Here is a 71,331-nt window from a genome sequence, read left to right on the forward strand (position 1 = left end):
GTCATCATCGTCATTAAATGACCCTACAGCAAAGTAAGGCCAGGCAGGATGCCAACATATAGCACAGAGAGTGCAGGGAACAGAGGGTTAAAGGAATCCCACCACTTTAATTTGAGCCTCAGGTCCCTAACAGGTAAATTTGGTGTCTGGTGTCTGCACAAGATAAAATGAGATAAGATAAGCCTCTATTGATCCCCAGAGGGAAAATATAGGTTGTTGCAGCAGCAGAAGGACACAAAAATGAACAGATAAATGGAGAAGGTATAATAATAATAATAATAATAACAGGTATATAAAACAAAAATTAGAATAAAAGTAAATTTAGGAACTATACAAGAGCCTCTAAAGACACATTTAAAGGCAAAAATGTTAGTGGTGTGATGCGATTAGAAGCAGTAAAGTCAGAAGTGTGTAAACAGCATACACCAGACTACTATATAATATGATTAAGTAGTGATAGTTAGTGTTTGTCTGTGTTTAAGACTATATATTTAACTGTATAACATAATAAACAGCATAACATATTAATAGTAGTATGGGATATAATATAGTCTATATATATATATATATATAGATAGATAGATAGATAGATAGATAGATAGATAGATAGATTATATAAGTTTAAATCTAGAATAGTATGACATGTATAACACATAATATCAAATACAATATATCCTAGTATAGTATATATATTTGCACATTACCATACCACTTCCTTGCACTGCCCTCATCCCCACTATAAATCAAAGACTCTCTAGGTAGGCTATATATGTTTACAAGGATTTGTTTATAAGTAATGGTATATATTGTTTGTTTTTACTGTATTTTATTTCATTTTATTCTTTTCTAATTTAATATTTAAATGTCATTTCTGAATAGGCTACATTTGATTGCTCAGCCTTGTGTTGTAGAGTGATAAAAATAAATAATAGTATATAATAGTTAATAGATCAGCGGTTGGTTCCCAACTCGTGGCTTGCAGTCCAAAAGTGGGTCGTGGTTCCATTCTGAAAGGACCGCAAGAGACATGTCAAGTTTGTAAAAAAACCACTTTATTTTTTAAGTACAGTGAATTTCTGGCACAACACTGTTATGTCGAAGTGACTAACGGATAGCTGCTTGACAGAGACAGCAAACCAGCTTAACGACATGGACAAATGCAAGTATGACACTGAATATATTAAACTGTGTGGACCTTGAATTAATGACTAAGGAGAAATCTGGACCCTGTGTCTGGACCAGTTGGAAACCACTGTAATAGATAGTAGATATAGTGGAATATAATGGATGTGGCATGCCAGAGGCCCACTGCATAATGCAAGCATGTCTGTGGCTTTTAAATAGCCTCTAAATAGTAAAATATAGTATAGTATAGTAGCCTATAGTATATTAAACTTTTATGTCGTGCTGATTTTGCACATCACTGTACCACTTCCTTTTGTAGACTACTACCCTTTGTATCTATTCATATACAGCATGTATATAAGGATTTATGAGTACATGTGTATATGGTTAGTTTGTTGCTGTATTTTACTTCGTTTTATTCAATTCTTATTTTAATATTTGTATATATGTTGTGAATGGGATACAACTTAAACTTTATTGTGCAACGCATTGTTGTAAAAGGACAAAAAATGAACCTTATAACCTTGTATAGCATGCAATGAATAATAAATATAGCATAAGATATAACAAAAATGTAACAGACGTAGCACGCCAAAGGCCACTGCATTATGCAGGCATCCCTGTGGCTTTTAAATTGGCATCTAAATAATCTATGAATTTGGCTTCCTGCAGTTTGCTTTATTCTTTTTATTGGGGTTTTCAAAGTTAAACATGCATTGATAATAGTATAAAAGCGAGAACAGAATTTCTGATAAAGAAAATATTCAACAAATAAAAAAAAATCTAAAGGGTCATACATGTATAGAAAAGACACGAGCATGGCAGACAAGTTTGGAAAATGTAGTTTTTACAAATAAAATATATGATTTTATTTAAAAAATAAAATAAAATAAAGACTGAAGAAGGAAAAAAAATATTAAAAAAGATTTAAAGAGATGGAAAAAAAGGGGGCATAGAAAATCTTTGCTCTTTTTCAACTTTGATCGCGCGACTTTTATTATGAAAACCACAGAGCGGAAGTTGTACGTTGCCTGTCGCCAGTCCAACAGTAGGAACTTCTCTTCGTTCCTACACAACAAGATGGACTGGAATGAGGACGAAAATGTGAGTCGGTTTCGTATTCACTAGCTAACTGCTTCTGTTACCTGTGTTTATACTCTGTCACCTGGTGGAAAATTACCTGACGTAGTTTGTCCTTACAGTATTATTTCCGGCTGTTAGCATTTACTCGCTCGGTTGCTGTTTAATTTGAGCGTGTCGGTAAGTTGCTGTAAGGCGGAATAACCTGTCTTCACTGAGACACATCGACACAGACGAAGCAACTGTCAATCTGCTAGCTTCAGTGGGCGTAGTTAGCCTGCTGCTAGTTACCTGGGGTTAAACAGAGGCTAACGTTAGCTAGCTAATCTCTCCTCAACCCTCAGATTTAGCTAATTTCCTTCGTGTTAACGCATTAACGTCCACGTCAGGGGAAGTCTGTTTGACTTGTCTGGGTGACATGATAATGCGTTGACAGCTAACGGATGTGTTTAACCATTTCTTTGCGTAGTTACCTTTACAGTCTACGTCTGTATTGACGACACTGCAATCCTGTTTTACAGCTAAACTCCGGGCTGTTTTCCTGGTTGTCTTTAAGTTAGCTGCATGTGTTCATCCAAATCCACATGTGTTTATAATTATTACACCCAGACAGCGGCTTGCCTCTGCCATATGTTAAGTTAGCCATCTGTGCGGATCATGGCAGCAGATTGTCAGGAGTCTGACCGTCAGCATCAACATCAGTCTGACAGCATCCCTAAGCAGCCAGGGGCAGCTGTGGTAAAGGAGTAGTTCACCACAGGATACAGTATTAACCCATTAACTCACAGCTATGGCACTGACAGCAGACAGCTAAACCAAAAATATACCCCAAGTATTCGCATACAAACCTCCTCCAACCATTTCTATTAACATCTTCAAAACTAATGTAAAATGTGTATCACACTCTTAGTCAGCTCAGTAGGAGTGGGTGGAATTGATAACAATGTCTCTAACAGTATATTTAATAATCTTGGGACTGCAACCAACAGTTATTTTTATTGTGGACTAATCTGTCAGATCTTTCTTTTTTAATTTATTGTTCCTTTAGTCTCTGAAAAACTGAAAATGTTCATTACATTATCCCAAAACCCGTGGAAACACCATCAGTATTCAATAAATATTCAAGTTACAGTGATATGAAATAGAATATATGGTATTTTCGTTTGATAATTCACTCAAATGCTTAAGTCAGCTATTGTTTCAGCGCTAAATTTTATATCAAGATCTCTGACTATATAGTAAATGGGCTTGAAATGTCTCTGTCTCTCTCTCTCTCTGTCTCTCTTTCTGTCTGATCGTGTCATACGGATTACTGTTAATTTATCATGTTGATCTGTTCTGTACGACATCTATTGCACATCTGTCCGTCCTGGAAGAGGGATCCCTCCTCAGTTGCTCTTCCTGAGGTTTCTACCGTTTTTTTTCCCCGTTGTGAGGGTCCTAAGGACAGAGGGATGTCGTATGCTGTAAAGCCCTGTGAGGCAAATTGTAATTTGTGATATTGGGCTTTATAAATAAAATTATTGATTGATTGATTGATTGATTGAAATAGTTTGTTGATGTAATATCCAGACAAAAATGTCTATTTTTTTTCCAAATTATATACCTTATATATTCACCAAATTATATACCATACCTTACCTAATCAATGACTAATTGACTATTAAAATAATCGGTGACTATTTTAGTAGTCGACTAATCGGTTTGATGCATTGTCATAGAAAAGTACTATAAAAGTACCCCAAAATACTCTTATTTCAGCTTCTTATGTTCAAATATTGGCAGCTTTACACACTCTCCCATGACGGTGAACTAAAACCCTTTGGTGTGAGTACGAAACAAGACATTAGATGACATATTTTTGTGGTTTGGGAGCATCAGACCGACAATTTTCAACATTTTAACACATTTTTCGATGAAATGATTAGTCGACTAATCGAAGAAATAATCGACAGATTGGTCGACAGTGAAAATAATCGTTAGTTGCAGCCCTATACCAAATACATTTACTTCAGCACATTGATGCAAATATCTTAGTAAAAATCAAATGTTGTCATTAAGAGTTCTTGTTCAGTTATTCTTAATATTGCCTCTGGTCTAATGCACCCAGAGATAATAAAGTGATAGCTATTGTACCAAGGTAAAAAACAGTTTAGCAAAATCCCTGACGACTGAGAAAAACCTCACAGTATATATTATTGTCATACTGTCTAACACTACAGCTCATGCACAAAAATCTAAATGTTTTGTAGCTGTTTGCTGCAGTTCAAAAATGTTCGCTTTTTACCATGTTATCACTTATTTTAGACAGTGACACCTTACAAATAAAAGATGCAACTTAAACCCAGGAGCAGCTGGGTGACCTCAGTGAGCGGTCAGCTGGCTTTCATCCCGTTAAGGCTGCAGGAGTGTCATTATGTGACTGGCTCTAATCAGCAAAGCTATTGTTCTCTGCCAATTTAAGATCTCCACGTGGACCACTTTCCACTCAATCTGTGTGTTTTCCTTGTACGTGTGTCACAGGGTCACGGCCACATGCATGACGGCTGTCAACACGGACATGGAGGTCATTCTCACAGCCACGGGCCGAGAGCAGCGCACCCCTTCATGACAGGTTTTCACGGACAGTTCGCCAAGAACACAGATCAGGCGATGGACATCAGTCAGCAGCCAAAGAGACGGTCGCACATGGATGACAGCGGCAGCTGGGACATAGTGAAGGCAACCCAGTAAGTAAAGGAACATTAGCTCTGGAAGTGGTGATTGTCAAAGAAGTTAAATAAGCAGTGAATGTTAAATAAGTTTGACTAAACCTTTTTTTTTCCCAACCTCTCTGTTCATCTGATAGCTCATGTTTCTTGACCTATTGGACCTCTATTTAGAGATGTTGCTCTGTTCCTAGATCTATTATCAATAGAAATTATTGCCCAGACTACAATTAAACCCAAGTTGTAATAAAATAGAAATTTCCTTTGTTAAAAATCCAGAAAGGCCTTTTGCTGAGTGTACCATTATATATTGTGCAACCAGATCAACATCTTGATACTCTTTTTCTAAGGTTCCAGATGACCCCGTAAAACCTTTGTAGGATAAAATTATGTGTCCTTAGGCAGGATCAAAAACTGTATTTGGCCTTAAACATTTAGTGTTAAAAATATTACCCTAAACTTAATAAAATATCTAATTTAGATGTAGCATATTAAAAGTATCTCTTGAATGGTTTACCACTGCAGCTACACAGGAAATGATCTACAATAACTCTTAGCCTCAGATTTAAACATGACAAAAATGATAATTTCTGCTTTCATTTTGTTTTCTGTGTTTATGTCCTTAAATAAATGCCCCTCAAAAATTGCTGCCCAGGTTTTGTACTAAAATGTATTGGGAAGATATAAGATTCAAATATATTCAAACTATGGAGCACACAGGTAACTACACCCTATGTTTCTTTACCATGAATATCTGTCACCGACAAGTGTTGAGTCAATATATTTGCACTGGAGTTGCGCAACAAAACCCAAGGAACGTACAAAGTCTTTCAGAGGTCTGTGTTTAATTATCAGTTAGAGGGCGATGATTCATTTTGTCCAGTTTGAAAGCAGTTTAGAAAGAAAAGAAAGTAAAGGCTGCACAAACCTGTCAGTGTGCTGTAGCTGAGATTATTACACAGCCGTACTCGCAGTTAACTGATCAGTGAGGAGAGCAAAGGTCGCTCCTCTTGTAAGACGGGCAAATGAAAGAAAAGAATTTGCAGAGCTGCTCCTATCTGTCTGTTCATCTCAACGTCTGTCAGAGGAATCCATGTACACATTACATACAAACCAATATCAGCATACTAGAAAATAGTAACAAAATTTATGTAATGCAAGATCTGTAACAATTACAGAAAGGGAAAGAATATAAAAAGTAAAACAGAATAGAAATATTTAAGTAATATATTAGAAGGACACTTGTAGCCTGCAGACCTCTGCTAAGGCCAATAGTCTTCTATGAAATGCAAATCTGCTAGTGCCTCTGCTATATGTCTGGTTAATATTTTCTTAATATCTCCGGTGGGGTTTATTGCAGACAATTAAAATTTGGACGTGAGTTAGAGTATGATTAGCTGTATAATATGCGTGTGTTTTGATTTCTATAGGCACCTCAGTTTAAGAAATAAGTGTTGTTAGAATTGTACTGGTTCTCCCATTAAGACTGCTTTCTGTGTGAAGTTTGGGCACCTCCATGTGTAGGCTAACAGACACTAAAAACTAAAAAAGTGAATCCAAATACACATCTCTTTTCATGTCTCTCCATATTGCTCTGTTTCGTAGTAGCTACTACAACCCACAAGCAGTGAAGTGTGTTTTTATATCACCGGTGTGGTTCATTTGAGTAGATAAACTTTTGTAAACACCCCTGTGGGCAGAATGAGTCATCCAACATTTGAAACAGTTTACAGAGAGAGAAAAGACATGGGTTTTGATGTAAAAAATACTCTATATTTGGTCTATAACAAGAGATGAATGATCAATTAGGACAGTCAGAGACACCAGATTAAATCTGTGAAAATGTATTTCTCATTTCACTGAGACTTTAAGATGTATGACATCTATTCCATAAAGGCCAAAAGCCCTATCTCGCAATGTTGACCAAAGTGAAAAATAATTTGTGTAACTGCCCTGTGATTTGGACCTGCTCCAAAATGTTGTTTGTTCGTCCTCGGCCCATGTATCACACTTCCTCTGAGTCTCATTAAAAACTGTGCCAGTAGTGTTGCTGACAAACAAACCAGCAAACCAAACAGAAAACATGACCTCCTTGGCAGAGGTAATAAAGCAATTACAGGTACAAGCGAGGTGAGCTGCGAGCTGGGGTCACATTTTTATCACACAACCTGAAGCTGTTATTAAACGAACTTGATTTTGTACTGGAACTCACAGTTGACAGTTTCCTGTCTGTCAAGTGGCTTCTAGTTGGAAATGTGTTGTTATTTCTGCCTTGCTTTAACAGGAGTTTTGTTTATTTTAGTTCTTGTTCTGTATTTTATTTATTTGTTGTAGGTCAGTAGTTATTATAATCGGTGTGCTTATAAACTGTTTTTCTGTCTTTGTTCCTGTCAGGTTTGGTATCCTTGAGCGTTGTAAGGAGCTGGTGGAAGCAGGATACGACGTCAGGCAGCCAGACAAAGAGAACGTCACTCTGCTGCACTGGGCGGCCATCAACAACCGCGCAGAGCTTGTCAAGTAAGACCTGTTGTTATAATGTCTTTCTCACTACAACAGACTTACCAAAGAGACATGAGGAATTTTTCTGCAGGTTACTCACCGTATTTGTCCAAACACAGAGACTGTCTTACCTGAGTAGTTGCCCTGTGTCACTGCTTAGTTTGAGTGAAATAAGGGAAAAACATTGTACTGTATGATCAGGTAAATGAGATGCAGGGCCATTATATTTAAATTTATTGAAATTATTTATTTAGTATCACATGTTGCTTACCCTACTGGAAGTTAGAATTGCAACACTCAGAGTAAATGTAAATAGATTGGTGTTGCTGCTGTTAGTTAACCATCATGTTGAAAACAAACAGCTTCAGTACAGTCGGTCCTTCCTCAGGGACTTCATATATGTTATTTCTCACTGTCAGAAGAGTCTGAGATGAAGCACAGCGCTTTGAGCAATAACAAACGACCTCACAGAAAACATCTAGAAAAGAAATAGAGACAACTGAACTGAAAAACAACCACCTCCAACATGAAATGTTCTGAACTGTTGACACCGATTTATGTTTCAACACTGATTTGCTCTCTGTATCTTCCCCGACAGGTATTATATTTCTAAAGGGTCGATAGTTGACCAGCTTGGAGGCGACCTGAACTCTACTCCTCTTCACTGGGCCATAAGGTGAATGAACGACCACACAGGGATTGATTTGCTGTTGGTCTGCCTGTCTGTTTGAGATTTTATTAAATCCTGGTTTGATTGTTTGTATATCATTTATCTGTCAAAGAAATGTAAAGAGGAATATTTTAAAATCAAAAATTATCTTTAATTTCTGCAGCTTTAGGCTGTATCCTGGGGTCTTGTTTATGAGTGAGGGTAAAATAGAGCGTGGGATGGACAGGTTGTTATGTGAGATGTCAGCAGTGATTGGAACGTTGTGGTGAAGAGGGAGCTGAGCCAGAAGGCAAAGCTCTTCATTTATCAGTCCATCTACATTCCGACCTTCACCCATGGTCATGAGCTTTGGGTAGAAACTGAAAGAATGAGACTGCAAGTGCAAGCAGCTAAAATTTGCTTCCTCTGTAAAGTGGCTGGGCTCAGCCTTACAGACAAGGTGAGGAGCTCAGTTATCTGGACGGAGCTCAGAGTAGAGCTGCTGCTCCTTTGTATGAAAAAGGGCAGGTTGCGGTGGTTCAGGCATCTGATCAGGATGCCTCCTGGGTGCCTTCCATCAGAGGTTTTTTGGGCACATCCAACAAAACAGAGGCCCCGGGTCAGACCCAAAACATGATGGAGGGATTGAATTTCTCATTTGGCCTGGGAAAACCTCTGAGTCCCCAGGTGGAGCCGGACAATGTTGCTGGGGAGAGGGATGCCTCGAATACCTTGCTTAGTTTGCTGGCTTCATGACCTAGCAGCGAATAGTTGGATAAAAATGGATGGATGGATAAATGAGTAGTTATTTTGTCTTTATGTTTTAAACACTACACCAGTATGCTGACCGGTTATATAGACGGAAACACAGATCCAAGGTTTGGCTTTGATCTTCAGATTCAGACATTCCATCTCCAATGGATTCCCAGTTTGCATTTATCAGACATCACAGGTTACATTTGACAGAAATTGGAGAGACTTTATTCGTAAATAGTAGGTAGTTTTATGACAAAATGTGTAACAACTGTACCAACTGAAATGAAACATAAGACAATTGATGATTTGTGTCTGACTGGCTGAAGTGCTTTCTGTATGTAACTGATTCAGTTCAGTGCTCCCTCCATAAAGCTGTCTGTGGTTTTTGTCAATGATGAGGCAGGGCCACCTCTCCATGGTGATCCAGCTGATGAGATACGGAGCAGATCCCTCCGTCGCAGACGGAGAAGGTTACCGCTCTCTCCACCTCGCCATCCTTTTTCAGCACATGGCCATCGCAGCTTATCTCATGGCTAAGGGACAGGTCAGACTCCACGCACACACAGACACACACTCTAGATCCTATTACACTGTAACACTCGCATTTGTGTTAACAGTATTCTCTCATTGCATTAGTTGAGGTTGCTTAGAGCAAGTTTATTATTCCTGGTTGGTAATCCTCTCATTTGGTTCTTTGCCTCCAGGAAGTCGATGGACCTGACTGCAACGGACAAACACCACTGATGTTAGCAGCCCAGAAGATTATTGGGTAAGCACCGTAATCCTTTATAAATATACTTTAAACCTCACCATGAATATGTAAATATTATTTAATAGTTACACTATTTACATTTGCAGTCGGTCTGAATCTAAAAGCAACCAGCACATGTTGTCTGCCCACATGTTTTACATGAAATCACAGTGTATTAACTAACAGAGATGAACAAAAAAGGATACATCTTTTGACTTCTTCTTTGCATTGATAAAAGAAAAATGCAGGAATTTTAGATAGTGTTAAAGTCAGAAAAAAAACAATTCAAAATAGAAAAGTTGTGTAAGTTGGCTACATCACAGCTGTTTTAATATTAATAAAATAAATTGTTCTTAAGATGTAAAAGCACAGACCACAACTGTTGAACAGTCCAGAGACCAGTGGTTAAATATCTTATGAATATGAAGTTATTACACGATCTCTTGACATTAGTATTGAGACAGGTTGTTAAAAACAAAAACCATTTCTTGTTCTTCTGTCTTCTTGTTCTTCTGTCCCAGGCCTGAACCCACAAACTTCTTAATCAAGAATAACGCTTCTGTGAGTGCTGTGGACAAAGTGAACAGAAACACTCCGCTTCACTGTGCCGTGCTGGCAGGAAACGTAGATGCCGCCCACATCCTGCTGGAGGCTGGGGCCAGCGTGGACGCAGAAAACATCAACGTAAGTCTCGCGGTGAAGGTTCCAATCTGCTGTTGCGCTGTGATTAACACATGCTACTAGTCAGAAACTTATTTCTCTCAGCAATAAATGACTAAAGCAATCTGGCCGTTGAGCAAGCTGTGAAAAAAGATATGCCTGGACTTTTGTGACCATCTGGCATCAACAGTGAATCCATTTGCACTTTGTTGTGAGTGCAGAATGTTGAAGACATAGAAGGATTTTTAGTTTAGTTTATCAGCAGTTGTCACAGATGGGGTGAAAGACAGACTGCATAGAAAGGTAGACTGATAGTCCCCCTCCTTCACTGTGCAGAATGATGCCCATGCAAAGTTTGACACTAGAAAGCTATTTTCACATTTATCAGCTGAGGTCAAAATGCTTCTCTGTGCTCTCCTAAAATCTGAGTGTAAAATTCATCCGAACTATGTTTGTAGCCAAACATAGTTCAGTGTGCAAATTAAATGAGTGTGATGTGAAACTCGAAACCTCGGGTGCACAGAAACTAAAAATGGACATTGCGGTTAAGTAGGAGACATGTTATGTCATTGAATAAGAAGAATACTTCACCTCACAAGTCATCATTTGTATGTCAGTTACTCACCTTTCTCTGTGACAGAGAAAATTCTTGATGAGTCAAAGTCATAGGGGGCTGCATCAAACAACGGCAGCACTACATCAGAACATCTGTTTACAAACTCTCACACAACTTATTTATCCAATCGTAAACTCAGTACTTCTCAACCACAAGTATGTTAGCTTGGGGGATGAAGTGCTCCTTTAAATTACTTGCAGCGTGAACAGTGTGTGTGTTCAAAAGCGGCACAATTCTAGACACTTTTTTAATCCTTTTATTTAGAATTGAATCAATAATGAAGCATGTGTCTTTGTGGTGTTTTTAATGTTTCCTCTTCAGGGTCACACTCCCATCGACTTGGCCCACCAGGTTCACAGCCCGCTGCTCATCCACATGCTCAACCACATCAAACAGGACCGGATTCGCTCCAACTCGCGCTGCCTGCGGATCGTCAACAGATACAGGGTACACACATACTGCAGACCACACACATGACATCTTGAGTATAAACACAAAATGTCTGCTCACACATAAAACAAAACAATCCCCAGTAAATTGTAGAAAAGTGTAACTGTAGCACCATCCTGTTGTATGTTACCAGGTCTTTCTGCAGTTTCTGTTCTGCACTGCCATGTTTGGAAGTGTGGGCGCCATAGTGGACATGAACTCAGAGTCGTGGTTGCTTAAAGGGATCCTGCTGGCCTGTGTGATAGGTGTACTCAATCTGGCTTCAAGGTGAGAACACATTTCACTGTTATGAGTTCAAATTGCATTGAGAAAGAATTGTTTTTAAATTGCTGATGTGCTAAATCTGCATGTTGTACAAACCAGGTGTTTGTCATTTAATAAGGAAATGTTTGTGTCTCAAAAGGAACTTCCCAAGTCCAGCCTTTCAGACACTCCTACCAGCTACAGCTCTCATGGCTTCAGTGTTCTGGATGCTCGTCACTTGGTGCCTCTGGTTCCTCCCAGATATCCTTTCTTTGAGGGAACCAACACCCTAAAACAGTTAGAAAACATTTGTGATGTTCCCTACAAATCAGGGTTTGTTTCATTGTAGGGTGGCCGTTCCTCTTGCCTCTAGAGGACGGGTCAGATGGACTTTAGCAGGAGCTACAGTGGATTTTACTGGCAAAAAAAGATCAGGGATCCTTCACTATGTCAGTCGATCAGAATCAGAGAGTGAGAACATGTCTCAGAGACCAATTTTTACATTCACAGGAGGCAAAAAACAGACCAAAATGCTATAACGCAGGTTGCATTTTAAGTATGATATGTTACCAGTTTCACCAGATATTAAGCTTGTCCAGACATTTATAAGTTATGGGATGATGAAGTTAACAGGAAACTAAACTGATTGTCTTGTCTGTGTAAGGAAACCATACCTTTTTGGCTGCGTTTATTGTCGTTTCCATAAACACATTGAGTAAGCAAGGCTGCACAGACCTTAACCTTTGACCCTCACATGGGCCCAGCGCCACAGTTCAGGTCTTATTCACTCTGAATGCCACTGCTCTGCTCTACTACTACCTCCGCACCTGCAGGACTGACCCAGGCTTCGTCAAGGCAACCGAAGAAGAAAAGAAAATGGTGGGAATGCATTCAAACACCATCATTCGACACTGAATGATGTTGTCAATCAATTTCAATTCAATCAGTTTTATTTATAAAGCCCAATATCACAAATCACAATTTGCCTCACAAGGCTTTACAGCATACGACACCCCTCTGTCCATAGGGCGTGTTAGTGTTTTACGCACAAGTGAGCAGAGTTTTGTTTTGTTTGTGTCGCCAGAATGTGTTGGTGTTGGCTGAAGCTGGCTGTCTGGACCCCAGAATATTCTGCACTTCCTGCATGGTGAGGCTCTGAACTAGACTTGCACTGATTACCATTTTTTTGGGCCGATCCCAATTTCCGATTTGCAGAATGCTTGGACGGCCGATTCCGATTTTGGCCGATTCCGATTTCTTTCTTTTTTTTCAAACCACTTTACAGCACACAAGATATTGCAATATTTTCTATCTTTCCTTTATTAGAGCACTTTAACCAAGATACAACCAGCTTTCCAATAATCATCTCAAACAAACAAATAAAAACAGTGACACAGGTTAAGAAACATTTTCCTTTTTGCTCAAATAGAACTTCAGGTACAGTATCAAAATAAGTAAGTAAAAAAGGCATACATAAATAAAAACATAGATAAATAAAATAATAATTCTTGGTGTATAGCATGTGTGGGTAATTTCTTGAATAGATAAAAAAGGAAATATATCTCCTGTGGAAAACTGACAGGTCTTCACATCTACAAAGTGCAGTGTTATGGACATTCTTATTTTAACAACTAGATTTTAACATTCGGACATGTGCCTTGTCAGTTTCAAGCGGCACAGTGCAGCAGTGAGAGCTCTGCAGTTGAAATTAACACGGTCAGTTAACAACTCTCTCCCTCTCTCTTTTGATGTGTGCGTGAAGGATTAAGGTGAGAAGCCGCCCATGTTTCACTTCCTCACATCGCCCAAGCTGTGAGTTGCACATGTGCGTGTGTGCGCGCTGCTGATGTTAAACAATGTCAATCATGCGGCGCGGCGGGAATTTGTCCAGAGTTTTAAAATTGGCATATTTTAGACTGACCGGACCGTCGCAGGTCATGGCCAATCCTGTGAAAACCGGCCCAATTCCGAGCGCTGCCGATTAATCTGTGCAAGTTTACTCTGAACACAAAACCATTTTTCCAGCACTGTTCCATCAACACAGACACTGACAACCTGCTCTGTTTTACATTGCTTTGTTCACAGATAAAGAAACCAATGAGAACGAACCACTGCTTCTACTGTGACGGCTGTGTGGCGAAGCAGGATCACCACTCCATCTGGACCAACGGCTGCATCGGTACGACAGATTGTAGCAAGTGACAAGTGATCGCAGCCGCCAGAAAATACAATAATGTGTTTCTAGTTTGAGAGCATGAACATAAGCAGTCATCAAAATATGTTATTCTAATAACTGAAAAGGTTTCATCTCCATCTGGATCTGCATTAAACATGTAAAAGACATGTTAAACATTCTTCTGAGGATGTGTTTTGTGCAGTTTGACTTAATTGGACGTGATTAGTTATAGTCGCCAACATCTGTTACAGTATTAGCTCGCCTAGAAGCTTGCACTCTTCTGTTGAAGGTGATGTTTCATCTAACACATTTGTTGTCTTCCAGGCGCGAGGAACCATCACTACTTCATCTTATTTCTGTTCTCCCTCATGCTGATGGGAGCCTGGATGTTCTACGGTTGTCTCACATGTGAGTGACTTCACACACAGTGTAATAACAGTATCGGACACGGTTTCATATTTACATTCGATACACATGCCTGTGCTGTTTGTATTTTTTTCCAGACTGGTCGACTCACTGTGTGCTGCATTATGAGGAGCAGGGCCTGTGGGGCGTGGTCTCCGCCCTGGTCGGCTGCTCCCCCTGGCTGCTCAGCGTCTTCCTGCTGACGTTCTATCACACCTGTTGGTCTGGCTTAACTCTGCTTCTGCAGCTCTACCAGGTGAGTGCAGGCTTAGAGGCTGTAAACAACTTCCTGCAGATCTCAGAGATCCTGTGAACAGTGCTCTCCGTGTGAAGAAGAGGAACTGACATGAAGACTCTCAGAGTCATCTGCCCTCATAAATTAAATACACCATCAGTAGTTGTTTTTTTTGGTAGTCTTGTAAATGCCTTAAAAAATCTGCAAATGTGAAATAATGTGATATCTTTTATATTCTAATTGCTGATAACAATTATTATAGAGATAACTTTAGTAATGATTAAGTTATGGTACAGATGGGTCTCAAAAAACTTCCACATTTATTGCGGTAGGCAGGCATTACTGGGAAATCCCCACTGGAAGCGAGATGTGAGCAACGTGTCATTCAGTCCACACTGACCTGTAGTTCGTAGACGTCTCAGCTGTCTGTCAGCAGAAGCTATCGTGAGCTTGGTGGACAGTAGCTGACTTACCTGCCTTCACCAAGCTGACCGACGGCAGACATTTGCCTAACCAAAACAGTTTTCATGTTGGCTCCATGGGAAGAAATCAACATTGTTTTTGTGTATTCATTATTTGATTTTATTTCGTGTCCACTGTGCAAATGAGGGGATTCAGTCTGAAACAGGCGGGCTCACAGACAGACTGGGAGCCTTGATCAGTCAATGTAGATATGGTTAATAAGTTCAAACACATATACAGCAGGATATCTGTGTGATTTAAACAGCTGTCTGTGAAGATTATGCTTCCCTTAATGTGACAAAAATAGACTTGAGGTGCTTCTTAAAATGCTTTCAGTGTGAATCGGCTGTTAAGACACTGTTTCTTGACTTTCTTTTCATCCCTTAGATTGTCGCATAATGAAGTATACCACCTAGTGACAAGAGAGGCCAAACCTGTTTAGCCAGTGCATTTAATCTCATTCTGTTTTCGTCTAGTGACCTTCTCTGTTCATACACAGAGAGTGTCTGCTCTGTGCTGGTGATGACTGATGTTTGTCCTTTGTGTCTGAGCAGATTGCCTTCCTGGGACTGACCACAGCCGAGAGGACGAACCTGACGCTTCACCAGAGAAAACTCCGACAATCAGTCTCCCTCAGACAGAATCCATACAAGTAAGTTGATAGTAGTCATCAGTCATTGTTTGTCTTCTTTGCATGTCACAATCTTTTAAAGCAAAGTTACAGTTTGCTCTACACATGTCAGTGCAGCTCTGTGATGCCATGTGCTTTATTTCAGTTGGTAAACAGTTTAAATCAATATTTAATGTAGGGGATTAATGTCTTTAGTTAATGGCTGTGTTGTAATTATGACGCAGCGGGAGCTTTATGCTTTGCAGTCAAGGTCTTGTGCAGTAAGAAATGTCTTCTACTACATTAAGCCCTGATTTATTATTAATACCACTGTGTCAAACATGACATTTAGTCTCTATGGAAATAAAATCACGACTTAAATCAAATTGAACATGTGTAAGCTGGTGTTTGCAAACCTCTACTGAGAGCTTTGTAAATGTGCAACTACATGTGCAAATGCACGCTGAAAAATGTGACTCAGTGTTCAGACATTTTTCAAATTTGCATCTGCATTAAATCATACGTTTGTCTAAAAGAATAATCAGATGCTTAAATAGATTGTTGTGGTTATTAAAGCCCAAAAATGGCTTGTCTGAAATAGTGTGACCCTGTATGCTGCCGTTCTCAGTGTAGAACTCCCACAGGCGTTGATGTATTTGCACAAATTCTGGTTTGACAAGGTCGAGGTTTAATTTTACTTCTCCTGGGCTCGAAATCGATAAAGGTCTAATGGCAGTGGCAAATCTGTACCTGGTCAACATATCCAACACCACTAAGGTATATCCTGACAGTAAGTACAAGTTATCACTTTACTCTGACTGATGGTCCTCTCCTGACTCATCTCTCTGCAGTCTGGGCGTGGTGAGGAACCTGCTGTCCTTCTTCCAGCTGCGTTGTTGTGGCCTCTTCAAACCGCCCATCATCGACTGGACGCAGCAGTTTCCGCCCGGCCGCGACCAGCACATGTTCGGACACACCGACATGGTCTGACCTCCCCTCCACCCCACGCTCAGGGTCAAGGGTCAGACTTTCAAAGTGGTTCTGGACCAAAAGCACAAAGTGTATTTATTTATTTTTTTAACAATTTGGCTCCTTATAAAGAGAGACCACTATACGAGACGCTGGTAAAACACAAAGCATTGTGTAGATATCGTTTGATTCAGTTGCTCTTTGTACAGCCTGCTGCTGCCTTATACTTGACCAATGTAAGTGAAATGAAAATCACAAATGTGTTTATTTGGGTGAGGTTAAACCTTAAAAGGCCTAAATCAGAATTGAAGTTTTGAGATGTTTTATATGAACACATCAAGCCTATTTTTTATCATCTGTTCTGGAGGAAAAAAAGAATCTTTGTACGTGTACACAGTTGGTTTCATGACTTTTGTAAGAGTTGCATGTGTTTAATGAATGACCACTATAGTACTTCAATAAAGCAATGTTGTGCCTGTCTTTTCAACTACCTCTGTGTGGACTCACAGACCTCTACATACAGGTGGTGGACAATAGAACAGCGGCACAGTGATGCAGTGGTTAGCATTGTCACCTCACAGCAAGAGGATTCCCGGTTCAAACCCCCAGGGTGGGGGAGCTGCCCTGTGCAGAGCCTGCATGTTCCCCGTGTCAACATGGGCCTTCTCTGGGTACTCCAGCTTCTTCCCACAGTCCAAAGACATGCAGGTTAGGTTAATTAGGTTAATTCAGGTCCCTAAGTGTGAATGTGAGTGTGAATGGTTGTCTGTCTCTATGTGTCAGCCCTGTGATAGTCTGGAGACCTGTCCAGGGTGTACCCTGCCTCTCGCCCAATGTCAGATAGGACAGGTTCCAGCCCCCCCCCACAACCCCTAACAGGATAAGCAGCTACGGAAAATGAATGAGTGATACATAAATGACCAAATTTTTATGCACATTGTTCAACTCAGCTGTCTTATTTTAAGGGTCAGTTTGTAGTGTTAAGGGAGAATGTTATTTTGGACTTTATTTGTCACATTATGTGTCACTTTTAACAGGCCTGACCATAACATTTTTGCCTCCATGAACCAATATCTTTATATAATCAATAAGGCAAAGGGCTCTGTTTAATATAAAAGTCTTTTAATACTACGACTATCGTGATTTTTGCTTCCGTCATAAACAAGAAAAACCAAAACACATTTCTTGTTTTTTATTTTTGTCAAACTCAGTTGACAAACTGAAATAACAGGGTGTCTACAGGTCCTTAAAACAGTATTAAATTGTCTTAAATTCAGATTTTGTTTTCTTTACATTGAACTTAAACTCATCCAATTGTTGTCATCTTTCCTTAATGTTCATTTCCGTTGCAGGTTTGGTCTTAAATTTAATATAAGGTGATATTAAAAGGTATTAATAAGTCTTAAAGTTTAGAATAAGAAGAAATCAGGGTGTTATTGGCTGTCATTTCCAAATAGCTCATATTTGACTTTAAATGTACAAATAATGAGAAAAACAACACATTATTTTATGTATGTTTAATGCTAATGTGAAAGCTAACATTAGCCAGCCAACATATCATAAGGAGTTTTTTTTAAATGTGACAAAATGTCATTTTCACAACCATCATTTCCATCACTTTGTGTATTATGATAGAAAAGACATACGGTAATGGAAATGAAAATGTTGTATCAATACACTTCTCTAGATATGTGTCAGATTTTCAGAAAGTTTCCAGACCTAAGTGGACCGTGGTTTCACGAGAACGACCCTGATGCAGCCACTGTGATAAAAGTTTCTGCAGGTTTGAACTTTAGGGCACAATAATAGTGTTCTGAACAGAGTGCTCTGTCAGACTGACTTTTACTCTGCATGTTTCCCTCTGTGTTCTCATCTCTTCTAATTCATCTAATCCCGTCCTGCTCTGCACGGCTGCTCACACATAATTGTTTGGGAAGAATTAACACGTTCCATTTGTTAATCACTTGTTGCCTTGATTATTCTAATTAATTATTGCACAGAATTATTTATGAATGCAAATATTATTCTATTAATAATTAACTTTAACAAGATGAGGCACTGCTAATTGTATTCTCACAGCAGGAGGACATAAATTCATCGATTTATAAGCTGGGACGGGCGAGTTGTTATCATCAGAACTATAATTAGTAATACAAACAATAGATGAATCTAAAATCAGGAATGTATTCCTGTAATGAGGAGTTCAGCTCTTTTCTGTGTGTGAGTAAAAGACATGGACCCCAGACTGTTTTTAAATGTTCTGTTTCCTCCCTTTATTTATAAAAACTGTCATTTTTTTGTAAGTAAATTTCATTCAGGACACATTTTAAGGAAACAAAGTATTTTCAGTTTCTACTCACAATTTTCAGACTAATAGTAACTTTAATATCTAGCTTTCTGTTAGTTTACCTGCCCAGGATTCTGATGCCCAATATGGTGTCTATGTCTTTCATATATTACAAACATCGTCCAACATAAAGGTAAAGGCTCCACTGAAACAGCTACCATGTGACACAGTTAATGTGAGTTTGAAGGTGTGTTCACTGTTGTTACTCCAACATGGCCTCGTTCCCCAGTCCAAATCCTTTCGGGCCGAAGTTTTTGGCGTAGCAAACTGAGGAGAAAATAGAAAACAATGCTGATTTAATGATGAACATTTTCAAATCTGATCTGTGTGTGGTCTATACTGTGTTCTGCACTGCTATATTTCCATATTTATGACCATAATGTGCTATCAAAGTGCCTTCAGTGCAGTGTCACATGGATCCTGTGGTATTGGATACCATACTATACAGTATATGTGTGTATTTTGGGATGTGTGTACCTTTACAGTACAGCTCTCCGTCCTTGTCTGTCACTGTGGTCGACTCCAGACTTTTACCACACAGGACGCAGCGGAAACAGGTTTTATGCCAGGGCTAAAGACACACACAGAATAAGTGATGATAATAATAATAATAATAATAATAATAATAAATAAAAATAAAGCTAAGGTAAAACTTAGCTTTTCCCATTTGTCACAGAACAAACAGTCTAAAGGCTTATTTATGCTCAATGTCAGACAGGTATATGGTCGCGGATGGAGCCCTCTGTCCTTATGCTGCGTTCAAGGACAATTACAACAGAAAAGTTTGGAGGAGATTGTACAGGAATACACTTGTTAGTTTGTTTATGTTATTGTGTGACTTTTGTGTTTAAAGGGCTAGTTCAGATTCACTAAAGTTACACTTTAGCACAAACGACAGATTGAGGCAGTGGCAAACCAGCACCTCCTGTGTTTAGCTAGGCAAAATTACTGTCTTTATCAGTGGAGTCTGGCTTTGAAAAAACATACTGTAGATAAAGTGGCATGCAAAAGTTTGGGCACCCAAAATTTCTTAACTGTGAAGAGTTAAGTAAGTAGAAGATTAACTGATCTCCAAAAAGCATAAGGTTACAGATTAAACATGCTTTTCATTTTAGGCAAGATCAGTGAATTATTTTTGTTTTGTACAATTTTAGAGTGGAAAAAAAGGAAAGAAGCACCATGCAAAAGTTTGCTCACCTCTCACAACTTTTAATAGGGTCTTAGACTTTAATTAGCTTGTAAGGACTCTGGCTTGTTCACAGTCACCATTAGGAAAGGCCAGGTGATGCAAAATTCAAAGCTTTATAAATATTCTGACTCCTGAAACCTTGTCCCAACAATCAGCAGCCATGGGCTCCTCTAAACAGCTGCCTAGCACTCTGAACACTAAAATAACCGATGCCCACAAAGCAGGAGAAGACTATAAGAAGATAGCAAACTGTTTTCAGGTAGCTGTTTCCTCAGTCAGTAATGTCATTAAGAAATGGCAGTTAACAGGAACTGTGGAGGTCAAGATGAGGTCTGGAAGACTTAGAAAACTTTCTGAGAGAAAGGCAAATCAAAATCGCCTTTTGACTGCAAAAGACTTGCAGGAAGATTTATCAGACTCTGGAGTGGTGGTGCACTGCTCTACTGTGACACCTGTACAAATATGACCTTCATGGAAGAGTCATCAGAAGAAAACCTTTCCTGTGTCCTCACCACAAAATTCAGCATCAGAAGTTTTCAAAGGAACATCTGAACAAGCCTGATGCTTTTTGGAAACAAGTCCTGTGAACTGATGAATTTAAAATAGAACTTTTTGGAATTGTTTTCAAAGTAACATGGGGTGAGTAATTGATATCTAAATGGTCATTTGTGGGGTGAAGTATTTACATAGATTGATTGCTTTTTAAGGTAATTCTAGTTTGTCCTTGTGCAAGTTTGAGGTCAGAATGTTTCTGTAATTTTTACTATATAAATAGGCTAAGGTATTGGACCACAACCACTTGTCACATTGGCAGATCGTCTTCTCATGCTGGCTGTTACTAATCCCTGTGCTCCTCCTCCAGATCCACCAGAGGTCCCTACCTGCCTCCTTGGCTCAGAGTCGGTGCAGCTGCCTGCAATCAGCACTCACCAGCCCTGCTCAATCAGCTCATCAGCCTTTGGGAGTATATCACACTATTCTATGCTCCAGCCTCTATTTGACTGGACTGACTCTACCTCAGTGTTCTTTCACGGTATTTCTTTCTTGGTTCTCTTTAGGTTATAGAGTGTTTGCTGTATTTTTGTATTACACCAGTTGTTTTGGCTCTAAGAAGCCCTCTGTAGTGTCACTTTGAGCAACACAAAAAACATTTCAAAAAAGCGTACTGTTTCAGAAAATTATTTAGAGTCATGAGGGCTGAGTTCTGACTGCTTTCAGCCTGCTGGGGCAACAGAAAAACAAGTAGATCCAACTTTACATTAAAGAAAATGTGTGGAAATAAAAACTACAATAAACAAAATTACATAAAAACATAAAGCCAGAGACTAAAAAGCCCCCTCAGGATCGTCCTTACCTTTCCTGCTCCCATCACCTTCTCTGCTGCGTAGACTGCTTTGGAGCAGCGAGGGCAGCGGTCTGAACATCCAAACTTGGGGGAAGATTTATGTTCACTTAACTTCGGGGAAGCTCTGTGGTCACTGGAGCCTGAAGGAGCTGGTCTTGATTTAGAGCTAGAAAAAAAGACTTTCTTACAAGTAGTTCCATTTTTGTGGGTTCTTTAAGACAGGTCTGTTTTCAGTCTGCCAACAGCCAATATGCTATGTATTCACAATCTTTGAATATTCACAACATCATGGGGCATTATTCACAGTGTTATAGACTTGTTTCTGCAGCTGTGTTTAGAAAGTAACTTCATACTGGACCTGCAGTTTGAAGGGCAATAATTAAAGGCTCAATTTACCCAAATCACCAATAATGAAGGGGTACTACCAGACATTTTACAGGTGGATAGCATTAAGCATCCATACATAAAGCTTGATACCAGTGGGAGTACATTTGTGTGTAATGGCCTTTTAATGAAAGCCCAGACTTATTAACTACAGTGTGAACACATACTCCACATTTGGCAGGCTTGAATATCCATGTTTAGGAGGGTCAGAGCTCAGAGCTCCGGCTCCTTGCCCGTATCCGTAGCCTTTTGGCCCATATTTCTTGCCATAGCAGGATTTGCAGTAAATCTCAGACTCGTGCGCTGCAACCGTGGTGCTGTCCAACCCTTTTCTGCAGGTCACTGTGTGAAAGAAACACAAATATTTTACACATTTAAACCAGCTGTCGTCTGACAATGAGGTGGTTTCAGTTTGTCCAGACTGGGGGTTGTCATGGTGGAGTAACGGAGGTTAAATAAAGCTCCCACCTATGCTGGTTTTATCAGTCAACAGTGGCACTGATGTCTTGTTTCTATTTGTAGGAGGAGATGGGAGTGTGAGGTGAATGTTCGAGAAAAGATGAACACTTAGCAGATGGGTGAGCTAATCGCAGAGGCCTTTCAGAGCTCCCGTTGGAACAATCCAACAATCACACAGACTGACACCCAACCAGCTGGTGAGTGTTTGTTTGTGGAGAGAACAGTAAACCTATACGAAATGTCTCTAGATTAGACTGCAGCTGCTGGTTATGGCCGAGGAACTTTGGCTGTATCACAACAGGACAGTTCAGGTCAGGATGCACGGACAAGCAGAAGGAGAGGAGGGGAAGCTACAATGGGTCAGAGAGCGGCCATTCAATTAGGAAGACACATGAGAAAAGGGCATTTGATAGAGAAAAATGTAAGAGAGTGCTGAGAGGACATGGTCGATTAAAAAGGAAAAGAGCAGTAAGAGGAGGATGAAGAGCAGAAAGAGGAGAGGTGATTAGTGTGAAGAGAAAGAGAGGAAATAAAAAAGAGTGTGAGATGGATGCAAGAAAAAAGGGAAACGAAAGCAGACAAGAAAGAGAAAAAGGAAGGAAGATGTGATAAAGGATGCAATAAAGAAAAAGAAGAGAAAAAAATGAAACAAAATGAAGACAGGAAGTTAAAAAATAGACTGAAAAGGAAGCTAGTGAAAGAAAAATACTGAGAATTGAGCAAGAAAAAGAAAAGAAAGTAAAGAAAAGTTAAAAGAAGGTAAGAAGACATAAATAATGAAGGGGAAATAATAATACAAGAGGTATGAATAAAATAAAACCACAAAAACAGAGTCTACAAAAGATAAAGAGCAAACAGACAGATGCTCCTGTGTTGTTTGGCTCTACTGTCAGGTCAGAGGCGGCCGTCATCGTCAGCACCCAAACGTGTCAACAAGTCAATTGATAAGAGCAAATGAGGCACGCAGAAACACGGAGGGACAATGTTAAACAGCTCTGTGTTCTGCTGATCCACCATGACAGTGCGACTCTGAGAAAAAGGAACCAGTGTGCTCACTGCAGAGGAAACAGGTCTTGTGGAAGCTCCTCCCGTTGCACTGGATCTCCTCTGCATGGTACACAGTCTTCTCACAGGCCCCACACTTGACACCTCCTCCCCAGTTTGGCATCTTAAAGACACACAAAATAACAAACTGGAACGGATTACTTATTTAGTTATTAGACAATGTACTGGTTACTGACTGTCAAAAATTACACCCATAATATTTTTTAAGTAATATTGTGTCATATTGATCACAGGCCCCTGAACTGGATTGAATCAAAATCCTATCGTGTCAGACTTTGTGATATCAGCAAAGTTATCCAAGTTATCCAAAGGATCAATTGTGCCATGATGAAACTTGCAATTTAAACCCCTTCACAATTACTCTGCAGATTAAATTCTCAGTTACTACTTGATGAATCATTTGATATAGTGAATGAAATGTGCCTGTCATAATTCCCCAACATGCAACGAGGCATCTTCAAACTGCTCGTGTTGTCTCACAAACAGGCCAAAACTCAAAGATAGTAAGTTAGCAATGATATACAAAAACAGCAAATGTTCATATTTGAGGAATACTTGCTAAAAAATATATTTAAAAGATGAATCAAAAATCAAAATTGTTGGCAATAAATTAATTATTTCAGCTCTAGTCAAATGCAATGTCTTCAAACAGTCAGAATACTCCTCTCTAATTATATGAAGATGAAGATTATAAACGAAGATGAGCTCGGACCTCCCAGCATGTTAATTATTTTTTTCGTAAGTGATAATTCCGTTCAATAAATGCAATATTTATTATCTTATCAAGTTATCCATTAATTATGTCAGCATTGCAAACAAGAAATCTGCACCAGCAGATCAGACATCCAATTCAGAGATTCCTAAGATTTTCTAGTCAAAATAAAAGCCATAGTGTTTGCTGTTAGATGTGATACTAGACTGAAGTATGTAGGTAACACAGGAGTGAGAGTTAAACTTAAATCTAAATAGCCTCTCTATAAGTTTTGTTTTAAGTAGTTAAGGGATCAATAAATAAGCCCTTACACCTAACCGTGCCTGTGTGATGTCTTGTCCTGCTGTATTTTTTCAACGCAGTTTGTCAAAATGTGGTATCTACTGAAACACCAAGACCAGTCTACTCTTACACAGTGTTACTCCTATTTCCTCATCAGTTCGATCAATAGTGGTTTTCATCTCTCTTTGACTCTAACTTCAGCCTGGAGATGTGGCCGCGCTGCCCTGTCTGGCCTTCTGTCTGACATTCCACCTCCCTGCCCATATCAGAGGCTGCCCACCACCTCACAGGACTGGTATGTGATATTCTAGGAACAGAGGCTTTACTGAGACATCAGACAGACAAAAGCCAAGCTGCCTTTCCATCAGACACCACTGAAACTGTCTGATTTACTTCAGACAAAACAGGAATGTCACACAGAATTAACTCCTCTTGTTTAGGTTTATGTCAAGTCTAATAAAGTCAATGTAATTCCACTTAATATAAATATAGCCTGATCATAAATCAACTACATAATCCCTGTTTTACATATACTATACCACTCTACTACAAACAGGAAGCTTTACTACAGCAGAAACAAGTCCTTACCTTGAATGTAAGCCTGTGTGCTTCGGTCCTAGCGTGGCAGTGATCGCTCCCCGGACAGCTTAAATACCCTCCATCTCGCCATCATCACAGTCCAGCGGTGACGCTCCAATGAAACTATCCCCCTAAAATAACTTGTGACAAAGCAGAGCCCTCTGACCCCTCATCACAGGCTGAAAGAGGTCTGAACATCAGCCACAAACATTTGTTCTGGACCCATAGACAGACACAGGAAACTCTAACCATGACAGGCCATAAACTGACAGCTGCACGCAGGGAGCCACCCAAATGGCATACACCATATTAAAAAACACACTTTACGTGATGTTTACTGACATTATATTTTATCTAAATGTGTGCATTTGTTTTCCTTGTTATACAGTGCTCCAGGTATGACGTTTTAATGTAGGCCAATGCAGAAGTTATCAGTCTAGTTCCCTCATCAAAAAGCCTGCGGGATTTTTCCATTGGATTCTGGATTATTGCAGAAAATAAGCTCTGTGGCAAACAAATGTTTATGGTACTTGTTCACAAATCTTCACAAATGAACACCACTTTCATGATTTTTGAAACCGCAATGCCATCGCCAGAAGTAAAAAGCTAACTTAAGGCTATAAACCAGTCACATGATTTAACTACCTACCACAAGGAGGCTGTAAAGCCGTGTGTGGCGATGTTCTAAAGTCTCATTTAGCCATTTGTTAGAACCTACCTTTTTAAAGACACATAAAAGCTTCAAAATTCACAAGTGGGGTATTTACTGTCATATTTTATGTCGTAGAACAAAATGTGAAAGTCTCTTAAGCTAAACAAAATCCCATTCAAAAAACTCATTGACTCTGAGAGAAGGGAACAGGCAAAGTGCCAACTCATTTCTGGGCTTTGGGACTCTTTCTTGGTGCGCTGCGTTTTTCTGAAGGACAACGCAGAAGTCATAGCTTCCCCCTGGTTCCGTCGTCAAAAATCCAATGGGATTTTTTAAGTGGATTTTGGATAGTTTGAGAAAATAAGCTCTGTGGCAAACAAATGTTTATGATACTTACGTTTTGTTCAGCAAGATAATCTTTACAAATGAACACCACTTTTATGATTATTGAAACCTGAATGCAATTGCCAAAGTAAAAAGCTAACATTAGGCTATAAACGAACAAAACCACAGTTGCAGAGTTAACAACACTACCACAAAGAGGCTGTGAAGCCATGTTTGGCGTGATGATGTTTTTAGCCACTTAGCAACCGTCTCTTTTAAGACACATAAAAGCTTCAAAATTCACGAGTGGGGTATTTACTGATGCATTTTATGTTCAAATTTTGCTTTGGAACCAGACTTAATGTGCGCATTTGTTCTCCTTGTTATTGGGCTCCAAACAGATCATGACTCTGTCCATTAGCTGCATATAACTCATCTCAAGCCCACTGGGTCCAGGATACCTTACCTACCTGCTGTTAGCGGGTAGTATTGTTGACTACATGTATTTGATTATCAATACTTAATCAGCTTTCAATTGCTTAATGGTAGTTAAGTTAATAATACTGTCATGGAGAGCTAACGTTAACTCTATAACGTTTCCTAATATAATCAGGAGGTGAAACTAATCACCAAATTATTATAAATCTGGACCTTTATCACTAAACAGTACTTGTTACTTTGTCAGTGAACTTAGTTAGCATTTGTACTTTGTTTAGCTAACGTTAGCCAGCAGATGCCATAAATTCATCAGTAGATAAAACCATAAATAGTAACGTTAAGTAAGTTAATAATCATCGTGATGGTGTAATAGAAACAGAGAGGTGTGTGGTGTTGGTGGGTGACTGACAGCAATTGTTAGTTTCTCTAGCTTAATTGTTGTTAAGTTGTGTGTGTGTGCTAGCTAATAGGCTTAAGTTAGACAACTAACGTTAGCATGAATATAAACTGCTGAGGCAAATTGTAAGTCATTGTACAGTCAAGTCCTAGTTTGGCAGATATTTACCTAAAGGAGTTTTATTTTTTTCTGTTGTCTTTAAATAAAGTGTGTTTTACAATGATAAAACTACTGTTAATTTAAATGGAATGTGGGATGTTTCTGGGCTATTTATGGTTAAACAAAAAGGATCTAACTCTTTAACAAAAAGGTCAATCTCTGTAGGGATACTTTTGATAATGTCAGACACTCCGAAAAATATTCTGAACATGAAAGTGGCAAAAACAAGCACTTTTAGTGGATGTACACTGACTGTGTGAACAAAGCGACAGTTACATTGCAGCCTGTTTTGTTGCTACTGTCTGCAGGCCTCTTGCTCAATACTGGATTTCATCGTAATTTAGGTTTTGTATTGTTGGTTAGTCAAAACAAGATATTTGAAAATGTCACCGTGAGCCCTGGGAATCTGGGGTGAGTATTTTTTTAAGTAATTTTCTTATTTCATAGACTAAACGATTGATAGTAAAAATAATAAACAGATTAATCTATAATGAAAATATTTGGTAGTAGCCACCCCACTTGTCTTACTAAGTCCAATCTAATAGTTGTAAAGATGAGTCGCTGCAAACCAAACCACAGAACACCACATGATTTTCACAGAAAAATGTATTAACATTTTGCATTTAGCAGGACATCTGGAACAAAGGTAATTCCCTTATAAATTAAATGTCTGATTAGTCCTATAATGACAAATATTCACATTTTCTGAATAAATCCATTTTCAACAGGGGTAACAGTTAACTTACATGTGCAAAAGCCATATCATTGGGTTTAACTTAGAGAATTCAATAGTCAATCAGCAATATTTCCAATCAAATTTATCATGCAGTCAAAACATCCATCTGACTCAAGTGTGTTGCTCTTTTTTCTTTTGTTTTTTACTACTCTTGGTAATTCAAAGAAAGGACATTTGGTGTTCACATTACAAACATTAGCAGAAATGACTAAAATAAACAAACAAAACCAATAAAATTCATTCTCCTCCATTAATTTATGCAAATTTAATCCTGTGAAAACAGTTTTTACCAGCATCACAATAAGCATGACAAAAGTGTTCGTGAGTATCTGGTGAAGCTGGTTTGAAATCTGTCCACTGAGCCACAGCCGAAGTCTGCATGGCAGCTATTTTTAGAGATGGCTGTGATGAAAATGAAGGCAGTGAGGGTGCTGTGAAATGTTCAGAGGTTTTGAAAAATGTAAATTGCTAAACAGACAAAAAATAAAAAGACACCCACCCACCCACCCACAGTACGAACAAACACCCACACCCACACACACACACACAATGTACACAGTCATCAGTGGGTTTCTTTCAGGGAATTCAAGTGTCCTCAGTGGCAACGTCCAGCTTCCTCTGAGGGATGTAAACAGTTTTGGTGCCCAGTTGTCCATTGGTGGTTACCATGGCAGCCAGAGGCGAGAGGGGTACCGGCGTGTGGAAGAAGCTGTGCTGGGGGAGTCCTGTCCCTTTGGGGGTGGTCATCAGAGGCTGGACAACAGACAATATTCAGTTAGTGTTTAATCTTAAAGGATGAGTTCAAACAAATCAAAAGCAACTTGTATTTCCCCCAAAAAATGTCTCTGTTAGTGAAGATAATCCACAGACCTCACTGTGAACAATTATATTGGGAATGAAGCTTAGCGAAAGTTCAGTCAGGAAGTCTCATTCATTCACAAATCCCTCCGCCCAATCTTCTGGCTTCTACTCCATCAGCTAACTATGGGCGATACTCTAAATTAATCCAACTGAGTTTGGCCACGATCTCCCTAAGCCAATCATATCGTTGCTGTCAAACATAAAACCATTTTCCTCTCTGCTGATGTCAGTTGTTAATTCAGGACGAACAGATGCGGCCCTCCTCCATCCCATTGACCTCCAGTGTTCAGCACATCCAGTGCCCAGTCCTGCTTCACATCCCATCATCCTTATCTTCATCAGCATTCTTCACCTCCATCATCAGTGTCTAGACCTCACTGGGGGAATATTCCTAAACTAATCATGCCATCTTTTCCCCCCTAAATATACTATGTCACGATGGGGTCTAAAAGACAGTCACTATTCGTCTTTATTGAGTACCATGTAATAAGTTACTGTTCACTCTAAATGAAATCTCTCCTGATTGAATTACTTTCCCCCAAAGCATCTGTTGTTGTGAAAGCTGCAGATGGCAGGGTCTGCGGTTTCCTGAAACAGATAACCCAAAACCTCAGTGCTTAAAACTGAAACTAGCTCCATGGCTAGACACGCTAAATACCTGTTTTTTTGGCTGTGGTTTGAGTGAACCGACCCTTTAAAAATAGCACAAGAAGGAGCTGTTTAGGTTTTCAGGCTAAATGTGAGAAACGGCAGAATTACTGATGTCTCCCACAAATTATTTGTGCATTTCCATAAGGTTGGGGCACCTAGGAGAGACAGATTTTATAAAAGGGTTAACAGTCCAAATCAAGTCTCTCGTACTATTACTTTGACTCAAAAGACATTACTTTATTAATTTTCTCAGACTTGACAAACCTCCGACAGAGCCATGGAAAAAGTTATACAAGTGTTTTCACAGGTTAAAAGTGCCCCTTTCATTTCAAATAGTAAAAAAAAAGGGTTTTTTTACCTGTTGCAAACTGATCAGGGTCATTGGCTGCCCTGATACAGACTGCTGCAGAGGCACAGGTGACACAGGTTTGATGAAAACCATGCCTCTCTGATGCAGAGCCAGCGGGCTGGGAATTGTGTTGCCACACTCCGGAGTGTGGGGGGCAGCAAAAGCGTTTCCTGGGCTGGAGCCTGAGATCAGACCAAGGTTCTGCAGGGTGAAGTTGAGGATGGCAGGACTGGGGCTGTGGAGCCGGTGGGGCTGTTGGGTGGTGTGTGGCGAAGCGGCAGCAGCAGCGGGTTTGTGAAGACGAAGGCTGGTGGGTGTAATCTCCTGGGCCAGGTCAGGTCTGGAACCTGTGGATGACAAAATGAAACCAGTAAAAATGTGTATAGGCCTTTAATCTAATCTACAGTTATTAGCACATTAATTTTGAGCTTTTAAAGAGTCATTACAGAAAAACTGAGACTAACTTATCAAAGGAAAAGCAAAAGCCCTCAAGTAAAAAGGAGAATCATCGCCCATGCTTAAGGGGTTAGGCGATTCAGAGATTATTTAAAATCAATTTTCTCCATTTTATGTCATTTTAAATTGAATATATTTGGGCTTTTGGACTGCTGGTTAGAAAAATCGATTGATAAACTGTAAAAGTAACATTTTATGACATTTAGTGACATCTTTACCTGCAGTTGGGGTTTGGTAGATGTTGTAAGTGGGAGTTGAGGCCTTGTTACTTTCTCTCCCCAAACCCTGAATTTCCTTTTCACTGACGAGGGACTGCTGGGAGATTGGGATCAGGTATCCGGCCGGTACTAAAGTCTGGAAGGGCAGACAAATAATTATCACACAAACTGCTGTGAATTGATGAACACGACATGAGGTATTAAAAGACTTTCTCTTGTTTACTGAGGCCTAGTAAGGATCTTATTCATGCATTTACCTCAGCATGGAGCTGTCCTGGCGTGAGGGGTACGACTCTGACCGGTGTTAATCCCGCCTCGCTATCAGAATTTGCCGTCTTCTCCTCTTTGTCCAGGAGGTTCTCCAAGGTCTGTTCTAGTGTCGGATTGGCTACAGCAGCTCCAGGGGTGTTAACAAACTCGGGATCCAGGTGGAGGGCGCGAGGTGAGGGCCGGCTTGAGAGCTGAGTGCCACGACGGGCTTTCAGACGGGCCTGCAGGATCTCACACAGTTTTGGAGAGGTGTCCTACAGGAGGCCAACAGGAGATGGTGGGAAATACTCTTTGTTAGAAATACATAACAACGTAGGAAATATTTTAAAATGATTACATTTTAAACATCAGTTTTATTGATTAAAAACCACATGCTCTTTGACGTTTCTAAAATGGAGGAATTTGCAAAAGACTAGCCACTTGCAGCTTAACTTGAATCAGTCAGAATGTATGTGTGTTTTTTTTAATGTTTTACCTTGAAGTTGGGGTCTGTCCTCTTGGCTTTCGAGGGGCTGCTCTCCAAAGTTGAATCCGAACGCAGCCGCTTTAGCGTCAAGGGGCTGATGTCTGACGCCCTGATGGTCTGCAGGTTCTTGGCTGCATACTGGCCTGTCGGGCTCTGCCCGGTCTTATCCTCAAAGGTCATAGATCGTACAGCAAGGCTGGTCGGCTGCGGCCTGGCCAGAGGGTTCGGCCTGGGGGATGAAGGGCGCAAATACACAGCGTAGGGCCCGCTCCCCCGCTGCTGAGGTAACAGGACGGGGATCAGGGGTGAACACTGTGTGGGGATGTAGGCAACAGAGCCCGCAGGCAGGGATGCCAGCGGTGTGTGGGGGGTGAGGTGGACAGTAGTGTTGACTCTAGTCTCCTGGGTCGGAGTCAGTAACGGTGCCTGAGGCGGTTCCATTGAAACAGAGGAGGTTGGCTCGAGCCTCATAGCAGCCGGCTTTGGATCCTCAGCTGTGGTCCTGGAACAGAAGCAGGACTCTCATTTAACACCCTATAGCTCTACAATGATTATTTATAGAACCTAAAATGAGGAGCTGAACCTTTTAAAAATGCACCAGATTAAATTAAAGAACCCCAGACAGTTTAGGTTCAATAACAGCTGAAATGGAACTAAACTTACGATGACTTTTGGTCAAGCTCAATCTTACAGATAGCAGCAAGTCGAGCCATTTTGTTTGGGAAGTCTGTGATTGACGAATCACCTGAAGACAAAACAGGAACAGATTGTGTCATTAACATACACCACAATAAATAATAAATCTTTTAGTTTAATAGTTAACAGTATCTATACTCACTGGGAGAACTCTTTACAGGACTGCTCGGGGCAGAATTGATCTTTCGGCGGTCCTCCTGAATGCTCTTAGCTAGCTTTATGAGGGAGGGGTGCCGGGTGAAGCTGCGTTTGCCACCAGGGGATGAAAATAGGTTTTTGGCACAGTTGTTTACAGACGCACGGGACTCCAGTACACATTTCTTCTTGGGGGGTAATTCGGATGCAGCGTTTTCCAAGTCTGAAACAAGAGATTAATGTTTAATCTGTGAAACTAGTAGATATTAATTTAACATAACATCAGCAGCACTGGCAATCAATGCTCAAAGGAAACTGAAAATCCTAAAATATATTTCAATTTACACCACAGTCCTACATAAAAGATGAATATCAATGTGATGCTAGGCACGAAATTCCCTCTAACTGTGGACCAGAATATGAATATTAAGTAAATGTTAAAAGATGTCTGGTGATACCTTTGACTTGTGGGAATTCATCTGGGCCAACCCATTCAAAGGCTGGTTTCCTCCCCCTCTCTTCCGTTACGTGGACTTTCTCGATGAGCTTCAGGCTCCGCAGCACATTGGCGATATCATACAGCCGGCGCACTTTGGCTGCAAACACATGAAACAAACAGCAAGATTATCTCCTGCCGATACAGAGACACAGAGTGTATTTACACATGACACAGCACTGGCATCTAAAACTTGTACATGCAGCTGTACAAAGTGAGAGTGTACAATGACTATTTAAATTCATTGCACTAGATGCCAGTACTGAAAATGGCAGGCTCTGTACTTACTCTTAAACTTGTTCTTGTCCTGATCCGCAACCTGGTCCTCTCCGATCAGGATCTTGGCGGCCACATCCAGACTGACCACACGAGGATTAGACACCAGGAAGAGCATGACAAACTTCTGGCTCATCACCCGTAGAGATTTGTCCTTCCGACTGTTCACAGAGGCTGAACAGGACAAATAGGAAGTTAAAAAACATAATTCACAAGGATATTTAATACCTATATAAACACACGAATAACCAAAATGCCAGCGATTTTGAATGCTGAGATAAATGCAATCTGATACCAACTTATAAATAAAAAGTTTGAGGAATTTGCCCTGAAATATGACACACCGCACTTCAGCTTCTCACCTGCTTTGAACTCTACTCCTGGAAGCTCCACAAAGAAGAGCTCCTTCTGTCCCTGCTCCCCGCTCTCCAGTTCCACCACCTCCTCGTTCTCCTTCTCCTCCCCATCAAATTCAAACTCCTTGTCCAGGAGGCGCTGCCGGATGTGCAACATCTGCTGGCCGTACCTGTGCTCCTCGCCCACCTGCTTCAAAATGGCTAGCGTCTGAGCCAGTTTGGTCCGGCCGTGCCACGTGTAGCGGTTCTTGGCCGAGCGGCTCACCATGTGCAGGCTCTCCAGCACGTTCATGATGTCGTAGATGCGCCTACGTTCTACACCTGTGCAGGTGAAAAGAACACACATTAAGGGAAAAGGCTCAAGTTAATAAATGAACTGGTATTACGAAAAGCAACAGAAACTGATCACAGATATTCAAACAGCTTGCAGGGAAAAACTTAATTTAAACCAGCTACTACTGTGATTTAAATGTGTGATTTTGCCAAAAACTCAAATTTACGATCAATGTGGAAAATAGTTGAAAATCAGCTTTGATGGAGAGGTGTTTATTTTCCTCCTAAACTGAAATCACTGATGAATTTAGATATGATACAATGTAATGTATGTCAACATATGATACACATATGATTTCTGTTATTATCATTATTGTAGTTATTATGGTATTATCATGATGATGATTATCATTAAATACAATGAAAATACACCGTTATTTGTAAATGTTTGAGCTCCAGTAACCTCTAAACAAAATTTACAGATTACAAAAAAACGAAAGCAATCATCACGGGGCGTCGGTAGCTTAGTGGTAGAGCAGACGCCCCATGTACAAGGCTGTTGCCGCAGCGGCCCAGGTTCGACTCCAGCCTGTGGCCCTTTGCTGCATGTCACTCCCTCTCTCTCTCCCCCTTTCACACTTGTCTGTCCTATCGATTAAAGGCTTAAAAATGCCCAAAAAAATTATCTTAAAAAAATGAAAGCAATCATCAGCTGCTGCCAAAATGTCTGACACTGAATGCAACCTTAATACATGGATATTGTATATTTGATTTTGTTGAGATGACTACAAGCAGTTGATAGAGAAGACATACTGAGTTCAGTGGCCACATCATCCAGGCAGATGTCATTATTGAGGGCAGGGTTTGGGTAATCTGGGTAGCGGGCGAGGAACTTATGACAGAGCAAACCCAGACTCTTGTCTTTCCTGCTGATCATTTTCTCTGACTCGTCTCCATTTTCACTGTCCTGCAGGAAGAGATAAATGAATAAGAAATGCCATCCTCTTAACACCTTGTGTTTGCAGAGAGTTTCTCTCATGTGTTAATGCAAGGATTTTCTTTGTACCTGTGAAGGGTCAAGACCGTCCCGCCCGTCATTGTCCATGCACAGCTCCTTCTCTCGGTTCCTGATATCAGGACTAGCAGCACTGATGAGCATTTTAAGGTTGGAAGTCGGCGTCCAGGGATCGACAGAACACGCTTCCCTTCCTTTTTTAGGCGTAGTGAGGGGACCCATGGTCAGATGGTTCTCCAGTGAGACTGCACACTGACCGGATAACTTCTTTGGAGTATTTACAGGAAACTGGGGTGCTACAAAGCCATCATCCTGGGAGAAAACAATAAGTAATAATTTAGATACAAGCCCATCTGTTCTTATAAAGTATATTGGAATATATAAAAAGAGAAGTGAACAAGTTGCAGAAACATTTAGATTCCTTTGTTCTTACTGACCTGTGAAACAGAGTTCTGGGTCAGGTTTTGGGATTCAAGTGCTGTACTGGACATTTTCCACCTTAGCATAAGAATTTAATACAGATTTCATTAGCTAACGTTTGCTAGGCATTAATATAATTATGGATAAAACATTTATTTGCTCCTAACAAGGTAAAAAAAAAAAAAAGAAGCAGTAATTAAGATATGCTAGCTAATATTTGTCCTTAACAACCTTTGATCTTTGCCAAAGAGATTTTCAATACCTTCTTGTAGTTTATCCACCGTGTTATTAATCTATATTTTAACCTACTTGCTCAGTATTTTAACACTACTGCTTTTAAAATTATGACATATTTTCGGAGCATCCTTACCGCTTTTTCAGTGATCACATTTGTCGGAACCCCCGACATTTTTAAAACAACGTGATAACAATGTGCCAAAGTACGTAACGGTTATTAAATTTGAGTATTTAATTAATTTACTGTTAAGATTTACAATAAAATCAGTTTAAATCTAATCAAAACACCAGACTAGTATTGGCGGTAACTGACTGACGTGCCCTCCATCGAATCACGGGGCCCAACGGACGCAGCGGCACCGCCCCTTTTCGTTGGAAACAGCCAATAGGAGCGCGGCGCGAGGCAGCGCACAGGAAGTGGAAACTAGCGTCCCGCGCAGGTAAACTGTTTTTTGAAATCCTTGGCGCGGAACGTCTTTAAGGTAACAGCGGCGGCTCGCTTTAAACTTTAATACATTTGTAACAATGTCTGAATCATCACTACGAGCAGGACGTTACATTTATATGGTGACTTATTTAAAAACGCGTAGAGTTCCCGCCCCAGAGATAATGTTTGTGTCACGTAACCGGCAGCGAGCGCCCGCCGTCTGGTAAAGTTTGGCTTATTAACCGTTAACAACACAAGCAAAACCGGATTATCCAGAAACTTCCTAACGTTAGCTCGACTGTTTTGTCTTAAAAGACACAAAAGCAGCGTTAACTAACGTTACATTACATGTCTAGTATGTGGGGACGTTTATAGCGAGGAGGCGGTAACCCGGCGACACCGAAACCAAAGCTTAACGTTAGTTAAATGGAACATATTGATCCTTTTAAAACAAACACATCCATATTTTAGCGAGATAAAACACACATTACATGCAGACTTACCCAAATCCGTGAAACAAGCCCTCCTTAGAGGAAAGGTCCCATCTTCAGGAATGTGTTGTGGATACCAGCTCTGTTATTTCCAAATCTCCGAGCGCTAAATGTGGACTTAAACTCAACACCGCACGTTTTCAACCAATTACTGAAACGCAGAAAACAGCCAAAAGTGGAAAAAGTACAAATTGTGCGCGGCTCTGAGTTTTCTTGTTTCCCTCCCTTGCTCGTAAGGAGTGGCCTCTTGGTCAACTTTACTACAGATGTGAAAAGTTTGCCCAATTATGTGTGTGACCAGCAGCATTTGGCCCGCCCTTTGCGAGCATGCGCGCTCACGTCAACAAGCCCATCACTGGGAAGAGGCGGGCTCAGATCAGATACTGTACGTCAGGATGTCCCAGTCATTTTGAATGAAGGCCAGATTACATAATGTGGAAATACATGGCGGCAAGCTGCTTTTAGCTTCATTAAAAATGTCCTATATAAATGAGTCAAACCCAACTGTTTATTCAGTCAGTGATAAAGTATTTAACTTTCCTCTGCTCCTGAAAGCAGCAGCACTCACTGTTGACTTTACACTTCTCTTTGCTGCTACTTAGCAGGAAATGTCTGCCCTTTAGGTAATCACAAGTTTGCCACTTTAGTGTTTATGGAAACACATTAGTTCCACCTGCCTAGTTCCTACTTGCTGCATGTCTGCAAATTGTATGTAACTGTAAGCCCAATATCACAAATCACAATTTGCCCCAGCATACGACACCCCTCTCTTGGACCCTCACAGCAGAAAAGGAAAAACTTCCCCAATAAAACCCTTTAACAGAGAAAACTTTGGACATTCCTTCTGTGCATATAGCCCCCCATCTCTAGTCTAGATTGTCATTATGATTAATTACTTTAATTTGAAACGAAAATGATAACACATATCCTACAGTTGTCCTCTAGGCTTCCCATGTGTGTAAATGTAATCTATGTTTTGTAATCACCCTTCCCCTCTTGGTCCAGCAGGGGTCATGGCTGGATGAACTTATATGAGGGTCCTGAGCAAATATTTGCTGTTGGGCCCCTATTGACCAACCCCCCACCTCCTGCCCTCATATAAACCTCCCATTTGGTGGTCTCCAAAACCTGTACAGCACATGCCCCTTATGATGGCCTGAATCAAACTGCTTATCATGTGTAGTGTACCAACAGCTTCATAAACAACACACCTAATAAGCTCATATTTAATATGGCTTCTGGAATTAAATGGAAAAGACTCTGTACTCTCTCTGCCAACACTTAAAAGCTCTGCAAGATTAAATTATGGTTTACCACAGCACCTCCACTAGATGTTGCGTTTTGATTTTCAGCCAATAGAGATGTAATGCTTAGACCATAAATTTACCTGCCCTTGTTGCTACGTAACAACATGCTGGCACATCCAAATGTAAGTGGCTACAGAGAACACAGCAGACGACACATGGCGGAGACCGACCAGGGTTCATATGCTGGAGGAACACTTCCTGGCTTAATGTTTTCTCTGTAGTTATGGTAATTTGATTGAACACAACTTTATCTTGGAATATGTACCATGAGAGCACAGCACTAAAATAGCCTAATAAAGGTTTTAAAACTAGATTTTGACTTGAAGAATGTTTTAATTTATTGAAAGGATAGCTCCTTGAGGTGCAGCATCTCATTGTAAAGGGGGTCCAGGAAGGCCACAAGATATGCAAATGTAGGATCCTTCTTACTATTATTTATTTTTTTTTTTTTTGCTTTTTTAAGGTTCACTTAACATATGTAGAGATCAAAAAAGATAAGGTAAAATGGAAAAAAGAAAATGCATAAATACATACATCAAACATAAACAAAAGCACTGGCAATATCAGGAAATAAGTGACAATAATATAACGATAAATCCTAAAATCCTTCACAAATATTTCCATTTAACATTGGTTAGGTTATCTGTTAACCAGTTCCTTGTAATTAGTATTATCATTGCTACCCCAATTATTGAAAACAAGTGAGAATCTCTCTCATAGATCTCTTCTGGTATTTTCCAACGTAACAGGACTAGTGGGTTTTTATTTAAAGAAATGCTGAAGATATTGGACAACTCTCCAGTAGATTTTTCCCAGAAGCCACTTATCAGTTTACAAGACCGAAATATGTGATTGTGGTTTTATCAGTCATGTAACAGATGCTTGGAAAAAAAAGTCTCTTGCTCTTCAGTTCAACACAGCTGTGAGTCATGCGTCATGTTTACATGCACAAATGTACACTATAACCAGATTATAAAGTAAATATAATATAAACCAAATGAACATACTGTTTGATTAAAGCCATTGCATGGTTTGCGGTATACATAATTTAATTATTGGGTAATTTCTGCAAGGGTGATTAGCTGCTTACAGGAAACATTTTAGAGTGAAGCTGTATTTACTGGAAAATGAAAGAGGCAGTAGAGTACACGCAAAATAGACAGAGGGTAGTGGGTAGGTGTGGGTGCATAGGGGCCCAGCAGGAAATGAAGACAAAAAGAAAAGCTTCTCATCATCACATTGGAGAAGCTGGAAGCAGCCCATGTCTGGCATTTTTGATTGAAACATGTCTGAAACTGATACATGAAGTTTCTGATCATTATTTTCTGTCAACTAATTGTTTTTCAGCTCTAATTTAAGCCCTGAGGCCTTGATTTACATTCTGCCACTGTGATGTTTGTGCAGAAAAATACTGCTTCCCATTAAACACCACATCAAATCAGACCGGGCCTTTACATGTGAAAAAAAATCTAATTAAATTATCCAATTAAATACATTTTTAAACAATTGAACACAAATGAATCAGGGCATGTTGAGGCTTAATGTAATCTCAGTGAGAATTAGATAACCAGTTATGTAGGACCATCGTCATCTGATGTGGATAATCTGATTTAATTGATTTGCTAGTGCCTGACCTTCAGTGCTCATCTGCAGCTGCTCCACATCTCTTCACTGAAGTGTCTCTGTTTGGGCGCTAGGTGGCGGTACAGCCTTCCGTACCGGGAGTCGCCATGGAAACCGACGGGCGCCTTCAAGGATGTTGGGAGAGAAGAGCGGAGCTTAAAGCACCAAGTGACGTAATGTTACGGATGTGAGAGAGAGCGAGTGGGACCCTGATGCTGCCTTCAAATGCTCCTCGTAAATTAGACGAAGCACTCCAACTGGCTGAGCACAGCGATTCACAGGGTTTTGATTACTTAAAAATGGAGCCAGTCTGACTGCAAAATGATATTAGAAAGAAATTGTCAATGCATAAGTATTGTAAGCACATCTGCCTTGGGCCGAGGAATATATATGTTGGTTTATAAAAATCTGTTTTGCATAAGAGACAAGCATGTATAGGTGTAGCAAGCTGGAGAATTATACACAGTTGAAGGAGGTTTTTATATTTTGTGATGCTTTATAGCAGTGGTTTTCAAACTTTTTTCAAAATCTTAAAGCACACCTGTATTTATATCTGTGCGCAACAGCTTTTATGACGTGTTATCATTCTTATTATGACATAAGACAATAAAAATAATAAAAAAGAAGACAGGTAGCTCTCACTGGTGCTTTGTTGTAATTTGCTCTGTACAATAAAATGATCAATTGTCCCACTCAAGGCTTTCTCCTTTTATTTGTTATCATCCCTCACACTGGCTGACAATCAGGGCATTTGATGTGTCGCACATTTACAATTTCCACACAGCAACAAATAAGTCCCTGTGAAGATCTTTTAAATTAAATCACATCAAATTACATTGTTTTAGCCAGCATTTACATCTTTACTGGGATATGGGTGCGCACAACATACTGATACAGTCTTAAAAATTCATTCCTAACTTTTTGTATAGGCTTTATAGGCACTGCTTTATAGCTCTGCTGCAGAGAGGAGAGATCATGCACGTATTTTCCTTAGTCTCACATGTGTGACGGCTAGGCCTATTTGTGAAATCTGTGTAACAACAAAAATGACGTAGCACCATATTTAGGGCCCTATGCATAAGCAGTCTCTGTGGGCACCCTGACCTTCTCCTCTTGACCAGGTCTCTCTCACACATCTTTTGAATTTATTTATTTATTTTTTTATAAAGGTTTGCTTGCTTTCTTTCTTTTCCTTTTTTGACCCCCGATCTCTCCTTCGTGGGGAACGACATGACGGTGTACGTTGGTGCTCCAGCAGCACAAGCTGTCCCTCACTTAACTCACTAAGCTGCGTTTCGAAGCAGGGGTGGACCCCTGCCCTATAGGATTTGGCACCTTTAAGGGCTGAGCAGGGCCCCAGAGAGATTCCACATTTTTTTTTAAAAACAACGAAGTTCAGTGTTTCAACTGATTTTTTCATCAAATTTTAAAGTACTTATGGCAGTAATTAGTCAGAAATAATAATAATAATAAAAAAAACTGCAAACAAAACCAAACTTTTCATCTCAGGTTTTTTGTAGCCCCCCCCTTCTGCTCCAAGTTCTGGTGTGAATGTCTTTAATTTTGTCAAAATAGAAGTCCCCTGCAAGGGGTCAGAGAAAGGTCAGAGCTGCCTTACCTTACTCATCTCTTTATACCTCTTTTTAAACTGGTTTATGTTTGGACATTTCTTGAGCCTTGCATTAAAACGGTACCGATAGTTAAACTCCACAAATAGAAATAATAAAAATATTTTTCTTGTCATGTGCACAGAAAGAGTCTTAAAATGAGTTACCTTCTTGCCTTTCCATGAATATTATTTGAATATCTCCTGGTGGTAAATTGAATTGAAAGGAACTTTAAACTGGCACAAACATTTTGCTGCAAAGGAAAACATGAAATGACAAGTGACATCACGATATTTCCGACAGCGCGTGAACGCAGCAGCTGGCTGCTCCGCTCGCAGCCAGAGGAACGGACAGCGCTGCGCACGAGGCAGGGACCATCTCCACCGGGAAGGTAAGAGACACACAAGTGCGGGGTGAGCATCGTTTCTAACCACAGATACTGCTCAATAACGTCTGTTTCTCCTCGTAGTTCATTTACAGTTTCTAAATTTCTGTCAGAAACAGTTTGGAGGGAGCTGAGAGCAGCAGCCGGTCTGTCAGACAGCCTGTGAGGGCTCGCAGTTCTCCTGTAGGGATGCTGCAGTAGCTCAAACCCTCGGCAAGCAATTTGTTCCAGGCTGTAACTCTTGAGTTAATGTTTGTCTGCCGTCAAGTGTCGACTGAGTAGCTGTGTTTACCACAACTTAGGAGAACTGAGTAGCTTCATAGCAAGTTTGTGACCGAGAAAAAGTTCACTTGTTTTGTTTAAATAAGTGTTTTTCACAGCGAGTGGAGAAAAGCTCACACCTGCAGTAATTAGCTGACGGTTTGCTGTGACATAAGCTCCAGTGTTCGCCAGTTATGTCCACGAGTAAACGGTTTCCTACATAAATTAGACACAAATAATACATTTTAATACTTTGCAAGTCAAAGAACTTAATTAAATGAATGAAAATATGCCTGCCATAAGATTTGCTTTATCTAAATGCTGCATTCAAGGTGTCTGTGTGCTGCTGAATGTGTTCAATGCTTCTGTTTTCCTTCTCAACAAGCACCTGTTCACTGTCAGGATACAACCCTTGACCTTTGAGCTGTGATTGACACCAGCCTTTACACATCTGCTCTCTCTGGACATTTTTGCCTTTCTTGTTCTGTATATTTTGGGTGCTCCTGCTGGAAAACTGAACTCACACCCACATTTTTTTCCCTCCAGCGTCAAACAGATTGAATCTCAGACACCAGAGAGGATTATGTTGATCACATCCTCCTGTAAGATCAGATCTCCATGGCAGCGGTGATGGTTTCGGGAGCGAGAGCCATCCTGGTTATCTCAGGTTCCCCTTCTCCGCCCTGATGCTTGCTCCAGGCCGGCCCCTCGGGATCAAGACAGAGAGGACACAGAGACACGATATGACTGAGACGAGGTGTGTGGCTGAGGGTGGATCCTCCCAGAGATTGGGTGTCATCTTTTTCATGGCGCAAAGTTGATGGAAAGGGAGTTTTTTCATATTTGTCTGGATTGACATTCATGCACCGCGACTGGGAGTCAAGTGGGAAGGGAACTTAAATACTCTGAGTAGGTATTTCCCTTCATTCCCAAACAGAGGCCTCGTGTGAAGGCTGGATATTTAGCTGTGGGGAGAGCCCCAGTACTCACTCACTTATGGGAAGATGGAGGCAGGAGCAGAGGCTAGTCCACAACAGCACCCGAGGAGGAAACCTGTGCTGCACGGCTTGGAGGACCAGAAAAGGGTGAGTCAATGACTTATCGCCTTTATCTTGATCTACCTGTCTGCTGTGTGTTGTGGGATGGCTTAAGAATGCATGAGGCTGAATTGTGTGTGGAGTTTGAATCTTTTTTGGTGCATGTGAATGAGTTTCTGCGATGGTTTTAAAGCATCCCATGACCTCCAGAAGTCTTTGAAATTGTGCATTTACATCCTAAATAGTCGTCAAGGAAAGATCAAAAACAGTTTGTCTCATTGGAAAGACAAATACGCCTTTACTTTGTCATGGAAGATGTTTAAATATCTGCACAAGTCAGTGGTACTATTGCATCGTGACCTAGTCTGACCTTCATCAGGGAAACCAACTCGGGTGTCAAAGGACGCATAACTGGATTGATTGAAAGCCAAAGAGTCAGTGAAAGCATCGAGGCGTCAGTGAAGTCTTCTTTGATGCTTTGTGGTTGTGTAGAATTACTCCAGCGGTCTGCGCTAAGATTGATGGGGTACTTGATACCGTGACTCATTTTCCCTGTTTCAGCTTCGCTCTGCATTTTCCACATGATGTTGATGTAGTGCTTTCGTTGTATGCAAACCTCACAGCTCCGGTTTTCCTTTTTAGTTTTCATGGTTCATGCAATCCTTCAGATGAAGAATTGCATGGTTGTAAGTTTGAAAAGAAAAAAGACAGCTCCTTTGAGTGTGTGAACCAACCTTTCAGTGTTGTATCAGGTACATTCAGAAACCTGGCTTCTCCCCTTACAGTGCTGGTTCTGGATGAGCTGACATTCAGGAGATACAGGGTTTTCAGTTGACTCTGGCGATGTGTAGTTGTGATAGACTGGCACAGAGGCACCAGGCGACAACCGTGCACAGGCTAAACAGATGTCTGTGTTGATTCAGAGCACATTAGTCTTCATTTTAATGTGAAGGCAGACTGAATTTCTTGTCCTTGCCTGCAGTGAATGCTGATTCAACTGACTCGCAGCTTCAGTGCTACATTCAGGGCTGTTTACAGTGTGTTTACAGCAAATACCTTCCTTCACGACAAGACTTCTTTTCAAAAGACTAAAGTCTGACACTGTCTCACATCTAAAGGCAATGTGAGACAGTGTTATGCCAAACTCCCTTTTAAAAATATGACATTTTAACAATTCCCTACATGTCTGCAAAAATACATACTTCTAGAGACATGAGATTAAAGGCATCATATCTTGACAGAATTCTTTTCTATTTGGCATCAATATAAACTCTCTTTAGACTGTTTATTAGCTGTGCTATTTTAGTGGGAGGGGTCATGGGAATGAGAGGCAAACCATTTAAAACATTAAGATTTCCCTCTAAAATAAGTGCCAGTTGGCGGAACAGATACACACAGAATCAAACACTGACTCTTGTTCACTCCACGACTCCACAAGTTTCTCCTCCTTTTCCTCAGTACAAGAGACTCGTTCACGTTCTTGCGTCTTTGCTGCCTCTTGTGTGGTGCTGGACAGAGTGCAGCAATTGGTTGTTAACAGTGTTTATGTCATTGAACTTCAGTGTGATGATATGAAACGTGATTTTGTTGGAGTGTAAAGATGAGGAAAAAAACAAGAAAAGAAGAGTTTTATGACCACATCACACCAAACAGTTGAGATGACAGGAGCGTGCATCAACTGAAGTAAAAGCCTTGATTTTTATTCCAACATTGAAAATGTTACACTGAATTCTGCAACCTTGAGCCACACTCCCTGTGGCTTTGACCAATTAGGCTACATGGAAATGAATCATGGTTATTTTTTAACATTTGAATTTTCATTTATCATTGTTGTAGGCCTACAGTGATTCTTACATTATCCAACTGTACAAATGTGTAACCTATGGGTCTACAACAAATTTAAAAGTGTTATAACATTTCGTCAACTAAAATGTGAGTCGTAGCGATGTCTACGCTGTGGTGCCTTTTCTCTACATTTTGCCGAACATCAAGAGCAATGGCTTGTCTTGAGTCTCTTTGGCAAAGCTAGCCGTAGAGTCCAATTCCAGAAATGAAAAGTCTTGGAGGAAAATATTGAATTTAATAGTGCATAAACAGATTTGTTTGCTTTCACTGCAAGGTACCAAATATTCATAAATACAACTGCAGAATAGCCCCCTAATGGTAAAACATATTAATGAATAGACCCATTAGTAATGTGTCATCTTTATTACAAGGTTCAAATATATTTTGCAGCTCCAGACAGATTGTATTTACTTCTTTGGACCAAAAATGGCTCTTCTGGTAGTAAAGGTCGCTGACCCCTGCCCCAACCACTCAATATAAACTGAATGTCTTTTTTTTAAGGAATCTGCTACTGGGTCACAGAATCTGACAGGTCACAGATTTCCGTGTGACAGAAATTTGTCTGTGACATTGAACTCACTTAAAAAGTCAATTGGTGTAAGGCTGGCATATGGTAGCGAAGCAGGAGGGATCCCCAAATCCTCCGGGTGGGTAACCTCACTTGGGTTCGTAGCGTTGGGTTTCGAGGGCAGCTGAAGATTGGACAAGCTTACAAGGTCACAGTTTTTAGGTTAGAGTTCAGTCACTGCTTAGTCTGGTTCTGTTCCAGATGTTGTGGAGATTTGTTGGACTGTTCTCCCTCTGCTGTACTGTAGGTGTGCCAGGGATCAGATTTAACAAAAGGGTTTATTCCTTTTTCTGTTTTCCGTCCTGTCCTCCCCCTGTAAATTATTGATTTGATCAGGTGTGTTAAATTAGTCACTTGGGATTATGTACAACATGAATATTAATTGATGTGACCAAAGTCCCAGCTGCTGTTTTCCAATTTTCCAGACTGCAGAGCCTCTCTGGATGCTAAGTGACACACTGAGCAGCAAGGGGACTTAAAGCATCACCGTCTAGTGTTTGAGTTCATCATGAAGCTCAATATTTATGAAACCGCCACACAAACTATGTTTTTTCACTGCATTTTTGTTGCTATGGTGACCAACCCTGTTACCATCCATAAAGTGAGTTTTTGCCCTTTGCATGCTCGATGAGTTATCAGCAGCGACACGTCTAGATTTCATTAGAAGCCTCAAAGGTGGCGGCATCATCAATCGGAGACCAGACGAGGCCAGACGCTCGGCACTCTCCGGGGAGGAGAGGCTGTGCCAGACCGAGCCAATACTCACCTGCCCTCTTAATGGACATCAGCCGACTTAAATAAATTGAAAGCACTGAGGTAGTACTGTGGACACACGGGCTCCTATTGTTGGAGAATTACCTCAGGCATTCATGCAGCAAGGTTCTGTGTCCCCTGACAGTTACCTAGGCTGCGTGAGTTTAAGATCCTATATGTGATAGTCGCCGCAGTTGGAGGTAATTGGATTTTGTTACCTTTTGTAGATTTACTCTCTCACATGTTCCCAGCTCTATATATTAATGTTCACTGAGTAGCAATCATGGACCTATGTGGGGAAGCAGAGAGCATTGGAGGGGAATCAGGGATGCATTGTGTTGTGGTGAATGCAGGCTGAGTGTTTGATAGAGCAGAACTGCACATGATCAGAAACCTGCCTATTTGTAGTCATTTGGTATTCATTGACCAGGATTCCATGAGATTGGATCTTTAGTGTTCTGAATTTTCCAGCTGCGGACATGAAAGGATGAATGATGTACAGTATGTACCTTATTTTAACTCTTATTGGAGGATGAGAATCACATTGGCTGTAACCTTTTCAGAACCTGCTAAAAAACCTTCACCAACACTGGATAAATCATATAAAGTTGGAAGTGGAGGTGTTTTCCCTTGTTTGTGCTAAATTGGTATGTATAGTATATACTTCACAGTTGCTTGGTAGTATACTTTGTGCAACGGCATCAAAAGCTGTTTGGTTTGACAGAAAAGTTGTACTGAATGAAAATGACCCTTTTTCTCGTGTGACATCACAAAAGGTTGTTTTATGTGCATTTACAATCTCAGTAAGTCGAAATCAATCACAAGTCTTAAAATATCACAAAAAAGTTGACACTCATCTGAGGTGGAAAAGTTGGCGTATCGATAAAAGGCAAATGCAACAAATCAGTTAATACATGATGATGTGCAGTCGTGATGTACCGTCATTGCATCAACCACTGCAAGCTCTCTTCGTTGTCTCTAGATGGCTTTTAACATGCTTATGTATGCACATGGAGCTGTTTCCAGAACACTCTGTCTCCATTGTCCAGTGTGCTGTCTGTTATAATACATTCACTGTTTTCCTTCGTTTGAGATTTGACTGGCGTTTTCTTAAAACACGATCTCATTGCGCCCTCTTCTGCAGTGCCAACTGACTGGAGAATTATCCCCACTCACTGCTTATCTCACTGAACCAGCTCCCAATTTTCACATAACAGCAGTGGATATTTTGCTAAAAAAATGTTTAAAATTTGTGCCATATTTGCATGGGACCCCAGCTATTAAGGGATAGTTCAGAATAGGTAGTTTGAATAATAATTTTGTTGTGTGTGAGAAAGTTGTTAGGAGTATCAGCTTTTTTTAAATTTATTTTTCTTTGTTTTTGAAAATGTGAATTTAAGGATAAAGCAACAATATGCATTACAAAAATATTTAAAATGTTTTCCCTCATATTCCTGTCACCTTGCATCATCGTCAAACCACATAACTATATGACTGTTTGATTTTCCAAGACAAAGCAGTACTGTAATGTTCCAGGTAATGGACCTTACCATCATCATGGGCCTGGACACAGTGTAAAAGTGACTATAAATCAAACTAATTGTTATTTAATTACTCTAAATCTTATCATATGGTCTTTGTGCAGACAGTAACCTCTCCAACAGGTCTTAGCCAAATGTGTGACATTTTAGACATGTTAATAAAGTACAAAGAGGCAGGAGTAGAGACCTTAACTCCCTCTAACATTATAGTCAGGTAATTGGACAACCTCGAGAATATAATGTAAATGAAAAAGAGGTTGGCTGTCATATTTGCAAAAAAGTTTTATTTCATCTGACAACAGCGCCATGTACTATATTATATTCATAATTTTTGATTCATGCATTGCGTCTCCTCTGTATCACAGATTTGTGTGAGCCTGCGTGAAATTATGTTGGAAAGATTTAAATGCCTGCAAACTCCCAGTCTAGATAGGCATGCTTAATTTATTGGAGTGCAGTCAAAGAAAAGGAGCTGTGAGCTGATCTTTGATTAACAATGTCTGAACAGCATATTGGATAGTTGGCATATCCCTGCCTCCCATACCGCCTTTTTCTGCTAATGAAACACTGAATCTTGTGTTACTGAACTGCTGTTTGATTTATGTCCTGACCTCACACTGAGTTGCTGTGGATACAGCACAGATTTACAGCTCTAATGCTGGACACAGGGCAGACAGTGTTGACGTAACCTTGTGTTTCTCTTCGTCATGTTGTAAAACTACCTGTTTGGTGAAAAAGCAATGCTCGTAATATCTTTATTATTCAAACTGTTGGAATGCAAACCCGACTCTGTTGCGCTGAGAAAGTGCAAGGTCCTCAAACAGGCAATTAAGTCTTTCAAGATTTTAGTACAAGAGCTGTATGTTTTCAAAATAAAGACTGAGTTTGACAGCAGATCTCAACGCCTTCCATGGCGTCTGATATAGATGATGAAGGGCATTCACAAGGTGACTGAGAGCACTCTGTAATGGAATCTATTATTGATTCAGCCCATTGAGGATAAAAGGAACTTGACACTAATTGCTCAATCAGAACCATTGGAAATTATGTATTTATTTTCTCTAGTCATTTCTGACTGCTCATTAAGAGGCGTTCGATACGGTTGGGTGGGGTTCTATAGGATAATGAGGTGTTTACAGTGGGTACGTGTGCCGCTGACTGCTCTGCTGCAGTCTTTCTCTAACAGCCTCATAATTAGCTAAGAGACACAGATGAGTGGAAAAGCCTACACGGTTTTCTTTGTTTTCTCCACAAGATGGACTAAACCCTGAACCTCAGCATACAGTGCATGCTCAGCAGGACAGGTCTGGTTACTGAGCTATAGAGACTTCTCACATGGCTGCCAGGCTCCAGTGGTTTCCAGCCCTGAACACTCCAATGAGATGTGATAATGGGACACCAGCTTGTCAAAACTTAAACTGACAAAGAGTTTTGTTTGTTTCATTTTAATTGTTTACTGAAGCAGTAGACTCATGTACAAGACACAAAATGATCAGCCACACTGAAAATCAGGTTTTTGAAATAATCTATACTATTTAAGGGAAAACTGCTGGTTTTCCACCAGCTCTGTGTCATCACAATGCAGGCAGTGAGTATGGATGAATGATGTTTGGCTTGCCGCTCATTTGCACACTGCGGTGACACAGAGCTGATTAAAAATGAGCAAAGTCTCCTTTTAAATTTGTTTGAAGCTCTGTATGCCAACATGCACACTGGCAGCACCTCGATCCACCCGTCTGTTTTCAGTTGTAGAGATGTTGCGGTAACATTTTTCCTCCCTTATACGCAGATACTGAGTAACAATCTAATACCACTGCATTTGAAACATGTAATGTGAAGTATGTGGTATCAGATTGGTGCATAGACTAGTATACTTGCAGAAACCCAAACCAACATTTTAGGCAGTTTCAGGGGCGTTTCTGATACTGGTATTGGTATCGAAACAGCTCTAGTCAGTTCGCAGCAGGCTAAGCCTAGATAGCAGCCCAGTCACCCCTTTCCTTTGCTACTTCCTAAGGCTCCTCCTGTAGGACCCCCTGGCAGATTAGGTACGTAATGTTTCCAGCACCAGATTTTCATTCTGCCCTGAGGTGTCCCACCCCCCTGTTGGACGTGCCGAAAATACCTCTACAGCGAGGCATCAAGGAGGCATCCTGATCAGATGCTGAGCCACCTTAGCTGACTTCTCCTGCTGCAAAGTCACAGCGTCTCTTCTCTTATCTCCCTCTGGTTGTCTGAGCTCCTCACCGCATCCCTGAGGCTGAGCCCAGACAACTTGCAAATGAAGCTCATTTCAGCTGCTTGTATTCATGACTTTTGGCTTGTGGTATATGAAAACACCTCCATTGCTGGAAGTATGGGATCAGTAGTATAACAGTTTATTTGCTCCTTCTAAATAAAGCAGTTATTTTATCACCTGCTTTATGTTTAAGACAACCTGCATTATGTTTGACATGCTACTGCACAGATGCATTTAGTTTACTTTACTAATTAGTGTATCTGGAGACTTGTGACAGGCGTTTGAGCAAAATACGTTTGTGTAAGGCAGTTTTTCAGCTGAAGAAGTAGAATGGTCGAGCAGAAATGTAGATCCTTCTTTCTCAGATAATCTCTTTATCCTGAAAAAGTTAAAGGTGGAGTTTGAAATTCTGGAGAGAGATTTTTAATATTTGAACTCAGGGCCCAAACAAATACACCCCTCCTTCAGAAGCTCCGGTAATATCTGCAGTGTTACTTATGTTTCATTACTATCATGGTGTAGCTCCCTTATTAGTGGGCGAGGACGTGGAAGAGGCAGATCAGTCGGCACAGTTTTGTGTGGCTCAGTCCAAAGAACTTTGTTTCTCATTTACAGAGCCGGGGTATGCGAACACTTTTTTTTTCTGTGCACACAGAACGAACAGCTCACAGACTGAGAGGAGAGGAGATATTTGCTAGAAGGGTATTGGATTAGTATCGCTTACTCCACCTTTAAAGTGTTTATGTGTTGATTTCAGTTGTGTTAAATTGTTAGTGTACTCGTTAAGATAATCAAGGCAACAGAAAAACTGCATTTACTGCTTTCTCTATAGTGTTTCCTCCAGCAGTGGACATTAAGCCAGACATATGGGCAAGGTCACAGTGGTCGTACCCTCCCTGAGCTGCCAACCTGTTCATTAGTACTGCAACATCTGTGCTAACCACCACTCACATTGCTGCTGTCAGTGCCCTCTTATATTATTCTCTTAAACAAGCTAACAAACAGTAAATGCCATATCTCTGTCTGCACTATTTCGACCAGCTGTGGTGAACTGTTATGAATAACATCTCTTTGCTCTCAGCAAGAACTGACGCTGGATTTCGACCCCAAGTTGAGAGAATCATTAGACTTGGTGATCACGGCCCCGCATCATCCCTCCACTGTTACGTTGGCGTGTTGCCTAGATAAGATGAGCCACTATAGGGCTGACAATTTGTCATTGACAGAGTTTGATTGATTGTGCGTGCCAGCCGCCCTGCACTGCTGGTATCTGAAACTAATTGGATGTAATATCAGAGAGATAGGATCGCGTGATGACAAATGAGCAGCCTTGTGAGATTATTTAGAACCTATTGTAGACATTATCCCCGTTAACAGTTGCTCCTTTCCAGCCACCCCCTTACTGGATCATCTCAGATAAGTGATGACCAGGTTTACTGATGGTGGTAGCTTGCTCTCTTGATATGATTTAGCTCAGGTATTCTGTAGCTGAAGCAGACGTAAACCATTTTCTGTTGAAGATTTTTAGTTAGACAGTTAAGAATCAGCATGAGGAGGGTTGTGGTACTTTGTAATAGTGACAATCTTAATGTCATTATTACTGTTATGCCAGTAGAGATGCAGGCTCTTTTAGGTACCGGAGAAAGCGTGTCTTGCAAACCAGGCAGCTGCAGAGGAGAGACGAGGGATTTATTTTGGTGAAGGACTGTGTTTGCCCAGTCATGCAGCACTGACGAGCGCTGGGGCTCAGGGGTTTGGATTGGGGAAGGGGAGGAGGGTCAGAGGGTGGAGGTGGGACAAGGCATGTAGCTCTGAGGTTGGGGGCGGGGAGGATGCTGCACTCAGGATGCTGCTTGGCCCTCAAGAGCCATCTGGCCGTCACCCTCTCCCTGCGCCCTGAGGGAGGGTGAAGGACAGGTGGCAGGGGCTGGTGGGATGGCCTGGACTTCGGCTGTGGGGCAGTGTGATTGGCTAGCCGGGCCCCCTAAAACACCAACCCCTCACATACCAAACGCCGGCTCAGCTTCGTGTCAGGAAGGATCTCCTTCATGACCCTGGAAAGAAATCTTTTGCCTTCAATCTGTCTTTCAGGGTCATTTTCTGGTCTCAATGACAGGATAATGCATGTGTTGTTCATTTTTGATGGTTCACTGAATTTGTACTTAAAATGATAATTAATTAAATTATATAGTAATATAATTAAACAGTTTGATAACGAGAGACATATTTTTTGATCACATACAAATAAACCAGTCTTAATGAGAGCACACTTGGAGCACAGCACTCCAACATCAGTATACGACAATTTAACAAAATAAAAGATAAACTATGTGTTGCCTCGTCTAATTTCATCTTACAAAATAAAACATGAATAACCAATTGAAATGCAAGTGTACACATAAAAGCTGCATATTCCCCCCTCATTTTAATTGCATGAACAGTTTTTTTTTGCCCTAAGCCTCCATTAATTTTATACCCTGCTGGAAAAAGACTTGATTGTTCTTTTTCATTCGGCAGTTTTGGCAACAGTAAAACATACAGCTGAATCTCAGCTGTACAAGTCAAAGATGTATCCACATTTTCAGTATGTGTGACCACTGGAGTCTATATGGCCAAATAAATGATACACGCCACAGCAGGGTGTGTGATGGTCCGGCTGTCCTGACTCGCACAACATTGTAATCCCTGTCTGGGGGTCAGCAGGCAGGATCTGGTTCAGTCTGGTTCAGGGGAGGTTCTCGGCTGATGAACAGGTGCTTCAGCTCGCTCCTGTGGCGATGGGATTTCCTCTGTGCTATGGCCATTGTATCCATACTCACATGGAGGACAACACAATTTTTAAAATCGTAAATCAATTTAGCGGGTGGCTGTGAACTGGGAACAGTCTTTATAAATTAGAAACTCTTTTGTCTTCAGTTTAATTTCAGTGAATAATGAATTTATAATTAAATCTGAGAACCAGTGTTTGTCATATCTAGGGAGAGCTTGTTTTATAAGCTGTCTGCCCCCTATCAGACATAAATGCTACCACTTTCACTGATTAATTAGTTTCCTCTAAGAGCAGTTACTTTGATGGGTTCTTGCCAGTGGATATATTTCATATTATAAGATATGCTTTTTTTTCCCTACTTCAAGCTCATAAAAAATATAAAATTCATGTGCAGCACCTGTTAGCATAGCTTCAGGCTCTGGTTGTACATGTAAGTGACTGGAATAGATAGAAACGGGAAGGTAAGATTCTAGTCATTTGTTACTGCTGGGGTGTGAACGTATGCAACGGCACAGCTCCACCAGATCAGCGTGCATGATAGTGGAAGTGGGTTGTTCTTTGCCTCATTGGCTTAATGTGAGTCCATTTCGGCCTTTGTTCTAGAAAGACAGAGACCCTGTTAGCTTGTGTCTGGGGTTAGTGTGCGTGTGTGTATGTGTAAAAGAGAGGGATTGAGCAGTGTGTTTAAGAGTGGTTGTCCCAGCTTTTCCGCATTATGTTTTCCTCAATCCCTGCCCTCTCATCTTCATCCTGGGAAATACCGTCGGAATTCAATTTTACACACCAGGAATTTTCAGAGTGATAAGGAGGGATGAGGGGTAAAAAAAGGTGCTGTTTTTCATCTGCAGCCCCGTGAGTGGAGCTGGAGGTTCCTCACATTCCTCCCGCCAATCCCCCCCAAAACACACACACACACACACAAACACTCCACAGCCTCTTAACCTCAGCCCTACCTCCATCAGTGAGCCCATGGTGTGAATCCAACACATTTGGAGAGGAACTGTAGTAGGGAGGCTGCGAACAAAAGAAAAGTGGAGGAGAGGGAAGGTGGACAAGTTTTCTCTACGGTATATAGGCTTTCCTTTGTTGCAAGAAATAGAGATTTCCGCCATGTGTTGTTCAATGAAATATTGCTGGACAATGTTTGCCTGTGGGGCTATGGGAAACACAATTGGCACGGTGACGATGAACAATGGTACTGAGGGAACACCAGGCCTGTTTTACCAGAAGGAAAATTGTATTTCTCTCTTAGCTGATGCTGAAAATTTTATCTCGTTTCATAATTTATCATTTTTGTGTCCATTTCTTTTCCTAACGAGAAAAAGCAAAGCACCATCTGGGTTCATAGTAGACCCAGACTAAAGCCAAGAGGTAAATAAACCCAGATTTATCGACCACAGGTACACACATAACAATATGTATTTACAAGTGTTAATAATATGTATCTGTATGAAATCCGAGCCCATCCATTGTTGCACCTGTGTTGGTGTGTAGCTTCCATGAGATGATTTGTGGGATAATTCAATGTGATACTATGAACGGATTAGGCCTTGACGCTTCTTTTATCTTTCTGAATAAAAGACTGTTTTATTCATGGAACAGATTTTCCACCAGTGTCTCTCTCAGCGAGTAATCCGCCGAACATGAAGTGATGAATCAGACAATGATTTCCTGTCTCCAATACCTTCCCCCAGCCTCTCTGCACCTTCCCAGACAACACTGTTGCTTTTTTCTGCATCTTAATGCACTCTGTTGTCAATGTGCTGCAAGGGAGTCGGAGTGGTGTTGAAGCTGAAGGATAAATAACTTTCATAGCACACAGAGGTGGGAAGTAGCTAATTATCACTGCTAGTTTCACTACTCAAGGAATAATGCTTGCTGCTGAAAGGTGATTGTCTTGCTTTTGCATGTTGGGCACCAAACATGAACCACTAAAAATGTTTGGAGAGCTGCTTCAGATGTGTAGATGATTCTGAAACAAAAACAGTTACCTCAGTGCAACTGCTGACCATAAGTGATTTGCAAATGGTGACGCTTTGTTGCTTTTAGGTTGTTTTTCAGCACTCTAAACGTGTCTAGAGTCCAGTTGTAAGTGTGATGTCTCAAATCATTAGCCAGGATACCACAGAGATTTAAAATTTTTGTATCACAATGGGCTTGGATGCATTCAGGATGTGGAGTTTCTGCCCTCAGGAGACCGTGTGGGGTCCCCCCCGATGGCTGCTGGATGCTGTCTCAGCGCTATTTTGGAGGGCAGTGCTGCAGACATGGAGCTCTGCTGTAATTGAGCTATTTAATTCCTTGGAGAGCACTAAGCTGGCGTTAGAACAGATGTTTTTCATGTGACTGTCCATAGCAGAGACACAATCAATGTAAATAAAGGGCAGCTGGGATGACATGCGGGTCAGGGTTTCTATTTCAGGAGGAAGGGGGATCTCACGAGAATATGTATATGGTACAAGAATGATTGTCTGTTAAAATGTTGAGTTGTCAACTATTTGTGGCCTGCTAGGTGTTGAATATAAAAAACTAGAATACTCAATTGCACTACAGTGCCTTTAAGTGTAAAATTTGCAGCTGTATGATATCATGCAGGCTTGCATTGTTTTATGCATCCCCATATTGCTGGTTATATTCTCAATAGAGATGGTAAACAAACTGTGCTTCTAGGGTCAGTTATTTGCATCAAAATTGACACACTGAATGCTAATGAGGCAGAGCTATCCAATTAATTCATCAGCCAACTCTAATAATTAGCGCAAAGGTTTGGATGTCTTGTTTTCGAGGATGAAGTACAATGGTTCAGGTTAGTGTTGTCGAAAATATGTTGGTACCTTTGGAACCAAAAGTAATCCTCCAGACATGGTACCTAGACCCTAGCTCCGGTTAGTGTTTCCACTGCAAGTTTTTCATGTGGGCGGGTTGTTTTCACTCGGCAAAACATGATTTGATTTTATAGTTACAGTTTACTATATATGTGAAACTCTCCACAGTATGAACAGTGGTTACATGAGCCTCAAAACCAGCCACAACTCAGCCCTGAGCAGAGTGACCGTCCTCTATTGACCAGTCAACGGACTGCAGTGTTCACAGCTCCACCTTTTAGTACCAGATCTGTGTGCTAGGTACCCCAACAGAGGGGGGACCAAAAATGGGGACGGTACAGAACAGTTCCATTGGTACCATCCACAACTTTTCACAGTGGAAATGGAAAAAAAGCGTACCGAACTGAACTGTACCGTAACGTACTGCTCGGTGAAAACAGCGCTTAACAGCAATATATTAATTAGAGTTCTAATCTGTAATGTCAAAAAATGCTTTCACATTTTCTGCATTGTTTGGCAACTGGGTTAAAACATGTCTGCACCTTGTAATTCAATGTGTAAGATATTGCAACTTACATTACCAAAGTAACCACATCCAATTGTGGAGGCTAAATTGAAATTGTTACCCAATTTGAAGCTTGCATTTTTTTGAAAAACCAACAACAAAAATAAACAGTAATAGACAAATAGCGACAAATAGAGAATGTATTAGGGGGTTGTTACACTCCAAAAGCTATGAACCTGCCTAACCAGCTGGTTGTGATCAATAGCATGACTGAACTTATTCCAAAGCCAGCTGAAAATGCAACAAATTTAAACGTATTGACTCAAGCAAAATGTAAACAGAATACCTTTTGATTGCATTTGTATATAAATGGTAAACTAAATTGGTATTGATCGCCAGAGAGAAAAGGTTGAGAGAAAGCAGCAGAGGGTGACATGAGAGAATCCACTCCTACAGTTTAAGAGTTTGTAAGATGATCCTTGACTATTCCTGGATCAGCCTGGCATTGATCAACAGCTTGACGGATGAGACCAAGACACTTCTTCATTTAGGCTTCAATATTGCATTGTGATGTCTGCGGCTCACAATCAATAAAAATCCTCCAGACACAGTCCAGATAATCCAGAATGTCAGAACTGTCTCGGTGAAAGTGCAGCTTGTGTTGCTAATTAGTCAGAGGTCTTGTTTAAAGGTGAAGTGAGGCAAAGTGTTGTGAGGGTCAGACCAGGACATGCGGACCATATGGAAGCCTTGGAATTCAGGGGTCAACTTGTATTGAGTAATATGACATCTCTGTGCACACTTTTTAGAAGTCCTGCCCTCTATGAGAGACCAGAGCAGAGAAGCAGAATAGCAACACACACACACACACACACAACAACTAACCAGGGTCGCCACCAGGCTATATCACAGTTCCAGGCCACCAACCTCCCTCCTCCTCCTCTTCCAAAACAACCCCCATTCTAGTATCACTTACACACATAATCAATACAGGCTCTCTGCTGCTATTGATCCAGGTATGGTGTATACACAGCTGCTGAGCCCAGACTGTGGCCTCCTGCCTGGAATCAAGGACCCAGAAAAGGACACTTGATCACCCGCACCTGGTTCTCCTCAGCCATCCCCAAGATGTGTCAAGCACAGCGAGATCAAGAGACAATACGAACATCAAAGGCTCTCTCTTTATACAAGGACAATTACTCGGCGTTTGTGAAATCTATTTGTTGCCAGTCAGTGACTCTCTGTTACAATATAATGAAGTGTGCTCTTGAATTATAACTGCAAGGCTATGTAAAGCACTAACCTTTGATTAGCTGTCAGAGCATTAAGGATGGCTTGAATGCCAGCGCCTGTCTTGATGGATAGTGGATACATAGAGAGAAGGCCAATGTCAACCAGTGAGAGCCTAATTTAGGGTAATTATAATGGCGTATGCTCTGGAGAAAGTTGCATCAGACATGATGCAACACGTGAGGCGCAAGTTTTGTTGATTTTGGAGTGATTTAACGTCTGCTCTTCAGCTGAGAATAATCCACTTAAAATTGAGTGACACCAAAAAAAAAAAAAACCCACATCACATTAAGAATGCTTTAAAACGCAGATCTTGGAGGAGCCAGGTGGTGCCAAGAAAACTGCTGTGTCTTTGGAGAGAAGTGTCTGTGCAATTTCAACCGGTTACAAGATGCTGCATTGATTTAATGGGTATAAAGGGATGGATGTTGACATCCCATCCAAGTCTGAACTTGTCATCATTCTCCTCATTCTTTGCTGTCTTATTCTTTATTTGTTTAAATGGAGCTTTATGACACTCAGAACATTAATATAGCAGCAAAACACACGTATGCAATGTAAGGATACAGTGGAATAATGGCATCTTAAGCAGAGAATGAAGTCATGCTACCTCTGTGTGTGTCGTCATCTGAGTTTCTTTCTGGTTTGTTGTGGTAAGCAGCTCATTGGCACCGCTTTGCCATGTGCTCAAATGCAGGCAGTCTGACCCTGGTTAGCACTGTTAGCTCTGTTAGCACTGTTGCTGTTGCTTTGCGCTGATTTTGGAGTCAGCGCCATAAGCGTGGCCAACTTGGTGTTTGCTAGGTTTTGTAATGTTCCAAACCCAGAACAACAAATTTAGTGACTTGCAATTTATTTCGATGCATGCTGCCCAGAGTAATCCTGTCCGCGGCTCTTTGTCATCAGCCTGGAGTCCCTCCCCCTCTGTCCTCTTGTGCAGTGCAGTAGCAAAGGAGCCATAGCTCGCCACGGGAGTTCAGTTGTATTGACTTTGTATGTTTACGTTAATGCTTTTGCTCTTTGGATTGGAAGTGCGAGAAAATGGTGCACTATAGTATGAGCACCATAGCTCTCATGCCTTTAAATGTTTCAATGAGTGTTTTTCTATTGAATCTAATTGATGATGTCACCAATATGCAGATGAGCATATGTCGCCATCTATTGACTTTTAGCGACTTTTAGAGCTAGTGCTAGCTACTTTCATTTGAGAAGAGTTGTCACTGAGCACCGTCAGCTGCTAGCTGCCAGCTCAGCCACCTCCATGTTGAGAACCGTGTCCAGACGACTCATGCTCTGAGTTTCACAGAGCCCCTTCGACTGGCATGAACACTTAAGAAAATCAAGTCCGCCATGCTTTGCAAAGGTATCATGTTTGCTGCTGCTGTTCTCTCCTGCCATAATAACTAACCTGGCAGGATGACAGGAGCAGTCTGTCCAATAAATGAGCTGCAGATGAGACCATCAAAGTTTTGTGCACATGCCAAAGATATAAAAATAATGTAGATGGGTTATAAGTGCTGTACTTCGATGAAGGGCCACCTACTCAGCATTTTTAATATAAAATTCATTACTATAACCAACTCATTTTATGCCGGTCAATGACATTGATGTGTTGCTTTGATGAGGCAGAGTGCATCATTACTTTATCTGACGTTAGTGGATGTGGCCCCCCAATAAGAAAAGTTAATGAGTTAATTAGTTTATTGTTTCTCATGCAGATGTTTTTATTCTGAACATACACATGAAGTTAGACATATAAAAGAAACCACCTCATGAACAACACCTGTGCATGTTTGCCTTCTGTATGTGACACATACTGTGTTGTTGAATGGCAGTTGAATTCTTTTCTTTGTTTCTATTGAAGCAGTGTAAGTAGTGACATAAAATGCAAAAATGCTGCAAAGTAAACTTCACCATTGAGTTTTGGTCTGAAGAAGTTAAACTGCAGCAACTGTTGCCTCTCACTCTGTGATTGATGGTTGCCTGAAGGCTCTTGTATAGCTTGGTGGTGGGACTGAATATTGCCTGGAGCATCTGAAGGCAGCTTTGCCCGTAATGACAGCAGACCGTAACTGCACCCTGGGAATTCAATTACCTTTAATTTTACCTTCCCCACTTCAACATATTACCCTCTGTCAGAACCAATGAGTTTAATCAAATGAGTTCAAATATGATGTGTTTTCCTCTGATTGATAATCACACATGGATTGGGCTGGCTGTCTTGGCATAATTAAATTGTCGCGATAACCTGCAAGAAGTGTAAATTTTCACTGCTGGAGATGTGGCATTAGCATTGATTTGTTCAGAGGACCTGAGCTGATGTGGTATTGTCGTAGCCTCATGCTTTTGACAGATCAGAAATGACACCTGGATTAGTGAAAATGATTTGGTCTTGTAGGGGGTTTTGGTGGGGATTAATGGTGGCTTGATTCACATTGTAAAGATTGGGTTTGAGGTGTCGCGGGGAAAAGACACATCACTTACTCCCATTCACACAGTGTAACCCCAGAGACTGGAGTTCAATCCCTACATCAACACTTTGCTTCTCTGCGCCCCCCGTCCTTTTATCTCTCACTACTTAGGTTTCTTTCTTAAATTAATCATGAGGAAATAGAATAAGTTTGAGGGCAATTAGTTGCCTCAGAATAGAGATTATTCTGACTGAATGGCATCCACATAAATTCAAGGACGAATGGTAGTGACTCGCAGAAAACCAGTCAAATGAAGTGTGAAAGAGACAAATAACTCACTGAAACTAGTACCTTCTTTTGAAAAAGATGCTTGCAGAGATACTACATTCAGCGAGATTATTAGTCACTCTAGAAAAGTACAGCTTGGTAAATGTCAGTGCCTGGTGGTGCTCCGGTTTTTGATGCGTTTTCAGGATTTCACATTGTCACTGTGTTAGTTTTCTTACCCTTCCTGCATTGTTGTAATTTCATTCCTGATTTGTGAGCTAGCGAAACAAAATTTTTCATTGAAGCTAATGAGGCATGTTGCTTCATCCGCACTAGGGCTGCCTCCTGAAAATCATCAGTCAGAGACCCCTAGATCGACTAAGATTCTTCAAGATGATAAGTCTTTCCTTTTTTTGCTGTCAGTCAGTGTGTAGTGTACTTCTGGAGACGTTCTGGTTCCTAGATATAGCTCTCTGGACATGGACCCAGGGTGAGTCTGAGTGAGATGGAGAAAGCTGCTTGGAGGGGGGGAGGCTTTAGAAGATATACTCTCACTCTGTTGACGCGAAATATGCACATGTACAAACAAGACCTATGCATGCATTAAACAGAGAGATGTCAGAGCCGGAGACAGCCCATGGACAGGCGCCCCAAGCAGTTGGGTGCTTAGTGCCTTGCACAAGAGCGAACCAGCATCTCTCCAGCTACCAGTCCACACTCCATATTTGGTCTGGACAGGGACTTAAACCAGTGACTCTCCGGTTCCCAACCCAAGTCCCTATGGACTCTTAAGATTAAATTACCTCCTGCGTTCTGCTTAGAAGTGTTGAATTTACAGCTCACACCAATTTAATATGTTACAGTCTTTGGCTTTTGTTTGAAATCTAGTGTCTGCAAAAAATGTTGATGCACATTACCGACTTGTCGTTAGCATAGTTAGCATGCATTAGCTCAACTTTACTATATTACGTGAATGTTGCTTTCACCCTGAATGTCCTGCGGAACCTCATCCAAACTCTCAGACTCTGTTTTGTACAGAGTCGGGTGCAGCTGTAGTTCATACCAACACTCACACTGCATCTAAACAAGCAGCCTGCTCATTTGTTTCAGGAAGGAGAACCTGGCTCGGCACACTAAGGCTGATCTAAATTGTGCAAGTGCACCTTCCACTACTTTTTCATATGATTGGTACCGTTAAACTCTCCATCTGCCGAGAGCTTTCTGTGATAACTTTACAGAGTTGTAAATTCTTGCCTCACAGTATTAGAAATAGTGTTTCAGCATCTCATAAACCTTAAAAGTCATAAATAAATTAGGCAAACCAGATGGTAATGATTCATATTTCATCCTAACCCTGATACCTGTGGCAGCACAGCCACATAAATGCAGTTGCTTGCCTTTTTTAACACAGTGCTATTATTTGTCTTAATGCAGCCTTATTCCCCAGAGAATCTGCTGCTTGGTGCTGCTGCTGGCTTCACTTGATCTTTACACTCGTGTCAGGTCAGATTATGTGTTCCACCTCACATCACAATGAAACTACAGTGCTATGATCAGATGAAAGTGGCAAACAAGACTCATTCTTTCCCATTCCACGCCACACATGCACTCACACACCCGTCTGTGTTGTGGTGGTAGTTCCCATCATTTTTGAAAGCAGAGGTGCTTGTGTAAGCACTACAGCAGGGGTCAACCAACATGGGGCTCAAGGACATTGTAGTAATGTAATCTTAGCTGTTAATAGGACTCTGAGGGGGGGTGTGATAGCCTAAGAGTGGGAAAGCACTGTAACCTGATAGAGGCTACTTACATCCACCACAGGGCATGAGTACACACACAGACACACACCACACACACACTGAAACACATCTTTTCCTTTATCTGCTTTCGATGCTTTACAGTGCTGTTCTTTCAACAACCTTACAATCATCTCATTAGAAAACACTTTAGTGAAGCCAGATGCTTTAAGACTTTAACCTTTGACTCTGATTTGGCATTCAGAGGTTAGAGGAGTGTGTGTGTGTGTGTGTTCATCTAAACAGTGATCACAGTCAGAAGGGATCGATAAAGAGCGGATAGGGCTCTAATCAATACCCATCAGAGTTCCGCTGATCAAATATTTATCCAGGAAGAGAGAGGAGAATAGACTCCCTGTCTGTCTGCCTGCTCATCTGTCTGTCTATCTGTCTGTTTGTCGTTTTCTTTTCCAGGTCTTTCTGCACATGTCTGGCCTCTCTTTCTTTGTAACAGGAGTCACTCTCAGGGCTCTTAGTGCCTGTTGACACAAAGATGCTTCGTTCAGGAGAAAGGCTTTTGAAGTGTTGAGGTGGAGCAGTGCTGTTTGTGTTTTGATGTCACTGAGCATAAAGTAACCAACATTGAAATAGTTCATCTTTTGTGGAGATGCATCCTGGACTGCCTGCCAGTCCACAGCAGGCGACCAGTGAGTGACAAGAGATGCTGGAAAAACAATCTGTTGTTTTGTCTCTCTTCTTCTTCCATTCTGCCTGAATTAGAGCTGCAACTAATGATTATTATCTTTGTCGACTAATCTGTCAACGGCTTTCTTGATTAATCAATTTGTTGTTTAGTGCGTAAAATGACAGAAAATGGTGAAAAATGTCAATCAGTGTTTCTCAGAGCACAATATTACGTCCTCACATGTCTTGTTTTGCCCAAAATCCAAAGATATTAAAGGAGCTATATGTAAGAAATCTAAAGCAAATAGTCGTAAAATCATCCTAATATGTCACAGAGACTAAGGAATAATGTTCATATAACATGCTGATCTCACCGACAACAATAGTACAGCCAGAATATTCTCATTTAAAAAAAATTTTTTACGGCTGCAAATCATGTTTATGTTTTGAATTTGTGTTTTGGCCTGTTGCGCCACCCACCGCCGTCTACCAGTCACGCAGTCAGTAGAGTCTCAGCATCAGTTACAGTTACGACTGAGCTACAATGGCTGACAGTGCGACTAAACCCAAACAACCTCGTTATGATTCCCAAAAACGCCAAGACAAAACTTGAGGCAAAGCGAGGGTCTATATAGGAGATGCTTTTGAACGGTGGAGACGGTTGAAAGCGGAGAAGAATTTGAAATCGGATGTCGAAGTGGCTACTCTTCTCCTCGACAGGTAAGCTTTAGCCAAAGTTGGCTAACTAGCATCATAGCTAGACGGGGATGGACATTTCGAATACTTTCAACTGTTATTCATTTTCGATCATACATTGTAGCCCATGTGCAGGTGGGTCATTGACCCGACTGATTTTTTTGAGAAACAAACGTTAGCAGCACGGCAAGCAGCATTAGCAGTGTCCTGGTACATAGCATTAGCAGCCGGCTCCTCCTCCGCTGTATCCCAGCAGCAGTGTTAGCAGCACGGCAAGCAGCATTAGCAGTGTCCCAGTACATAGCATTAGCAGCCGGCTCCTCAGCTGTATCCCGGCAGCAGTGTTAGCAGCAGAGAAGCCGGACTTGCTCGAACGGTCCGCTGGAAAACCGAAGATCAAGGACGCGGCGACGCGGCCCTGCCACGGCAGCCGCCTGTGAGCAAACAAATCACCCCCAATTTCCACCAGATGCGTGTTGGTTGCATCTGCGCTCCGACACGGCAGCGGAGCCGATAGGATTCAATTCTAGTCAATGTGTGTTTCTACCGGCTGCGGCTGTGCTGCGTTCCGGCCCCGTCTCAGCTGCGGCACCCCGGAGCCCTCCGCAACAGATGCGCAGGACTTCTATTTTTGCCGTCAGTCTCCAGCGTGCCGCTGTCCAGCAGCCTCAAATCTGTAGGGGAGGGCGGGCGGACACGACTCGCGGCAGTATTTTGAATTTGAGTGCAGTAACTGTTTTGGCCACATTCTTACATACGGCGCCTTTAAGTTTATTATCATAGCGGAGGAAAGAAACCAGTAAATATTCACATTGAAGACACTGGAATCAGAGAATTTTTACCGTGTTCTTCTTTAAATAAAAAAGCAGAATGGATGAATTGCTTATCAAATAATTTGACGTTTAATAGTTGAGAATTAATCGATTAATCAAATAATCATAGCAGCTCTCGTCTGAATTGAGCCGTAGACATGATAAGGGATTGTGGGGGGGCTGGAGCCTATCGCAGCTGACATGGGGCGAGAGGCAGGGTGCACTTTGGACAGGTCACCAGACTATCACAGGGCTGACACATCGAGACAACCATTCACACTCACATTCACACCTACGGACAATTTCGAGTCACCAGTTAACCTGCATGTCTTTGGACTGTGGGAGGAAGCTGGAGTACCCGGAGAAAACCCACACTGACACAGGGAGAACATGCAAACTCTGCACACAAGTCTGGGATTCATGATTTTTTTTTTTACCTGACTTTGTTCGTACTCTGCGCACAAATTTAGAACTGCCTCAGACTAATGCATTGACAAAGTGTACTAGATGAAATTGATGTCTTTTCATCCTCATTAGTTACTGTCATAATTAATACTCCACTACAAAACTAGTTTCCCAGTTCTAACTTGTGGAGGATTTTCAGAATGTCCACACTGAAGTGTTTCAGTTTTGGTTTTCATTCTTTTATTTGACTTGGCCTATTGTGATCGGCTTCTCCCACAGAATTCTAGCGCCATGAAAATGTGCATATGTAGCCAGTGTTAATTGGTAGTCTATTTACAGGCATGCGGGGTGTATAAGAGATTTTGATCTACCTCCAAGCAGGTGTTAAGATGACATATCTAGCCTTGTTGGGATTCATTGCAGCCTGTGCCTTAATGAGAGAGTGCATCATGAGAGACTGACATAACACGTTTGAAGAAAGTGACAACTGCTTATTAGCTGTTTCTGACTGCCAAGACATTCACTAATATGTGTGTAGGAACAACACCAGTCCAGGTAAACATATTTCCTTATACTGTATAGAGAAATGGGGGCGGGCACGTGTCTGTCAATTTAGAATGATTCTGATTCACTAACAGAAGCACTGTGGTAAGAACAACATTGGCTGGTGCGCAGTTATTTTGTGCATAAAATAAGAACATTCTCATGCACATATTAGTCAATATTTCCATAAAGCAGCTCTGCTTATTGACCTGCAATGTATTGTGCTGGTAAAATGTTCATTAAAGGAATAGTTAACTGGCAAACTTTCTGGTGGTTGTCATCGTTTCAGGTGATGTGTCTTCATATTGCCTTTCACTTGTGCCTTGCTTTTTAATATGATGATTTTATTTTCTTCATTATGATCCCTGTACGAGGAAGACCAGGTAAAAAAGACTTGGCTGTGACACGGTGGATGACACATTGTGAAATATCGATCTGTCGGGCATATCTTCACCCTCAGTCTAATTAATTTGTGTTAACTCCGTGTAAAGCTTCACTGCTCTGTTGAACAGCCATCCATGGCGTTGCTTTGTAAGGCGGAGAGGAACACATTAGCAGCTCCTCCTCAAACAAGATCAGTCCAAAACACACATGATAACAGCATGTAAAAACATGTTAATTTATTTGCTGTTGGGAGTCTCTCTATCTCCCTTGTCTTCCTCGCTGGGGGGAGGCAGGATTACTCCAAAGTCTGAGGATGGGCATGTTTGGCGAGGTGATTACAGGGCTGCTCTGTTATCCTGGTTGGGTTAATGGTGAATGTTTAACCGTGTTTTTCTGCCCCCTCTTCCACCACCTCCAGCAGGTTTAATGCTGCTTGAGTTGTCAGGTTCAGGGGGTTAATTCGCTGCCTGTTTTTTCTCTCCCATTGAGCTTCTCCTTCCAGCTGTTTCAGCTATTGGCAGGCGTCTCTTTACACTCTTACATCAGCCCTCCCTGGCTCGCTGAACTGTGGAGCTGGCAAAAGCGAGTGGCGAGGGGAGGAGGTGCTGCAGGAGAACAGGAGGTGCTGCCAGTTGGCTGAAGCAGCGAGAAAGTGAGGGTTTTTCGCTAAAGAGAGCCCCTGTAGCTGCAGTGATAACAGAATGATAGTGTGTGACTCAGAGGCAGAGGAGACGGGTACCTTGATGCAGTGTTGAGCAGGAGATAAGACGCACACACTCTGACACATAAAAGCAGCATGTTTGGAGATGTGTGTGTATTTGAAGTGGTTGAGTGGTGCGACAGCAGCAGTGCGGAACATACACACTTAGATTGTGTACAAAAGCAGCTGGTGATTTGTGTGTGTGTGCGTGTGTGTTCAAACCTCTGGTTAAAACAGAATTTCATCTAACAGACAAAACAACATCCAACATTTTCACTTATTTAACTCAAATGTTCTTCCTTTTCTTTCCTGTACTTTCTTTGTCAACCCTTCTACTCTCACTGCAAGCTAATGAACTGCATCAATCTTAATGAAGCCAATATTAAAATACAGAGCTTTACCTAATAGACATGAAGGCATTATGAATGAAAATGAATCTAATGGGAGCTAGAATTCTGTTACTTTTGAATGATGACAGCAACAACAGTTGATATAGGCGTCTAGTTTGTTTGCTAGTTTGCCAACAGTGACTCTAAAAATAAGTTACTAAAATATCCTACTTTTAAATCAATATTTCCCTTCAATTTATAATTATCTTTGATCGTTTGTTAGTAGAGCTGGGCAATATGGCTAAAATTGTTCTCCTTCTTCTGTCAGTATTAATAATTGCAATGCTAAAAAAGTCAAATGATCATTTCTTTGAAGTTTAAAAGCTGATTTCTGCTCCTGAGTGAAAGTTGAAGGAGCCATATGTTCAATTGTGGTTTAAACCAGTGGTGTGGTGGAGGGTATAGGCAGGTGTACGGGGTATACCAACCTATTTTTCAGTCCATTTACAGTATACCCGCCCATCAGCCAAAAAGCCACTGGAATATACAGGAGAGTATACCCACTTCCTCCTCTGTAACCTATCCATCTACCTAGTAGTATACACCAACCTCATTAACTAACACTACATCACAGGTTTATTATTTATTGTCAGAACTTTACAAACATTTGCCAAACAGCAGAAAATTTTAGTTTTAGGCAGATTCAAAACAATTATAATCAAAATAACGTCAATAAATAAAACAATAAAAAGACAAAGAAATCTTAATTCTGGCCAGGAGCAAGTCAAACTCTTTTGCAGATGGTTTAAAACATTTTGTGTGTTTTTTTTTTTTTACTGACAGTATAAACAAATTAAATAGACAAAACCACAATCTCAACTGCAGTCAGTCTTTTCTGTACAAGTTTTTCACCCACAGTATGTAATTTTTACAGTTTCTCAGTTGGTAGAAAAAGATTTCCGCACGCTTGCGTCTATGCATTGTTTCATTGTATTGTTGAGCTTTCCGTCTATCAGACCTTCATCACAGCATACATAAGGCAACAATGGACAGACAGGTAAAAGTGACCACTCTTAATCTAATCACTGGCAGTATGCAATACAGTTATACACTACCCTGGTGGTAGCCTAGATGATGCAGAACAACCACTGCCAAGTCCAAACTGAAAGAAGAGGATTTTGGCACACTTAACATCTATGCAGTGTTTCACTTTACTGTTGAGCTTTTGGTCAGTAACTTACTTGAAAGAAAAGCAAAAGATGGACTTTGATGACATCATGAAGCAGCGTGGGATCATGCATTGCTGATTAAAATCTATCTGACACGACTGAGGCAGAAATCCTGTTTACGGACAAGGAAATGTCTGAAATTTTTATTCATTTTACCTTTCGTGGCGTTATGTCATATCATTCTAATGAAGCAGGTTAGTCAGTCATGTTAACTTGTTAACGCAGCATTATTATTGAATATATATTTGACTAAATGCTGTCTTAGTCTGACTCTACAGATGGGAACGGAATAAATGTTACAGCACAGATTATGTGAAGCATTAATTTTAATTTGAGTGTTTTTTATGGAGTGCTTTGATCTAATAGTTTGTCTCTGCAATATAACTGATGATGTGGATGACTCCTTTTTGTTTGAATATTTAGTCTCTACACATCGCCTCTCTATTCTTCTGCCCTCCTATACCTACTCTTTTCTCTGCATCATCCTCTTTGCCTCGCTGTTTTAACTGCAGAACCCCCCCCCATCTCCCTCTGGAAATCTTTCAGTTTGAAGTGGAGGGTTTCACCCATCACAGTGAGAGTCTGTTGTTTATGATTGCAGCTTAAATTTGTTGGCACAGGTTGTAGTGGTAAACCATAAATGGGGATGGTCTTAAAAGTTCAAAAATGTTTTGTCAAGTGTTGCATTGTTTTTGAATACTAGCCAGCAGGGTGCAACAATGATATCACAGGAGCTGTTTTTGGAAATTAATCTTCCCAGAACCTCACCAAACCATGATAAGTGAGGCTCTATTATAGCTTTAGAAATGACGAAGTGTGCTTTAATTGAAACCCACCCTTTTATTAGCTTCAATATGTTCCAAGGCCAGATTATATTATTTTATGGTGTTAAATTATTCTCTCAGTCGGAGTAATTTTCTATCGTCACAGCCCGAAAATGGCATTTCTAGCTGTGAAGGTGCGGATCCTTTTTAATTCTGCCTATCAAGTTAAGCTTATTTTCCACACAGCATGTATGCTGTGTTAAACCACAATAGAGAAGTACATTGGTTTCCATCCTAACTGCTGTTACATACAGGTTGAGTCTATATGCTTCAGAGATTCATGGGATAAACTCTGAGTCTCTGTCTGTTTGGATCGCTTTATCAAGGTCAGCTCAGGCTCCACAGCACCTGCCAAAAATTGAAGACTTTGCCTCATCCAGAATGCAAATGAGGCTGTTTGGGTGTTTGCATATCTTAATCTAGACTACAGTAAGCACTTTTGACTAAAGGTTAACTTAGATTTGGAAGCCAAGCCTGCCGGCAGCTGAGTTTCAGCTGTTTTGGAATGATGCAGTATTCACAGCGGAGGACGAGAGGAGTATGTGCTCCTTGTTTGTGTGCATCCATATATATGTATGTATGTGTGTGTGCATGCATGTAGTGCGTGAACCGGAGGTGTGACAGAAAAGAAAAAGCTCATTTATCACAACATGCTCTGGAACCTTCCAGGGGTCAGTCTGCTGTCCAAGTCTTCTCTAATGAAGAACACAGCCGAGCCAATCAGGGCGTACCTCCAATGAGGCGGCCCCAACAACTAGCCAATCAAACACGTGAAGTTCAGCGGAGCGACGGGGCAGAATTGATGAGAGGAGTAAGTCCTAGTGAAGGATCACCATAAGCTGCCTGAGATAACACTACGCCGGAGCCGAGAAACACTCAGCTCCATGGAAATGCAATAAAGCCTGAACCATATCTCACTGTTGGGCGATGGGTGATAACAGTCCCATAGTGGAGTATGGAAAATAGCCCATTGAAATGCAGCGTGAAATACAGCGCCTCCACAGCTATACATGTAGAGCAATGGAAATGGGATGATGTGTGAATACAAGTGGTTAGCAATATTACCTTTTGGTCCCCACTATTCTTTAACGGGACAAAGAATGAGCCGCTGAGGCGATTTGTTAAATCACGGCAGTGGAGGTGTTCTGTGTAGGGCCTCTGCTGCGACTGTGAGCTGAATACAGATTGTAGTTTAGCTCCATAGTTCACTCTGAGGGCACGCCGACGCTCTGTGTTCTTAAAAACCGTTTAACTGAGTCCTCCTCCAGCAGAGCTGTGATACACTTTGCAAGCACTTATCTGAAACCAGTTAGAGGAAACATTGTTAGTATAATGTTAGTCGGATACGGCCTCTGTTATTCTGCAGTTCTTGGTTTCTTTGTAGCGTTGGTACTTTGTCGTTCTTGGTGGTATGTATTTCTGTTCTGCTCCTTTTGAATTCTCCTATACCTGCTTCTTTCTTTGTACATGCACTGCATTGAGTTAAAAAGTGTTATTTGAGGCAGTCAGTGTTTAAGAAGTAAAAGTCACATTAATTTTCTGCATATAAGTTAGATGACTGACTGCAGGATTTTTTCCAGTAGTGGTGCTGAAGTGCTCAAGGGTTTTTTAGCACTGCCAGAAGATATTTACCACGTCCGCAGACACAAGAAGGACTTTAGATAGATAATTGAACACAGCTGTAGATGGCGAATTACCTTTAATAAAACACTTCCCAAACCCTGTGTGCTGCTGCAATCTCTCCTGCGGGTGGGGGCAGATGTAACATTTGACATTTTGCGTTTCAACCAATATTGTGACTCTTACATTGCTTGAAAAAACATTTGATGGCTCACAGACACAGTTACCTACATAAAGATTGTATACAAACGTTCTTGACATCAAACTGCCCCCGGTCTCCCCTATTCAACCCTGCATTTCCAGTCGCAGACAAAATGACTTCTATCCTAAACAAATTCAGATCAGAAAGAGCTGGTATACATGAAGATGGCATGTCGGTCATGTGGGCACAATACAGGACAGAACAAAGCTAATTGTGAACACTGCCAGGAAACAGCGGAGTGTATCGCAGCCTCTACAGAAGCTCTCAGTGCGGTGTGTGTGTGGTGAGCAGGGAGAAAGAGACAGTGTGTCTGCCCTCGGGACAGGCAGATGAGCTGGACAACAGGTTAGTGTTAAAACATGAATGTTACAGTGAATGTTTAGTGTGAGCTTCAGTTTGTCAGAACCACCAGGCCAGTGAAGCTATTTAAGCGGTGTGTAGAGAAATTGTCTTGTGTGTTTTGCGTCATCTGATTGGCCTTTAAGCTGTTAAGACCTCACTGGACTCCAGACAGTGAATTAATAGATAGTCACTTAGAGACTCAGGGACTTTTTTACTTTATTTATTTCTGTTGGCACCTTATTTATTGTTGTTCAGGTTTTTATGTGACTCTATAGCCCTTTTAAATAGGAATTGTGCAAATTTGCAGGAAAGGGCGCCTCGTTCTTTTTAAACCAAAAAGGTTCCAGCAATATGTTTACCCCTACGCGGTGGAAATTGGGCACCTCCGATCACTCGCCGATCCGGCTCTGTGTGTCTAAGCGCTCGCAGCTTGCCTGCAAAACAGCGCAACATTCGCCGAAAATCTGGCAGTGTAAAAGGGGCTTATATGAGGTAGTGGATACAAGAACATCCCCATGGGGATGAATAAAGTATTTGTCTATCCATCTATTTATCTGTCCATCCATACATCTGAATATCAGAGAAAAACAAACACTGGCTAAGCTATTAGAGCACCATTACCCAGGGTTGTTCAATTTATAATCCTTGCTGGTCACTGACTCTGGCTGTTAAAAGCAGAGATAGTGAGGTAATTGCATATGTTGATTTTTTTTAATACATCAGTGATGCTAATCATTTAGCAGCAGCATAGCACTTCTCAGATTGGTTGGACATGAAACTCTCCTGGTTGTATCGTCAGTTAAAAAGATGAGCAACTGTGTGAAAAATATCTGGTTCTTTAATAAAAAGACACGAACAAGTCTGTAAATCTGAACTGAAAAGTCAAGTACAGTTTCCAAGGAGCATTTTGGTGGGAAACATTAAATCACCAAGTGTAAAATTCTGCTTGAAAAAAAATGACAGAAAATTTCTCAGAAAACAAAACTGACCTAAGACTGATGACCGAAACATGAACCTGCTGTTAAATTATTATGGAGACTGCTTCTGTGTTTTGAAACATTGAGGATATCATCAAAGAAAGTGGTTAAAAATGCTTTAAAAACCAGCAGCTCCTCTTGTTTAACAGCTTTGTTTCACATCTCTCTATACTGGAAGAGCAATCCCTCCACTGCTTAGATTTTTCCCATTTTTTTCAATGTTTTTCTCTCCCTTATGAGAATCTGTGGCTCAGTGATATAGGGGGTTTATGTTATACAGATTGTAAAGCCCAAACTTGTGATGCTGGAATATATAGATAGACTTGACTTGAAACAACATAAAAATACAAAGATTTATGTGTATGAGGAGGGTGATCTTGACATCTGATAGCCAGGAGTTCTTCATGCCCTGAAAGCGTCACAAAATGAAGATAAATCCGCCTTCCTTAAATTACAGCGACTGGGGCTCGAGTTGTTTTGGCCGCCGTCACATTAAAGCGTTTTCTGAGGTGTGCTTTGACATGATTAATGACTGTTGGTTTGTGGGCTTTGACCAAGGATTATTAGACCGTTGCATCTCTTATCTTATCAACCCGCCAAGATGCTGCTAGTCTGGGTAAAGGCGTTGGTCACAGGAAATAACCTTTCAAGGACTCAGGTGTGTTGACTTGTAGTAAAAGTGTGTCAGGAGAGCAAACTCCAGTTTCCTCACAGAAACTTGGCCTCATTTTACAAGGGCTTTCACAATGAAGGCTTTACAGGCATTACAAATGAGTCCTGGAAGGCCAGTCTCTCTGGTCCATTTGTTTTATTTTTGGTAGCCCTGGTTTTGTGCTCCATTGTGATTTGTCTTATGGAAGAAAGCAGGTGAACACTTTTAATTTTCCAAACCACACAAAATTAATGATGGAGGCAGACTGGATTAGTTTGCTTAATTGTCTTCCTGTCCATGCAGTCACTCTGAATTCTGCTGTCTTCGACTTAAATGGAGTTTGACGTCGGCTTGCATCAGAGACAAATTGTCAAACCGTCAGATGCGCCTCTCCTGTGTTGTTATAC

General features: G+C 41.0%; 4 protein-coding genes across 8 annotated transcripts in view; 2 read left to right on the forward strand and 2 right to left on the reverse strand.

The window, feature by feature from the left end:
- Window positions 1-2,153: 2,153 nt before the first annotated feature.
- On the forward strand, window positions 2,154-16,884 carry zdhhc13 (zinc finger DHHC-type palmitoyltransferase 13). Its single transcript, XM_050043407.1, has 17 exons — window positions 2,154-2,229; window positions 4,729-4,934; window positions 7,308-7,430; window positions 8,011-8,088; window positions 9,217-9,361; window positions 9,522-9,586; window positions 10,090-10,252; window positions 11,166-11,291; window positions 11,428-11,561; window positions 11,698-11,798; window positions 12,292-12,416; window positions 12,622-12,684; window positions 13,623-13,716; window positions 14,038-14,121; window positions 14,217-14,374; window positions 15,370-15,467; window positions 16,277-16,884. The coding sequence occupies exons 1-17, from the start codon at window positions 2,206-2,208 to the stop codon at window positions 16,413-16,415; spliced, it is 1,926 nt and encodes a 641-aa protein (XP_049899364.1). The 5' UTR covers window positions 2,154-2,205; the 3' UTR covers window positions 16,416-16,884.
- A 1,758-nt stretch (window positions 16,885-18,642) lies between these two features.
- csrp3 (cysteine and glycine-rich protein 3 (cardiac LIM protein)) lies at window positions 18,643-24,937 on the reverse strand. Its single transcript, XM_050043568.1, has 6 exons — window positions 24,766-24,937; window positions 23,175-23,286; window positions 21,827-22,001; window positions 21,285-21,441; window positions 19,219-19,312; window positions 18,643-19,008 (listed from the first exon to the last, which is right to left on the reverse strand). Exons 2-6 carry the CDS (start codon window positions 23,284-23,286, stop codon window positions 18,944-18,946), a joined length of 603 nt encoding a protein of 200 aa, XP_049899525.1. The 5' UTR covers window positions 24,766-24,937; the 3' UTR covers window positions 18,643-18,943.
- A 2,374-nt stretch (window positions 24,938-27,311) lies between these two features.
- Window positions 27,312-35,839, reverse strand: e2f8 (E2F transcription factor 8). Of its 2 annotated transcripts, XM_050043361.1 has the most exons (14): window positions 35,568-35,839; window positions 34,418-34,478; window positions 34,032-34,292; window positions 33,779-33,932; window positions 32,699-33,013; window positions 32,349-32,510; window positions 32,023-32,160; window positions 31,572-31,787; window positions 31,397-31,478; window positions 30,743-31,235; window positions 30,255-30,521; window positions 29,998-30,133; window positions 29,333-29,670; window positions 27,312-28,215 (listed from the first exon to the last, which is right to left on the reverse strand). In XM_050043361.1, exons 2-14 carry the CDS (start codon window positions 34,469-34,471, stop codon window positions 28,048-28,050), a joined length of 2,784 nt encoding a protein of 927 aa, XP_049899318.1. In that variant the 5' UTR covers window positions 34,472-34,478; window positions 35,568-35,839; the 3' UTR covers window positions 27,312-28,047. The 2 variants fall into 2 exon arrangements, with proteins under 2 accessions (XP_049899318.1, XP_049899326.1); XM_050043369.1 differs by lacking the exon at window positions 34,418-34,478.
- Window positions 35,840-40,438: 4,599 nt separating this feature from the next.
- The window catches only part of nav2a (neuron navigator 2a), a 293,430-nt gene continuing 262,537 nt past the window's right edge, over window positions 40,439-71,331 (forward strand). For 2 of the 4 annotated variants that reach the window (XM_050043281.1, XM_050043303.1), the window contains exons 1-2: window positions 40,439-40,483; window positions 41,285-41,823. In XM_050043281.1, coding sequence (XP_049899238.1) covers window positions 41,743-41,823 — 81 coding nt within the window. In that variant the 5' untranslated portion in view covers window positions 40,439-40,483; window positions 41,285-41,742. The other 2 variants (XM_050043296.1, XM_050043283.1) reach the window with 2 other exon arrangements.

This window comes from Epinephelus moara, chromosome 1 (genome assembly GCF_006386435.1).
Source record: "Epinephelus moara isolate mb chromosome 1, YSFRI_EMoa_1.0, whole genome shotgun sequence".
Taxonomy (NCBI): Eukaryota; Metazoa; Chordata; class Actinopteri; order Perciformes; family Serranidae; genus Epinephelus; species Epinephelus moara.

Excerpts from the sequence above, each read along its gene's own strand:
- zdhhc13 (XM_050043407.1), top strand. The coding sequence starts at position 2,206 with ATGGACTGGAATGAGGACGAAAAT. Across the intron at positions 11,562-11,697 it reads GTACTCAATCTGGCTTCAAG|GAACTTCCCAAGTCCAGCCT; the intron begins GTGAGAACACAT and ends GTGTCTCAAAAG. Across the intron at positions 12,417-12,621 it reads CCGAAGAAGAAAAGAAAATG|AATGTGTTGGTGTTGGCTGA; the intron begins GTGGGAATGCAT and ends TTGTGTCGCCAG.
- csrp3 (XM_050043568.1), bottom strand. The coding sequence starts at position 23,286 with ATGCCAAACTGGGGAGGAGGTGTCAAGTGTGGGGCCTGTGAGAAGACT. Across the intron at positions 19,313-21,284 it reads AGGTGATGGGAGCAGGAAAG|CCCTGGCATAAAACCTGTTT; the intron begins GTAAGGACGATC and ends GTGTGTCTTTAG. Across the intron at positions 19,009-19,218 it reads CGGAGAGCTGTACTGTAAAG|TTTGCTACGCCAAAAACTTC; the intron begins GTACACACATCC and ends TTTTCTCCTCAG.
- e2f8 (XM_050043361.1), bottom strand. The coding sequence starts at position 34,471 with ATGTCCAGTACAGCACTTGAATCCCAAAACCTGACCCAGAACTCTGTT. Across the intron at positions 32,161-32,348 it reads GGACAAGAACAAGTTTAAGA|CCAAAGTGCGCCGGCTGTAT; the intron begins GTAAGTACAGAG and ends ATGTGTTTGCAG. Across the intron at positions 28,216-29,332 it reads CCCTGATCAGTTTGCAACAG|CCTCTGATGACCACCCCCAA; the intron begins GTAAAAAAACCC and ends TCTGTTGTCCAG.